This window comes from Miscanthus floridulus, chromosome 19 (assembly GCF_019320115.1).
Source record: "Miscanthus floridulus cultivar M001 chromosome 19, ASM1932011v1, whole genome shotgun sequence".
Lineage (NCBI taxonomy): Eukaryota > Viridiplantae > Streptophyta > Magnoliopsida > Poales > Poaceae > Miscanthus > Miscanthus floridulus.
In genome coordinates this window covers 20,862,040-20,927,482 of record NC_089598.1, presented here as the reverse complement: position 1 = coordinate 20,927,482, position 65,443 = coordinate 20,862,040, and the positions used below count along the sequence as shown (strand labels likewise).

The window sequence follows — 65,443 nt, the reverse complement described above, 5'->3', positions numbered from 1 at the left end:
GAAAATCTGGTTGATAGAGAAAGTCCTCTCTAGCTGCTGGCTCAACTTGGCTCAACTGCTGGCTGCTACACTGCTGGCTGCTACTTCTATACTACTATCCTACTACTACTACTGTTCTACTACTACTCTATACTACTCTAGTGTTAGCTGCTGCCCTGCCCTCTTCCCTATACTACTAAGTGGCTCCTGCTATACTACTATCCTACTACTCCTCTACTACTCTCATCTGCACTATTAAGTGGCTCTGCTCGTGTACTACTCCTGCTATACTACTATTCTACTACTACTCAACTGCTCTCTACTCTACTACTACTCTACTGCTATGCTATTGTCCTACTACTGTCCTAGACTACTCTACTGAACTACTACTACTCTACTTGCTACTGCTAGCTACTCCTACTAGCTGGCTGCTACTCTACTCTCTTCCCTAGCTGCTGGCTGCTACTCTACTCACTTCCTATACTACTAAGTGGCTCACTTCTACTACTCTATCTACGACTACTACTGTATCTAAGTGGCTGCTGCTCTTAACTTCAGTTCAGTTATCGATTGAGTTCTCCGTATTTTGACTGAAATGTGGCAATCCAGCTTTTGATCTTTAGATCAAAATCTGGTAACTGAAATGTGAAAATCTGGTTGATAGACAAAGTCCTCTCTAGCTGCTAGCTCAACTTGGTCAACTGCTGGCTGCTACTTCTATACTACTGTCCTACTACTGCTGCTACTGTTCTACTACTACTCTATACTACTCTAGTGTTGGCTGCTGCTCTGCTCTCTTCCCTATGCTACTAAGTGGCTCACTTATACTACTATATCTACGACTACTACTATATCTAAGTGGCTGCTGCTCTTAACTACTGGCTGCTACACTTCTCTACTCCTCCTCTACTGTACTCCTCTACTATTACTCTATCTACTATTACTCCTCCTCTACTCTAATCCATTATTTACCACATCTAAGTTACCAGATTTTGATCTACAGGGGTCTTCCAACCATGTGGCAGCAGTCAACTCCCATCCTCTATGTTTGGGAAGCAGCAACTGCTTTTTACACCTTTTTCTCTCCATGTTTGTTAAGCAACTGTTGCTTTTTTTTGCCAAATCTCCCCTCTCCCCTCCTCTCTTTTGTTTTGCGGATGATGAAATTATTAAGTCCATACATTATATGGAATATGAGCTGATGATCAAGAACTTGTGAGAAACTTGACATTATTAGTAGCCGCCACTACATTACCTTCTTATCTCTTCTCGTTATGATGCCTTGATGCTCTAAGTTCAAAATCAGATGATGATTGACATGTTTCTGAGGCCTCTACTACTGCTACTACTCGTTTTTATATATATATTGTTGTTTTATAGGACTACTTTGGTTTATAGACCTTTTTGATTTCTTATACCTTCTCGCGTACCTAAAGCACACTTTCTTGCATCTATTAGAACAAAGCGCGAAATAATGTCGTGGACACCAGACAGTGCAGCCCGATGCCCCGAGCGCGAAATAAAAGCGCATACCATGACCGAGAGTCTGACTTAGGTAGAAATCCTCAGTACCAAAATCTTCGTGAGACTGAAAGGCTATCTCTAGGACGTTGATAACAATGTGTATGGAATTTGACATTGATTTTGCCTTGTGAATTATGTCTATTTAATGATGGATTGTATATATTATTGTGAATTGGACTTATAATTATAGTTTATATAATACTCTTGTGCTTGTAGTCTAAGGGGTTCGGAACGCTGATCACGGGACGTTCGGCAACGCGAACGCGGTTCGAAACGTTGGTCGCGTGGCGTTCGGCAACGCGAACGCGGTTCGGAACGTTGATCGCGGGACGTTCGGCAACGCGAACGCTGGATGGAATACGCGGAAACAAACAGTGTTCTGGTCGAATTTGAATTGTAAATTTGATTTTTTTGGCGAGAAAACGTACTGTAGGGGCAGTTCTAGATTAAACCGCTCCTACAAACAGGTGTTATAGGAGCGGCTGGTACTATAGCCGCTCCTACAAATCGATTTGTAGAAGCGGCCTGAGAACCGCCCCTACAGATACATGATTTGTAGAGACGGTTTGGTAGAGGCAGCTCCTACAGAGGATTAGGAGCCGTTTCTTAAAAAAAACCGTTTCTGATCATCCATTGAAGATCCGGAGCTGGAAGAAAGGGAGGACGGCGATCAGAGTCGGGCAGGGTATCTGGATCTTCAGCGATGATTGGTCAGCAGATGCAGATCAGTCGGATGCAAATCAGCAAGTACGAGACCTCGATCGGGTGGGGATCGATTCCAGGGAGAGCCGGGATCGGTCGGCCTATCCAGTGGCTGGCCACGGGGACTGCTCCAGGTCTTCCAGACGCTACAGCGTGTTCAAGATGGTGGACCTCGCTGCTTCGTCTGCGTCGGAGGCGAGCCGGAAGCGCCTGAAACGTCTCGGCAGCCTCAAGGCCGACGCCCGTGGCAAGGTCTTCACCTCCGTGAGCTCTAGGAAACGCGCGTGGATCGTCGGCGTAGGGGGTGATCACCGCGATACCGAAGAAGAAGAAGAAGAAGAAGGAGGAGGTAATCCAAGGACCGAATCTCAATTCCGCAAGATTGAGCCCTGTCCTGACGACCGTGGGGGATAAGGTATACGCCATGTCCAAGTTTCCCTCTTGGGTTTCAGACCGCGATTTCCCACCCTGGTTCGAGGTACTCGATCTTTCCAAAGCAAAAATCGTCAACGTTGCTGGCAAGCTTCACCTGGAGGACTGCTCCTGGACTCCCCTGTCGCATCCACCTTGCATGCCTTGGGAGCTCAGCCCGACGGAATACACCATTCTGACAATTGTAATTCTCATGTCCTGTGTGGTGGTTGGCCCCTACATACTGGTATCTTTCAACGTACCATGGGGCACATATGCATTTGACACCAACGCACAAGAACCATACCAGTGGCACAAGGTCGACAAGGATAATTTGCCTTTCAATGGCTGTGCCACCCCACTCGGCTCTATCCTCCTTGCTTCATCTCGCAAGGGGCCCGCCCATCAATGCTTACCGCATCCTTGTTGCAACATCTGATGACGAGGATAATGCTCTCAAGTTGTCCATCACTTTACTCCCAGTAAAATACATGGAACGTGAAGTTGATGTAGAGCCCTGCTTCTCTTCCTTGGACAATGAAAGCTTCTGCTCATTGAGTCTTTCAATTGACAGCGACAGCTTGACTTATAAACACGAGACTGGTAAACACTTTCCACGGAAGGTGCATGTAAACTTGACGACATATCAAATAGAGAACCCTTTAGTCCTGGAAAATCGGGATGAAACCATGCTAGCTGTGAATCCAGAGGTTGCAGTCTCCAGTCAGCAGGAATGTACCTTAAATATTGCCAGTTCAACTCATGGTTTCTCTCCCTTTGGCTTCAGTCTTGTATCGATGTAAGTACCATTGACACCTTTTAACCTTTATATTTCATAGTAATTTTCATCGATCATGACCCTTCTATATGCAAACACGAATATTCCACAGAACTGATGCATGCCTTTTCATTTGTCTGTCTTTTAAATCTCATAGGTTGTTTTCCCTGTACTGTGAGCCCTGCTACATTTCTTGCATTGTCATAAGTCCTTTCCTTTTAACTCGGGCATGGTTAGATTACATGTATTAGGATTTTTAACTACTAAAACTTGGTGGCCAACTCTGTTCTGTCCTCCCACATCCACACCGATTTTTAGTGTTTTTCTAAGAAAAAGATGTAGAAGCATTTCATTTTATCCTTTTCATTGGAATTGGGGCATATTCTTTATCGTGGGTGCTGTAGAATTTGACATATAGGCGCCTCTCAGGCGGCATAAGATTGTTGTAATGTGTATTGCTTTAAAACGCTAGGTATGCTGATAAGTGATAATCAGTGGCTGTTTTGCTACCTTAAACAAGTTTTAGGAGTAAGCATGTTGAGATGATACAAAGCAATATGCCCGATTGACCAAATGATAAAATATTATAGATGAATGTTCTCTTCGCTATTTCTTAAAGGTGCTGATGGCTGCTTGGCAGGGCTGAAGCTTTAGGGTAGCATATGCATTAAGGCTTACTCCCTCTGTTCCCAATTATAAGTTGTTTCACACTTGTGAACAAAAAAATATGAAAGTAGGCTATACCTTGTTGCCATTCATGTGGGTTTCACATTTGAAAAGATGAATTATTTTTTATTGTGGCCTATATATTTGGAGAAGAATTGGAATAAGCACCGGCCAGTTGATACTATCCAGTTTCTGAAACTACACAAAAACTATAATCAGCTCAGAGAAGTTTTCATCTTAGGGATAATTACTATATTGCATTTAGTTGCTTAAAAGTTTGCAAATCCCTTCTCTTATCTTCTTGAACGCTGACTCACTGAGTGTGTGTAGGCTTTATAGATATATGCCATAAACATACTATGTGCAATATACTTTGCACTCTTAGCATGGAAAAGAATATCGATTTCTTCATTGATAATAAAACTGAACTTCTAAGGGACAAGATTCTGCAATGGAGAATATGATAAAGTGGAGCAGATGATAAACAACCTGTTCGTTTGGCTGTGGCTTGTCGTAAACGATCGTAAATTTCCAGCCGGAACATTATTTTTCTCTCACACAAACCAGTCAGCAGTACCTCTTCACGAACCAACAACGATATGAACCAGCCAACCGAACAGGCTAAACTTATGCCTTAGCACTTGAGTCAGCTATATTTGACAAAATTCAAGTAATAAGGTCACACTATAGTATCTGATTCTTCATGTCTACCCTGCTAGAAACTATCAGACTTTGCTTAAGGTGTTTGTGAGTAAACTCCCACGCTCCCAGCATTGGTTGTATTATATTACTTGTTCCTAGCATTTAGTGGACAAATGATTCAAATGTTTACTTGATATATATTTCCTCATTGCCTTTGCTATGTCATATTTAGTTGTATTAATTATTTCTCTTTTTACTCAGGGACGCGTCCAATTAAGCAGTGATTATGTGTTGGAGATCTGTAGACTGTGTATTTTGTTCCCTTTTTTTGGTTGGGAGGGTAGCAGCAAGCATTTCTATGTTCCTGTGGTAAAACGTGGTTGGGGTGGTGGCAGCAAGCATTTTATATTCCTGTGGTAAAGCAGGCTTGTCCAGGCTTTCTTTGCTTTATATTCGTATGGTAAAACAACTCCTCCATAACTATGCTTTATATTCGCTGATGCTGAAATTTGGCTTATGCTGATGCTTATGCTGAAATATTGTGAGAGGAAAATAACGTTCCATGACTGAAAAGTAGTTCTGAATAAGCTCAAGCGAACAGGGCGATTGTATCTGATGAAGTCAGAAGTTTAAAGGTCAATTTTTGCTTGTTTGTTTTATTATTGTATCGATCACTGTTTTATTAGTCTGGGTACGGTGGGAGGCTCACAACGGTTTGTTTTGCAAGTAAAAGATGGTGAATGCATGCATTGGACAAGGCCTTGTTGTGTCCAAAAGTTTTGTATGGGCATCTCTACCAATAGCTTTGGTGCCCGCTGGCTATATATTCTTCCAACGGAAACCAAATAATTCGTAGTCCGCTGTTGTATCTGTCCCTGAGTAAAGAAAACTGGAGAATCCTCTGGCCTTGCTTTTGTCCGATACATCGAGTAAGAACACCAAGCTGTCCATATCCCCACCACATTAATATTGTTGTATCTCCCACTATTCTTAAATATGTGACATTTAGGGCCACGTATCTAGTACAGCTTGAACCACATTATCTGTTGTAAATGTCATATGTAACTTCGGAAGTAGCATAACTGTTACCGGCAAAACAGATCCAAAGAGTAACACTGTTGCACGAAGCAATGCTACCCAAGTGGAACCTGCGAGGCATTAAATTTGTGTGACTTCCTAATCTAAAAATCCTCATCTGATTCTGACATCTGTGCTCATGGTCTTGCCTATTCTTTCATTCCTCTATTTTGTTTTGGTCTAACAAATGACAAGAGTTTATATATATATATATATATATATATATATATATATATATATATATATATATATATATATATATATTTCGAATTACCAAACATGTTTCTTTGGGGTCTTTCATATAAGTAGCAAGTCCGGCCCCAACCACTTTCTAGTCTGATGTGAAGCGAAACTTGTGGATACTGCTTTTAATTAAATTTCTATTTTTCCAAAACGAGTTTAGTGAATATTTAAGTTGAGGGTCGAACCACTTCATCTTTTCTTTGGTTTTCTCTTTGTACTCGAGGAACAACATAGCAATAGCGGTAAGCGTCTTAAGCGTAGTGGTATTGCCATGTCCAGTTCTTCGCGGTCCTGCAACAGCTGGCGGTGCTGTCGGAGTCCTGATTGTGGTGCTCGTCTGCATTGTTTCTGTCAACGCTTCGGCAGTCCTGATGTCGAAGCTTCCACAGTTGCCACATCAGCTTTGTGGGGAGCATCTGAATGTCAAAATTCAGAAGCGGTTTAAGACATGAATTCAGAAAATTGCAACTGCAACGCTTGTCTTTGTCATCTTAAATGAGCGTTGGTTGGTGGTGTTGATACTTTTCGAATAGCATCTTCTGCAGCAGATAACCGAGTTCCAAGTGAAAAAAAGGGTGGTATGTACCTGTAACAGGTACATAAAATCTGTTAAACTTGCTTAGTGTTGATTATCACACGACATGAAACGCATCATATACGTCCGAACAGTCACTGTATTTCAGTATTCTATAGGGAGATGTTGGCGCAAAAACGTGTGTCAATGCGAACAACACACGGTGGCCTAGGAGATATGCTCAGCTCCAGTGCAGGTCCAGCCGATTTTAGGATCCATACGTGCCAGTCAATTTGACATGCAATTGATAAGGAAGAGAGGTTGATCAGTAGCTTAGGAGCGGAACATGTTGGCTATTATCCAGACAGTTCCATAAAAGCAATTGACTAAAGAGCCGATACAACGAGGCGGGCCATCGGGCTACAGAGCCGATCTCCAGCAAGCTGATCAAATAAGACGTTAGAATATAAACTCATCGGCTCATCATCGAAGACAAAATAAAGAATTTAAAGCAAGTACCGATGATCGAGAGCAGATTTAAAGTATAGCAAGTCAACAAATCACTGGATTATTATAAATAAACCTAAAGACTAACCTGATCTAATCTACTGTCACCACCAATCTGATCAAACTGAGACAGTGTTGGCAACAGGGCAATAAACTAAAACCAGAGAGCCAATAGATCTATCTATAAGTCTATAACAAAACAGATCATTGAAGACATGCTATAAGAGTGAAAGTTTACATCATCGGAGCCGATGGAGACATAGCACACTAACAAAGCCCTGTTTTCATGTAAACAGACCCATAGACCATCAACTTCTAGCCTACCATCACCACTAATCGGTCCGAAGATACAGCGCTAGTAGCGGGGCGATGGATTAAAGACTGGTAATCTACGGATATGCTTACACTAACGCAGAACCTTGAAACCACGCTATGTGCACCAGATTTAAGACACGGCCTGCTCACTTGGTCGTAAACGATCGTAAATTTTCTGCCAGAACAATATTTTTCTCTCACACCAAACTAGCCAGCAGTAATAATCCACGATCGTATACGATCGTATCAGCACCAGCCGAACAGGCTGACAAACGGCAGATACGAACAGATCCGATCATCAAAACAGGGATGAACGTGACAGAGCAGCAAGACGGTAGATTCAAAAGGATATAAACCGATCGTATCTTAAAACCGGTGGGTAAGGTTGATTTTTACTAAAAATAGAAAAAAATCAATAATTGTGACTAATACCTAATCTAACAAGTGGTCTAAAGATGCAACCTTGTTAAACGAGATTTCAATCGATAACCAGCTAACACCAACCAAGTAAGAGATCGAACGATGCAACCTTACAAGATCAATGCTAACTGTGACGGTACTTACTAGCAAACCGGAGATCGAACCCAATGCAACTATGCTCACCGAATAACTCACCAAGATCTACTCTACTCCTACTCCTAATGCAATGGCACAGATGCCAGAAAAGATAATTGTTATATTGATGTGTGTTTTTTCTTTACAATACCCTGGGCCTAAACATGAGTCTGGGCTGAATAAAACTATTACAATACTTGAAAAATAATAATAAAAATATCCATATTGGGATAGCTTGGACTTCACGCTTTGCTTTCTGAACCGTCGAAACCAGCCTCCTTACGCATGAGCCGATGGTGACGTCAAGGATCATAGAGCCGATTTGGACCTTATCCATACATGGGCCGATGCAGGCGATCCACAAGCTCCTCCGAATCTTGGGCCTTCGCGTGCTATTCCAAAATCTGGTGTTAACAGGAGAAGCATTAAACATTGTCAAGATCACAAACTCGTTACTTGGTAACACTAATGGAAAAATCAAAAGACTTTTTTTTTGCTAGAGAGCAAAATATATTACTGGCAGAATATATTACTGGCAGCTCAAATGTATTATCAATGGCTTTCTGCTGACAAGCATAGACCGTATCCTTGTCATACAACCGTATGATCAGCGATGCCAGTACAAGCATCACGAGCGTTGCAAGCTGCTACTCAGAGGCGGAGCTTCCATACGGCAGGGAGCCTCTAGTATCCCTATGTTCTTTGTCGCCTCCTGCAATGGTGCGGCCAAACCTGCAAGCCAGGAACGTGTTCTTTGGGATCACTACCGGATTCAGCTTCTTTGTCGAGTGCCTCAGACACTCGGCAAAGGCCGATATACATTCGGCAAAGCCTTTGCTGAGTGTTACACTCGGTAAACAGTTTATCGGTAAAGATCTCTTTGTCGAGTGCACTTTATTGGACACTCGGTAAAACCTTTGCCGAGTGCTAATCTGACACTCGACAAAGAAAAGTCGCCGTGACGGCGAGCGCCACCGTAATGGCGGCTTTACCGAGTGTCAAGGTCAAGCACTCGACAAAGGTCGCCGCTTTGCCGAGCGCCGTTGACTCAGACACTCGGCAAAGGTGGCCACTATGCCGAGTGCCACCGGCAAGACACTCGGCAAAGGTAGCCTATTTACCGAGTGTCCTATCAAGACACTTGGCAAACAAGCGACCTTTGCCGAGTGCCTGGCCCGTGGCACTCGACAAATCTGTGATGTTTACCGAGTGCAATAGCCTTTGCACTCGGCAAAGCATGTTTCCAGGTAGTCACTTTGCCCAGTGTCATGGCCATTGCACTCGGCAAAGTGACTGAAAACAGTCTTTTTATTTATTTTTTTACATCTCATCCAAACAAACAGAAGATATATATAACAAACATCACCAACATCATATATATATCATCAACAACACATATATATCACCAACACCACATATATATCACAAACGTCATATATATATATATATATCACAAACGTCACATGTCTCACAATATATCACAAATAAGTTCACAAGTAATCCAAGTGCTCCATCATCTACAACCACAATCGCAAATAGAAGTACCATTAACAACCACAAGTATCATCACCAAGATGGCCAATGAGACTGATTTGGTGAAGGATTCGCTGAAGCATGAGGATCGTTCGATGCTGCCGATTGATTCTGCACAAAGGAGAAGAGATTGCATGTGTGAGACAAGATAAATATATACCATACATGAATAAAACTTCCATACTCCACTAGGTTTGACTGTAAGCATGAACATACAAACTAAAATATTTATACTCACATGAGTAGAATAGTGAGGAGGTGGAGGTGGAGCGAATAGCGAAGGTGGCGGAACTACACCCGTAGCGGCGTCAAGACTTTGCATGTACTGAAGAATCTCCGCCATCCTCCGCTACTCGGCCTCTCGCTTGGCCTCCATCCTCTCCATCTTCGCCTACATCTGCTCCTGTATCCTCCTCTCTTGTTCCAGCTGGGCCTACAATATATTCATCCGAATGTTACAATAATACAAAGGAAAGGTATGAAAAAACCAATGATACGGAAAGAGGGGTTATACCTAGGGTGGCCGTGGAGTTAGGTTAGCGGGGCCATGGCGGGTCGGTGCAGTGGCGAGGTGACGCGGTGCAGGCAGACCCGCAGCGGCGAGGAAGGCGATCGGGGTCGCCGAGGTACTCCGGCTCCGCTCTGACGGGTTCTTCTCTGCAAAAAAAGAAATATAAAACTATCAATACAAAATTTCGGCAGCACCTCCCCTGCACGGTGAGGTTTCTAAAACCTGTAAGAAAACCAACGGCACGATGGCCGACATGTACAAGATTATATCCACTTTGTAGCTGGCTAGAAAATAACTACTATCCTGTAGCTGGCTAGAAAATAACTTATTCTGTAGCCACTTTGAGTTACGATAATTACTATGTTAATTTATGAGATTATAGTAACTCCTTATTAAGTGGTTTACTATAACATTATGGTAAATATCCATATATGTTATGGTAACCCAACTATCGTACATATGTATTGACATTATCGTAAATTAGTATATAAAATTATCGTAAATGAAGGTGGCTACAGAATAACTTATTTTGTAGCTGGCTACTGAATAATATATATATATATATATATATATATATATATATATATATATATATATATATATATATATATATATATATAAGTTACGTAAAGCAAAGTGCCAGAAACGAGTTGTTGATGATTGAACGTGCTTGTCACTGTTCATGGCCAGAGATGGATGAGCCGTGTAAATGTCATCGTCTTGCTTTTTCTCCATCTCACTCTCTCTCTCTGTGTCTGCCCTGTGTTGTCTCTGTTGCCGTGGACTGCCTACGACAGATGCCTGCCTCCGCCTTGGCCTCACTTGGTGTGTTAGGCCACCCTGTTCCTTACCGTGTACTACTTTTCCTTGCTTCCGTCCGCTCTCCATCTCTCTGCCAAGCATCAGCCACGCTACGCGTACCGTCCTGTCTCCCCTCGTCGCGTTGTGTTAATGGAGGCCAGCGTACCTTTATAGCACCATCACGTCATGTCTGCACGGTCGTCATTCGACCGTGTGCGTTCCTGTGCCGGCCACTGTGACGAGGACGCCCAGTAGGCCATGCCGTGCCGGTGCCGCCTCCTTGCAGTCGCGGCGCATCACGTTAAGACCAAGCCGAGCCAGGCAGGTTTCTCACTCTCTCCCCTGGCTTGCCTCCCTCTGCTTGCCTTGCGCCGGCGTCGTCGTGACTGATTCCATGGAGGAGTGCTGCTGCCACTCGCTCTCGCACGCACCTCTGCTCTCTCTGCTTGTTTCTGCCGCTGTTGGTCGCAGTCGCCGTGCGCAGCTTCGTCCTCGCGCGAGCACTTGCCCGACTGCGCCATTGTCGATGCCGTGGCTCCTCCCATGCCTGCTAGTACCCTCCTGCTCTGCCTTGCCTCCTCTTCACCGCGTGCAGACGCACCATGAGCGGTGAGACGCCATGCTCTGCGTACAGCAAGCAGAGTAAGCTAGCGGCGGCTATTGCGTGCTAGCTTGTTGACGCACCCCCTGCGTCACACCTAATTTGTGGTCCGTTTTCGTGTAGGAAAATAAACCCAGAAATACATTAGGAATACATGCACGTCCTGTTGGGCTGCGGCCTTGCGCCGCTGGGCCGCTCGCGCCCCTGCCGTGGACCGGCCTGGGTCCGCTGCCGCCTGGGCCGCCGCGTCTTACCGCGCTGTTGGGCCGGCAGGTGTCCACCGTCTGCTCGTGGGCTGATCGCCACGCCTGGGCCACCGCGCGCCAGTCCGCCGAGCTATCCGTGCTGCCTGGCCGCGCGCTGGGCTGGCCTGAGGCCACCTTTGCTGGGCTGCGACCTTGCGCCGCTGGGCTGCCTGCGCCAGTGGGCCATCCGCGCCCGCGCGCCTAGGCCGTTAGCCCCACGTTGGGCCGCCGCCTGCACCCGCTGGGCTGGCCAGTTGCCACCCCAGCTGACAACGCACCCGCCTGCGCCGACTGGTCCCGCATCCGCTGGGCCGGCCTTGTGCCATCCGCTGCCTGGCTATCACCTTGGGCTGGTCTGCCTTGGTCGGCTGGGCCACGTGCGGCCATGGGTTGGTTTCTTCTTCTGCTGAGTTTACTATTTTGTTTAAAATGGCTAAAGTTGTAAATCCGTAATAAATCATAGAAAAATCGTAAAAATGCCAAACCAGTTTTGTTGAGTTCTTAAAATCATGAGCTACCTGTTAGTATATTTTGTTCATAAAGTTTGATAATATTTTTGGGAGCTATATAATTAATTTAAGATACTTAATATTGTAAAGTATAAACTTGTAGGAATTTCCATGATAAATTGGTAATATTGTTGAATCTGAAATTTATACAGTAGGCTCCTAGCAATATTATGTACTCACTATAATTTTTGTAGCTCCAGAATAATTAGTTTGCTAAATAGATAATGATGTCTTATTTCGAATAAAGATTAAATCGATAGAATGAAATAAAGAAACAACTTGGGTTTATATAACTAAAATTATTGTTGGGAAATAACGCCTTATCCGACAACGTGTATATATAGCCTAAGTACGGTCATAGTTAGAACTAGCCTGTTAACTTGAGAGGCGTAGATCGTATTTTACGAATCCCGATTTCAGTCGATTAATTACGTCTTTGCATTGCACCACATTGCATATCATATAGGTACGATGATGGAGCAACGGATCAATTGAAGGATGATTGAGAATCTGAAAATGGTGTAATGGTATTCTCTCCAGGCGATAATGCAATGGGCTTCTATCTAGTTGATGGTGGATGATCTGAAGATGCAAATACTAACTTTTGGTTATATTTTACCCAGGCAAGCCCCTGTGCATAACCCCTACTTTTCTACAGTTTAAATTATATTTATGCATTAAGTTTTAAGGGGTTGATTGAAACCCACTTGCATATATATATCTTTATCCTATGAGTCTTACTAGTATGATAGGATCGTGTAGAATGTTATGCTACAGGACTCCGATAGAAGTCGAGTGATTGCCTGTCACTCGCGAGAGATACGAAATATATTACTGGATTATTATCACTTGAAATATATAAATGGTGAAAAGGAAAAATAGTGACTGGGCAGGGATATGGTTTGGGTATTGGTGGGTGTAAGAGGTTGTGTCGCCGTGGACGCGGGGCATGGCTTGGTTACACTGCTTTCCCTGTCTGTGTCGGTTAAAGACCAATCGTTGCATAAGCCATCGAGGCAAGTCACAGACTTATTATCCTGAGCACATACTTGGGTATGGGCGCTTGAAAGACTTGTTGCTCTCTTGTCGCAGATCCGGCTCTTTCCGGACCGACTGTCAGGGTTTTATTTTGGTGGAGGTACTTGCACCGTACTGAGTCCGGGGCACAGGGGCGGGGGCTTGGAGTCCCAGTTTGGATGGGGACCTAGACACCCGGGATAGAAGTGATGGGTTGGTCCTGCTTGTGCCTTGGGTATAAGCGGGGCGCGTGTTTTCGAGGTACCCAGCTGGGGGCATTGATTCGCGAATCACCGGGCAATCCGGTACGGCTTGTTTCGTGTCTAGCACCGTAGTAAAAACTGAAAGATGAAAAGTGGAAGATGAAAAATGAAACCTGATTGCTTACCACCTGCTTGAAAGTGACACATGTGCTTACATAGAATGGTTAGTTAATGAACCAATGCGGCTATAAATAAAAATCAAATATAAGGACGCACACCTAGTAATACTTCCTACAAATGTAATAACCCACAAGCCAGATAGCCTTGCATATCCTTGGCGTCTTTTCTTTCCTCCTATCGGGTAAGTCTTGCTGAGTACAATTGAGTACTCAGGGTTTTATTTCCCTTGTTGCAGGTGACAGGTGGATGCTAAAGCTGACACTTGTGTGTGCATACCTCCTAGTGGGCTCAGCGAGGATTCCTTTACGCTGCGATCGTAGTTGTTATTTATAACTCTCACCAAATGCTTTTATAAATGAAAGTTTCATAATCTATTGTCGTAGTTATGTATCAATACTTCATCATGTCTTGATTAGTTATTCATTTCCGCTATAATTCCGATCACATGTTTATATTTCGCTGTAAAATTAAATTATTCATAACTCTGATAATATGATTACATTCCGCTGTTATACTAATAAATATTATACTCTGATGTTGTATTAAAAGTGATGTAAGAAATGGGTAAGAATGATGTAAGCTTTATTCTCTCATTTGTGATCCTAATGGCAAAAATGTGGATTTCTGGGTTCTCTCCTAGGGTGTGCCTGTCGGAATCGAGTAATTTAGTGTTCTCCTTTGGGTGCTTAGTGTCTAATGAAAGACAAGCACTCCTGGAAGGCATTAGATTAGACGGTTCTACCACACGCGAGCATGGGCGGCGCTGGCGCGGTCAGCTGCCTGCATGCGTGTGTGCTGTGTGTGTGGGCCGACGGGGTTAAATCCCGCTTTGCCGAGTGTCCTCGATCTGGCACTCGGCAAAGTATTTTTTTTTTATTTTTTTTAATTCTCTGCCGAGTGCACCTGGCCTAGCACTCGGCAAAGAGTTTTTTTTAAAAAAAATTTCTTTGCCGAGTGCCCCCGATCTGGCACTCAGCAAAGTATTTTTTAATTTTTTTAAATTCTTTGCCGAGTGCCACCCGGCTTGGCACTCAGCAAAGAGGGGTTTTTTTAATTTTTTTTAAAATTCTTTGCTAAGTGCCAGCCGTCTTGGCACTTGGCAAAGATGCTCCTTTGCCGAGCGCCAAACGCAGACACTCGACAAACCGTTTTTATTTTTTTTTCTTCCTGCCCCCAAATTTTTTCTGTAGTCCTCATACAATATCTGGTACTCCATGTTTCAATATGGCACATTTCTCAAACTTTATCTATATTTCTTTAATTTATTTCATTTAATTGAATTTTCTTGGATAATTCAAATTATAACAGCTAGTCATTCGAATAATGAAAAAAATTAAATGGGAAAATGATATTCATGTTATTTAGCATAATATGAGGCCGTATCCAGGAACAGACCACCAATTTCGAACATCTTGTTCACGAAACATGACCATAAACTTGCGGTCGAGTTATTTTTAAATTCTATAAAAAGCAAACGAAGACCGAAAATCTTGAAACTTGTCGAGATGTCATGATATCATATGTGGAGGCTGTGATAAAAAATTAAGGAGGTTTCGCGCAAGTTGTCACGTACGATGCTTACCACCTCATCGGCTTCTTCATGAAATCATGAAACTTCTTCGGAGATTCTTCGGTTTGCAAGAATCGTACGTGACAACTTGCGCGAAACCTTCTCCAATTTTTATCACAGCCTCCACATATGATATCATGACATCTTGACAAGTTTCATGATTTTCGGACTTCGTTTGCTTTTTATAGAATTTAAAAATAACTCGATCGCAAGTTCGTGGTCATGTTTCGTGAACAAGATGTTCGAAATTGGTGGTCTGTTCATGGATACGGCCTCACATTATATTAAATAACATGAATATTATTTTTCCATTCATTTTTTTCATTATTCGAATGACTAGTTATAATTCGAATTATCCAAGAAAATTCAATTAAATGAAATAGATTAAAGAAATATAGAAAAATTCTGAGAAATGTGCCACATTGAAACATGGAGTACCAGGTATTGTATGAGGACTGTAGAAAAAGTTTGGAGGTCAAAAGTAAAAAAAATATGGTTTGCCGAGTGTCAAAAAATGACACTCGGCAAATCACCATTTTGCCGAGTGTCAGGAGAAGACACTCGGCAAAGGGTTAACGGCTTGTCGAGTGTTCTGGTTTGCCAAGTGCCCGACACTCGGTAAACCTGGTCTTTGCTGAGTGTTATTGTTTGCCGAGTGCTCGGCACTCGGCAAACCACCTCTTTGTCGAGTGCCAGTTGTTTGCCGAGTGCTTTCTCTCTGGCACTCGGCAAATAGCCTCTTTGCCGAGCGCCCGATAAAAAGCACTCGGCAAAGTATGGGACACTCGACAAAGAAGCCATCTCCGGTAGTGGATAGAAAATAAAACTATGGCCTGAGCAATGGCTAAGGCCCAATAGCCCATCAATGGAGCATCCCAAGTGGCAAGCGCCCTAAGCCACCGAGCCCCTAGCCCAAGTACTCAACAGCTAGTTTCAGCAGTCGCTCCCAAATCCACGATTCCGCATCGCCACCGCCGCACTCCAACCACCGCCGTTCGCCATGTTGTGCTGATGTCGGCCATAGCACGCTGTCGGCGGCGGCGGCCCTAGCTGCAGCCCGAAGGGTGCCCGTGCCCCTAGCTCTAGTTGCTGCTCTTGCTTGCCACTGCCAGCCCGCTGCGGCGGCGCTGCCGCACCAGCCTGCAGGTTGCAGGTGAGCGCATGGAGGAGGATCGTTTCTAGGGTTGGGGGCGGCGGCAGCGGCGAGCAGGTGAGCAATGCTGGTGTTGCCCGTGGGCATGGCCTTGGGCGACCTATATTCTGATTTGTTCATGCTATTATTATCACATGTAATCATCTGATTAGTGCAAATGTTCATATCATTATCACACATATAGTAGATATTCATATATGCGCCGTGCAATTATTATTAAAATATATTGTCCATAGTCCGCCCCACCTAAATTTCCCAGCGAGCTCCGCCACTGCTGCTACTACCAAGTGTAGCATGTTAGCATACGCTTTCCAGTTACAGGCAACGTACAGCTCATGGCCCAATATAATTCTATTTTTGGATATTAATAATTAGGCGAAATGAAAGGCCAACAAATGGAAGAGGTAAGATGTAAAACTTTCTGTGCTCATGCTACCATACAAAAAAGCCACCCGTATCATCAACTGATTGGCTCTCAATGTAGACTCTTAAGGGGCCGTTCGGATGAAGGGGGTTCCCTAGAAATATTCCAGGCTGAATTTGTATTTTAATTTGAATAGACATCGAAATTATTCCTGGCTAGGTTTCAGCTTAACCGAACATGCCCTAGCTCTTCTCCAAATCGATCCAACCTTGACACCTCTGCATCGTAATCACGGATCAGAGTATGGTTGACGGAACCATCATCTTCGCTTGCATGGATTTGCCACCCAGCAAACCTGCAGGGTAAAAATGATTTTCTTTTATTGTTAGTACATCAATCCAGGGAAAAAAATAGAGGTAATAGCTCAACATTATTTTTTTCTATATTTAATCTCCTATGGGTAGATGAACAGGCATGCACAGTTTACGCTCAACTGATAATTTTTTTGTCAACTTTCCAGATTAATAAGCGAGGCATTCACTGAACAAGGTGGCGTCACCAGATCAACGGAACATCTCCGATGCGGTTCTACCCTGGGGTGCTCTGCCGACCGCGGCCGTTGAAGACACCCATTGTCCCATGCTCGATCAGAGACGACGAGGGTGACAACCGACTAGCAGGACCAAGCGATTTCGATCTGGTTGCGATCCTCAAATGATCATTGTCACTCACAGAGTCACACGCAGGTCACTGCTTAGGTTTAAAACCGGCACAACATCAACTTAAATCATGGAAAGGATGCGGTCCTTCCCCCATATTTCATGGAAGATGACATATACGGTGAAAGAACACATGTACAGGTACCGCGGGCGCCCCCAACAGCAGTATCATTACATGAATTACTAAATATATATTTTTATAATAAATTTATTTAGTATTTTCTATAAAACTAATCAAATTTAATAAAGTTCCTGACGACATGATATGCCTCGTCAACCGCGACGGCGACGGCATGGTCAGCTTCGAGGAGTTCAAGCGCATGATGACCGTCATCTAACGCCTAGGCTCCTCTTCTTCCTGCTCGCGGATCAAATCAAATACGAAACTTGGAGCGGATTTGTAAAGTTCTTGGATCGGAAAAGACGCGTCGGGGATTGGTTGGTAGCAGAAGCACGATCGATTAACACACCAGGAACTCGTTTTTTTTTTGTGTGTGTGTGTGTGGGTGGGGGGGGGGGGGAGTTGGCGGTGGGGGGGTTGAAGGCTGAAGTAGCTTCCTGCTCTTTGTTTCTCCCCTATTCTTCAATCCTGATGACTTCCTCTCTTTCTCACTCTTGCACTCTGATTTTTCTCATACTTCTTTTTAGTCTTTGTTACTGTTTTCACTGACAGGTGTTGATCAGACATGTATGTAAGTATTAGTTCTTGCTCGCTGTCAGGTTAATCTATGGAAAAATGAACAACTAAGGCCTTGTTTGGATGCGCATATATTCATCTCAATCCACATGTATTGAAGTGGAATGGAATGTAATTGAACTAAATTACATTCTATTCCACTTCACACGTGGATTGAGGTGAATATACGTGCATCAAACAAGGCCTAAACGAATCAACGAGTATGACTTGTTCATTCGGTGTTTGTGTTTGGGACCCTCCCCTGTTCAAACAATTGTGTTTAAGAATTGTCGATGATGTGTAACTGTACAAATCTGGGTGCCATGCTTTCCGCGACCAAACTTTGACAGTTGAAATCTGCTCTTGGCTGTAAGGTTGCCTGTTCTCTGTGGACAATGTATGCCTTTTTTACACTGTTTCTGACGACCCAGAGACTGAAGTGATCGAGTGGATTTTCGTGGCATGTGTTCATACGTGTTCCAGACCTCCAGTTGTTGCTTGGCTGTTAGTATTCCCTTGACAAATTCAGCGGACAAAGATTTGAGAGAGAATTCCCTCGTTGCCATCAAAACTTATAATAATTTTTTGGTTCCCATTAAAAATTATAGCATTCCTTGATTGCCATCAATCTGTTATTGTTTATCCCTTTCTTGCCATCACCGTTATATACGTGGGTTTTTGTTTCCTTAACTGCCATTGAGCGGATGGAATGGCCGACGGCACGCGTTCGCTGGCTTCTCGTGCGTCACGTCGTGACCTACTACACCTCCACGCTGCTCGCCAACGTCTACGCGCGCCACACCCCGTCACCTGCGATAGGAACCGCACCTGCATGGACGCCGTCATCAGATCGTACCTCAGTACGCGCCGGCGCCACGCACCCCCACCTCTCGTTATTGTTAGATTGATCTCCCAACCAATAAGCCCAATGGTCTATTGGGCCTTGGTCACGCGCCCTGATCGGGGGCGCCCAACCCTACATGGTTGGTGGGCCCCCGTCGCACTGCGCTATATAAAGAGGTGGGGGCCGGCGGCTCAAAGCACGAGGTTGGCCGTGAGCCGCAAACCCCACCGACAAACCCTAGACCGATCTAAGAGGGCGCGCAGCCAGCGACGGGAAGCTCTGCTGACTCTCGCCATCGTCACTGCTACGCCATCCGTCTGCACTGCATCGACGTCCGTGCAACCTCTACCCCACCCGTCGCTGCCCGTGTGCTGCCTCCATCAACGAACCAGCGATGGCCAGCTCAACCGCGACTTCATCCGAAGGCTCAGGTTCAACACCAGCACCTCTACCCTATCTCCCACTCTCTGCTTGTTCTAGTTCATCATGTTCAACAGCAAACCACCTAGATCTACCCTAGTCGATCCACAGAAACAAACAATGGTACCAGAGCCTTTTTCTAGCGGTAGATCTGGATCGGAGAAAGAAAGAAATCGAACCCTAATCCTCAATCGGGTACGGGAAAAGTGCGAACAAATTGAGACATGGTCTCGACATCCAAACCCTAACCCTAACCCAGGAAGGGGACTGACTGAGAAAGAAAAAGAACCGCGCCGGGATCCGGCGACCGCTCGGTGACTGACTGAGAAAAAGAAAGAACCGATTTCAAATCGGGGGAAAAAGTAAACAGTGGCCATCCCAACCCTAACCCTAACCCTAATCGGCAAATCGGGCCAAAATCCGAACAAATGAATCAAAGAAAGGGGAAGAAAGAGAACGGGGTGGCCTACCTCGCCGTCGCGCGGCACCGCAGTCACGCCGGCGCGCGGGGAAAAGAAAGGCCGGCCGGGCCTCCGCTAGCCGGGATCCGGCCATAGGGGCGCCGCGGCCAGGCCGCTCGACGGCGGCGCGCTCACCCGCTGGGGAGCGCGCACGCCGGCAAGGGGGCCAGCGACGGCGCCGGGACCTCGCTGCTTCGCCGTTGTCGCTCGCTCGGTGTTTGACTGAGGAGAGAAGGGGAGAGCAGTGAGGCGAAGAGAGAGAGTGTGCGAATGAAAAATGGAGCTAGGGTTGAGGGAGGCGTGGCCGGCCGGGGTTTTTGATGCCCCGAGCTGTGCGCTCCACCGTTCGATCTGGATGGACTGACGGAGATGATCGGGCCAGCGCCGCAGCCCAGGCGGGAAATGTCGCGAGGCCGAATTCCCGGCCCAGGCCCAGGTTGCGGCCTCGGCGCGGGGGAGCGCTGGCGCGCGCGGCTAGGCCGCGGGCAGCTAGGCCGGGAGCGCTAGCGCGCGCGTTAACATGGCCATGGGCCGCATTTCGCTGGGCCGCGCACACTGATTGCTGGATCGGGCCGAAATGGCCAAATAAATAGTAAAGTCACAGTTTTTTATTTTCTTATTTTCCAGAAAACAATTTGATCAATTTGAATTGAATTTTTGTGATAATTTTCTGTACAAAATTTATCCAACGATAATTTTGTTCAGTAAATAGTAAAGTTGCTTCTGGAAAATAGGAAAATGATTATTGAATGTTAATGTTTCCGCTGCGTATTTAAAGTAATTATGGACTTTTAATTAAATTCGAACCAACGGGAGAATTTGATTTTAAGAGCCAAGAGATAAATATGAGTTGATTATGATATTATTATTTTCTGACCAACGTTGTTAATAGCAATATTATAATTTTAATGATTATGCATTATTTCTATTTCTGCCCAACGGTGATGTAGATTTAATGTATAAAATAATTGTATGTTTTAATTTTGACCAACGTTAAACTAAGGCATGCAATTATTGTTGTTTTTTTTCTGTTCTCACACTATTTGAATTGTGTTTTCAGGAGGATACAACTTGATGAGTTGTATCAAAGAGATCCCCACTCTAAAAGGTGATAACTATATTGAGTGGAAGAAAAAGATAGACGTGGCTTTTATCCTCGCTGAGGTGGACTGGGTTGTCACCACACCGTGTCCCAGAGAACCTGTGGCACCGGTGAGGGAGACAGATGAGACTGATGCTGCATGGCAGAACAGAGAGCGGGATTTTGCTCCCGTAAAGATGTCCTATGACCTTGAGCATAGGAAATGAGTCACTGCCAACAAGAAGTGTTTGGCAGTGATAAAGAACACGATTGAGCCTGCTATTGTGGGCTTAATTCTAGACTGTGACACAGTCACAGAGTACCTAGATAGAATAAAGAGTCAGTTCACTGGCTCTTCAAAGACATATGCAACCCAGCTGATCAAGCAGCTGGTTACAGAAAGGTACTCTGGTGACGGTAGTGGCATTAGAGAGCACATACTAAGAATGAGCAATCTGGCATCTAAGCTCAAACCAATGGATTTGGCACTCAAGGATGAGTTTCTTATTCATTTGATTTTTGCTTCTTTGCCCAAAGAATTTGACACCTTTGTTGTTAATTACAACATATAGCCTGAAAAATAGGATTTAGAAAAGCTCATAGCCATGTGTGTGCAGGAGGAGGAAAGAATAAAAGTTTCACAAGGTGGTTCTGTCAACTACCTAAAAGATAAGAAAAAGAACTATAATAACAGTTCTTCCTCCAAGTCATCTGGAAAGGGTCCCATGCAACAGTCTCAGAACAAGCAATTCCCAGTGGATAAAGACCAGTGTCTCTACTGCAAGAAGATGGGATATTATAAAAAGAATTGTCCCGATTTCTTAAAGATGATTATGAAAAATAAAGGTGAGAACATTATTACATTTGTAAATGAATCCTTGTATGTAAAGTTTTCAAAATCTACTTGGTGGATTGATTCAGGTGCAACTATTCATGTTGCTAATTCATTACAGGGATTCCGTTCGATGAGAACTTTGCAAAGAAGCGAAAGTTTCATTAAAGTTGCAAATAGAGTACAAGCAGATGTTGAGGCCGTTGGTGATCTTCCGCTAGAGCTTGCTGATGGCTTCATACTTATTCTTAGAGATGTTCTTTATGTACCTTCTTTGCAAAGAAACTTGATTAGTGTATCAAAGTTGGACCATGATGGTTATGATTGTCATTTTGGTAAATGGCAAATAGTCAGATATTGTTTAATAATAGATGTATTGGTCTTGCCTTCCGACAAGACGAGCTTTATTTGTTATCACTTCGTGAAAATGTGAATTCCGTATGTGATGTGAATGAGAATGTATCCTCATCGAACAATGGAAACAGAAAACGAAAGAGAGCTCACGATGCGTTGTCGAAATTATGGCACTGTCGTTTAGGCCATATTTCGAGGGGGAGAATAGAAAGACTAGTAAGAATAATATTCTTCCTCCATTAGAGCTCTCAGATTTAGAACAATGTAGAGATTGCATAAAAGGAAAGTATGTAAAGAAAATTAAGAAAGATGCCAAATAAAGCGTAAGGAATTCTACAGATTATTCACACAGACATATGTGGTCCTTTTCCTGTGAAAAGTGTGGATGGTTATGATTCATTCATAACATTCACAGACGATTACTCTCGGTTTGGCTATATTTATCCAATTAAAGAAAGAACAGAAGCGTTGGATAAATTCAAAATATTTAAAGCAGAAGTTGAAAATCAGCATGATTTAAAGATTAAGATAGTCAGGTCTGACCGTGGGGGAGAGTACTACGGTCGACATACCCCATATGGACAAGTTCCTGGACCTTTTGCAAGGTTCTTATAGAAGAATGGTATAGTCGCCCAGTATTCAACACCGGGCGAACCTCAGCAGAATGGAGTAGCTGAAAGGCGTAACCGTACCCTGATGGATATGGTGCGTAGTATGATAAGTTACTCCACTTTACCCATGAGTCTGTGGATAGAGGCGTTAAAAACCGCCATTCATATTCTCAATAGAGTACCAAGTAAGTCGGTGCCCAAAACACCGTATGAGTTGTGGACAGGAAGAGTACCCTCACTTAACACTTGCGTGTGTGGGGGAGCCCTGCTGAGGCTAAAGTTTTTAACCCAAACATTGGGAAGCTAGATCCCAAAACAGTGAGTTGCCATTTCATTGGCTACCCAGAAAAGTCAAAAGGTTTTTGTTTCTACTGTCCTAACAGACATACAAAGTTTGTGGAAATGAGACACGCTTGTCTTCCTAGAGGATGAAATGATTAGGGGGAGCATGGTAGCTCGAGAAATTGACCTTGAAGAGAAGCGGGTGTATGCACCCACTCCGATTATTCATGAGCCATTTTTCTCACTACCTGCTGTTGCTGCACCAACAGTACAAGACACTGTGGTGCCTAGCACCTATTGTTATCCCGCATGTGGCAACAATGAATGATGATGAGGAACCTGTGCCTCAGGATCCTATAGAACCTATTGCCACACATGAGGGGGAGCAACAACAGCCTCAAACAGAAAATGTGCCAATTGAAGGAGGCCCCTAGAAGGTCTCAAAGAGTTAGAAAATCAGCTATTCCTACTGATTATGAAGTGTACAACACTGAAGAATTTCAAATAGAGGATGATCCCACCTCATTTGAAGAAGCCATGAAAAGTGATCATTCATCAAAGTGGCTTGAGGCCATGGAAGATGAGATGAGATCAATGAATGCAAATAAAGTTTGGGATTTGGAGATAATTCCTAAAGGAGCCAAAACAGTAGGCTGTAAATGGGTCTACAAAATAAAACTTGACTCTCAAGGGAATATAGAGAGATATAAAGCCCGACTTGTGGCAAAAGGCTTTACACAAAGAGAAGGGATTGATTACAATGAGACATTTTCTCCAGTCTCATGTAAGGATTCCTTCAGAATCATAATGGCATTAGTGGCACATTACGATTTGGAATTACATCAGATGGATGTAAAGACGACATTTCTCAACGGAGACTTAGAAGAAAATGTTTACATGGCACAACCGAAAGGTTTTGTCATAGGAAGGAAAAGAACGTTTGGGATAGCCGCCTAAAGAAATCCATTTATGGATTAAAACAAGCTTCAAGACAGTGGTACTTGAAGTTTGATCAGACAATAAAGAATTTTGGGTTTAAAGATAATGTTGAGGACAATTGTGTCTACGCAAAGTTTAAGAATGGGAAGTTTATCTTCCTTGTCCTGTATGTGGATGATATCTTACTTGCTAGTAGCTGATGTCAGTCTACTACTGGAAACAAAGAAGTTTTTGTCCTCAAAGTTTGATATGAAAGATCTTGGTGAAGCTTCGTTCGTTCTAGGGATCGAGATTCACCGAGATAGAAGTAAAGGGGTATTAGGACTGTCACAAAAGGCATACATAGAAAAAGTCTTAAAGAAATTCAGTATGCACAAATGTAGTCCCTCACCTGCTCCTATAGTCAAGGGCGACAGATATGGGGATTTTCAATGCCCCAGGAACTAATATAGAGATCGATCAAATGAAAGTGGTTCCATATGCTTCAGCTGTCAGAAGCTTGCAATATGCTTAAGTGTGTACGCGCCCTGACTTGGCATTTGTTACCGGGTTACTTGGTAGATTCCAGAGCAATCCTGGAATAGAACACTAGAAATTGGTAAAGAAAGTCTTGCGTTATTTGCAAGGAACGAAATGCCTCATGATGACGTATAGAAGATCTGATTCACTCCATATAGTGGGATATTCAGATTCTGATTATGCGGAAGATAATAGAAAATCCACGTCTGGATATGTGTTCACTCTCGCAGGGGAAGCTATTTCATGGAAAAGCTCAAAGCAAACCGTCACTACATCGTCCATAATGTATGTCGAGTTTGTAGCGTGTTATGAGGCAACGGGGCAGGTGAACTGGCTAAAGAAGTTCATACCCGGTTTGAAGGTGGTTGACGACATCAATAGACCACTGAAGTTATACTGCGATAATAATCCAGCAGTACAGTATGCTCACAACAATAGGTCAAGTGGTGCTGCCAAACACATTGACATAAAGTATTATGTTGTGAAGGATAAAGTCCGGGATCAAATGATAAGTCTTGAGCATATAAGTACCGAAAAGATGCTCGCGGATCCGTTTACAAAAGGCTTACCACCCAACGTGTTCAGAGAACATGTAGCCGGCATGGGTTTAAGGGAAAGCCTATGATTCCTGGACTATAAAGGGCCCAAAAGTTAAAGTAACTATTTCAGATCAGAGACGTGCATTGTAGCTGTTAAATCTATCGGTGATTGACCGTGACGATGAGACATGCTCTATGCATCATCTGTGAAGAAATGAGTAAGGATAAAAGGATTGAAGTTTAAAGTTTAAAGATAAAAGTAATAGTGAGATCAAGGGGGGAATGTTAGATTGATCTCCCAATCAATAAGCCCAACGGCCTATTGGGCCTTGGTCACGCGCCCTGATCGGGGACGTCCAACCCTACATGGTTGGTGGGCCCCCGTCGCACTGCGCTATATAAAGAGGTGGGGGCCGGCGGCTCAAAGCACGAGGTTGGCCGTGAGCCGCAAACCCCACCGACAAACCCTAGACCGATCTAAGAGGGCGCGCAGCCAGCGACGGGAAGCTCCGCTGACTCTCGCCGTCGTCACTGCTACGCCATCCGTCTGCACTGCATCGACGTCCGTGCAACCTCTACTCCACCCGTCACTGCCCGTGTGCTGCCTCCATCAACGAACCAGCGATGGCCAGCTCAACCGCGACTTCATCCGAAGGCTCAGGTTCAACACCAGCACCTCTACCCTATCTCCCACTCTCTGCTTGTTCTAGTTCATCATGTTCAACAGCAAACCGCCTAGATCTACCCTAGTCGATCCACAGAAACAAACAATTATCTCTATACGCGAACGGACACAGCTCCACGTCTCGTTTAACTGAACGCAGCGCCTGAACATCGCAAGTCCCAGAGAGGTGTTCATGTGCGAGATCAAGCAGCACGTGAACCTGGGCTGCCAATCTGTTCGCTTCCTTATCAGCTCGGCTTATGAGCCATGATATAATGTTTTTCTCTTACAATAAAATAGCATCAGCCGATTTATTAGCCGTATAAACCATCAGCCGACCAGGTCCGCTAGTGCCCAGGATGGATGTCCTAATTTTGTTTTCTTTTTTCCTGGCGACCTGTGTTTATGCGTGCACAACGTGATCAGGTCCGCCAGAACGGCGCTGCCACGAACGGTGCCGGCGCGCACTGCGACACGTTAGAGACCGTGCTCATGCTGGCGTTCAGCGTAGTCCAGGTGGTGCTGTCCGAGTTCCCTGGCCTGGAGCTCTCTTTCATCGGCCTCTGGCTCTCTGTAGGGCAGTGGGTGTCTCACGGCGGCGGTCGTCTCGGGGGTAAACCCCGTCCCTATCTTGCTTCGTCCCGTGGGCCCTTGGCCGGATCCTTCTCTTTCTCCGGCACTTGTCGCGGGACACCTGGGCGCGAATCCGGGAGACGGGACGGTAGGGAGGATGGACAAGAGCGCGGCGGCAGAAAACGACGTCGTCGAGCGGGGAACACGGATGACGCCGTTCCGTCCACTCAATGGCAATTAAGGAAACAAATTATCTAAATAGATGACAGTTAAGGAAACAAAATCGACCTATGTAACGGTGATGGCAAAGAAGGGATCAAAATTTACAAATTGATGGCAGTCAAGGAATACTATAATTTTTAATGGCAACCAAGGAATCATTATAGATTTTGATGGCAAGGAGGGAATTCTTTTACCTCGCGGCCAGAGCGCTCACGAAACGCATCGGCGTCAGTGGCACCGATACAGTTCGCGGCGGCGCCGCCCGCTGGCGTCCCCGATTGACAGTTCAGAGCCCCGCTCCATGGCTATCGATGACTTTTGTGGAATCTGATCATGTGCTCCATGCCTGCCCTGACACAGAGGCCACTACATACAGTTATATGTAACCAGAAAGAAAACAATTTTGTGAAGTACTGAAAGAGCCTCTTGGATCTTTGTTGTAGATGTATTATATTAGCATCCAATCATGAACCGTTGTTGCAAAATTTTGGACAGAGACAGGTGCAGTTGTACAAATTGCACATGTACATACAAGATTTCTATATATCTGGATTCTCAGATCATGTGGTGGCTGCTGCATGCCTGTATGTCCATGCATTGAGCATTGTTCTGTGCTGTTATGATCTCTGCGCATGCGTGTGTCCCAACACCAAAAGCAAAGCCAGTTCCGTTGAGCAACCTAGCTAGCTCACCGCCAATTCACTGTGGCTCCTGTTTCTGCTACTCTTTCCCAGTAGTTGTTATCTGAGGACATGTCTAAAATTTTTTTAGTAGGCTCATCTGGGTTCTAGTTTCTGCAAATCTTACTGGTACATCTCATCAACACATGACATGTTTATCTGTACAAAAAATAGTACTGACTGCATCAATATACTCTGTACATACAACAAGAAAAGTTATGAAAGCAGAACCGTTCTGCTCTCTGCTTTTTTTTCCTAATAAAACGAACCCTGCACCTTTGCCATTATCAGGGTTTCGCTCGCTTTGTTCCAAAAGCAGCAATCAGATGTTGGCAGCAGGGATGGAAACAGTACGGATATTTTCTGACCGTATTCGAGACCGAATCCGTTTAGAGGGATTGAGATCTGTCCGTATCCGAGTCCGGATATTCAACATCCGATACCGTATTCGTATCCGAATACTCAAATCACATATTTATTATGTCAATATCCAATCGTATCCTATCCGGCATAGTTGACACTATCCATATTCGAATCCGAATCCGAACATAAATATAAAAACAAATATAATATCAGTGATATCCGTCCGTATCCTACTCGTTTTCATTCCTAGTTGGCAGTTCCGCACTCAACTGAAGTAGGAGAGCAGCTCGTTTCGAACGTCAGCCAGTCGTTGTCCCTTCTGGTTCGGGAGATCTAACTATTTGTCACTCTTACGGTGGCTGCCTCTTCGTTTGGTAACTTTATCGTGCCAATTATAAAATTGCCCGAGAAAACGGTAACCTTGCTAATATTTTGCCATTTTCGCTGGAACTTGACGTCCCCGTCTGCCCAGCTAAACGGCGCTAGCAGCTCCCGTCAGTCCCCATCTCTCTGCTAGTGGAACCCAGTTATCAGTACCTTCTTCTTGCGCGTGAGGAAGCAGTCGAAGGTGCCGGCCCAGACATCGCGCTTGGTGAGGAAGCTCCTGAGGTTGAAGAGCTTCTTGACGGTGGCCGGGATGGAGGAGTGCTCGAACTCCGACGTCGGGTATGGCCCCGACGGCCTATGCAGCACGGTCCCGGGCTCGATCCACGGCGACACGAGCAGCGCTGGGACACGGACGCCGAGGCGGTCGAAGCCGAAGAAGAAAGGCGCGGCGCTGACGATGCCGTCGGGGCTGGGCACGACGCCGGCGCCGGCGGGCGTGGGCATGTGGTCGTAGAACCCGCCGTGCTCGTCGTAGGTGACGACGAGGAGCGTCTCCTCACACTGTGGCTCCGACCGCAGCGCCTCGTACACCTCCTTGACGAACCGCTGGCCTTCGGCCACGTCATGGGACGGGTGGTCGTCGTTCCCCGGGAGGATCTCCAGGTCGAAGTAGCGCTGCTCCACGACGACGTAGCTGGGCAGCTTTCCCTCCCGGCAGTGACGCCGGAAATCGAGGTCGAAGGCGTGGAAGCTGCCCGCGTACTTGAGCTGCCGGAGGTTCCGGTAGAAGAGCGTCGACGGCGGGTACTGGTAGTAGATGCCAAAGGAGAAGCCCTCGTCGTGGAGCGCGTCGAAGATGGTCCGCTGCGGGAGCCCCGCCACCCGCGCCTTGGTGTCGTTGCTGACGAAGCCGTGGGAGGTGGCGGAGTGCACGAATAGCCAGTTGGGCTGCGTCGACGCCGGGTTCGACGCGAACCACCGGTCGCACATGGCGAACTCCTTCACCAGCTCGCGGTACACGGGCACGGCGTCGGGGCGGAACCCGCTCATGACGGTGCCGGACATGCCGGCTTTCTCCTTCTCCGCCTGCTACGCGAAGCCGATCATGGGCGGCGCTGGCACGCCCGGCGGGGTGATGGGCGTTGTGGCGGCGTCGATGAAGGGTGTCTCGTACACTTGCGCGAAGCTGGTCATGGGCGGCGCTAGCAGTGAGTAGCAGAGAGGGGAGCTAACGGGCAAGCTGTGTGGAGGAGGCGAACGAGCTGATCGAAGCGTACAACGGCAGGCTCGCGGCGAGGGTGGACGGCAGCGTGGAGGAGGGGGAGCTGACGAACAGTTGCGGGCGCCGTTGGTCAGCGGAGACGGAAGCGTTAACTTCCACGCTGGCACGCTGATATGGCATGACACGTCAACGAAAATAGCAAAATATTAGTCTGGTTACTGTTTTCTCGGGTAATTTTGTAATTGGCACGATAAAGTTAGCAAACGGAGAGGCAGCCACCATAAGAGTGGCAAATAGTTAGATATCCCTTCTGGTTCTGGCTGGCTCTGCGGTTGTATGAACGAGCCCAAAATATTCCTACTTTCACCGGGAATCAGAGGTTATATACATACACCTTGCATTTCCCATACCATTCCAGGCAGGCTCTGGATCGGCGGTGGTGGTGGTGCTGAACAAGTGGTACAGACAGAGCAGCTGCAACTGCGATATCTGCAACCGTGCCAGGCCAAACACAGCTAAACCACAAACAGAACCTTAATGCCAGTCATATATAGTGCGTGTTTAGCCCTTGTTTAGTTCGCGAAATTTAGATTTTGGGGCTACTGTAGCACCTTCGTTTTTATTTGGCAAATAGTGTTCAAACATTGACTAATTAGGCTTAAAACGTTCGTCTCGCAATTTCCCACCAAACTGTGCAATTAGTTTTTCTTTTCGTCTACATTTAATGCTCCATGCATGGGCCGCAAACATTCGATGTGACAGGTACTGTAGCAACTTTTTGGATTTTGGGGTCCAACTAAACAAGGGCTTAGTTGCCACCCTAAATTCCCAAAAAGTGCTACAGTAGCCATCCCATCGAATCTTGCGATACATGCATAGAGCATTAAATGTAGACGAAAAAAAAACTAATTGCACAGTTTGATTGAAAATTACGAGACGAACGTTTTGAGCCTAATTAGTCTATGACTGAACACTATTTGCCAAATAAAAACGAAAGTGCTACAGTAACAAATTTCTAACTTCCACCCAACTAAACACGCGCATACTGGGGGAGAACGGAGGAGATTCCTTCTAATGCTAGTGTGCCATGCACAGATGACAGATTGTATGCGCAAGATCTGCCGTTGAGGATAATTCAACTGCCCGGGAAGGACTCTCTGAAACAGCTCTTCCGACTTGCAAGATTCCTGGCAGACTGGGGCCCAGCCCGTAGAGTATGCAATCATCCACGGTAAAAACAAGAGAGAGAGATCATCCACATTAAAAGCAAAAAAATGAGGTTTCTACTTTTGGTTCAATCATCACAAGACCAAAAAACATGTGGATTGGATGTTGCAACCCTCCTTTTTTTTCCCCGTTATCTACTGGATTGGTTTCTCGCAATTCGCTTTCACAATACACAGCATTCTAATCCTTATTAACAACACGGAATAAAAAGGCTGCCGCGGAGATCGATCTATCCCCCTGGAGAGTAGAGGCCATGTCAATGTCCAAATTGGCATCCCATCTGGAATCGTATGTGGAGTACCCGCTTTAAGCTTTAGAGCAAAGTTTTCAAAGGAACTACTGAGACGGCCCAATAATTCGTTGGTGAGGAATCCCGTCTGGACGCGGCAGGCGAATGCATACCAGCTCCCTTCCCCAGCTTCTCAGTTGATCAAAAAGCTTGAGCTATGTATTGTTTCGTGATCCCTTTTTTTTCCCCTGCTGCTTTTGTTCAATATGAGTTGTTCTTACGATCCTCTGAATTGCAGGTCCAGCTTGGACACGTAGTGAAATGGATATCGGGTTGTTTAAGGCTTTGAGGTAGAACGAAGCATCTAGAACCTGGACGTCCGACGCGAGCACGTGTCTGGACGCCTCTTGATATAATAGGAGTCGTCCAAATCTCATCGAATAAAGCAACGACGGAAATAAAGTGGACCTGTCTTATGCAATAGAACGAGCGCGCCCCCGCGTCTCAAAACGAGCGCCCCCCCGCATGTGGCCCGTCCCCCGTTGCGCCACCGTGTCTCGTTGCGTCGCCATCCCCGCCGTGCCGCCATCCCCTGTGCGCCCGTTGCCCTCCACGCCCCATCCCCACCATGCTCCATCACCCGAATGTCCAATGAGAAATTTTTCATCGAACGATCTGTTGCAACATGGAGCAATACGACTTGCTGCAACATCAGAAGTATTACTTGTTTGTAATATAAAAAAAAGTCTACTGCAACATCAGAACAAGGATACTGCAACAATAGAACAAAGTTACTGCAATGCGAGATGCAAGATCAGAAAAAGAGGCTAATGCAACAAAAGAAATAGTACTTGTTGTAACATCAGAACAAGACTACTGCAACAACAGAACAAAGCGCAATGCGAGAAGCAACATCAGAAAAAATGGATGCAACAAAGAAATATTACTTGTTGCAACATCAGAACAAGGCCATTGCAACAACAGAACAGAGCGCAATGTGAGAAGCAACATCAGAAAAAAAGACTAATGCAACAAAGAAAAAAAATACTTATTGCAACATTAGAACAAGGCTACTGTAAAGCGAGGTGCAAGATCAGAAACAAAAAAAAGAGACTAATGCAACAAATAAATATTACTTGTTGCAATAGCAAAAACAAGGCTAGTGCAACAAAGCTCGCCGGAACCCTAGCCACCGCCGCGTACCTCAGATCTAGAGGAGGAGGAGTGCTCAGATCCAGAGCAGGAGGAGGGGCTCAAATCCAGAGAAGGACAGACCTACCTCGTCGGAGCCGCCGCAGTCATCCTCATCTCTGGTGGGGGAGGAAGGGAGGGAGGGAGGGAGCGCGGGCGGCTGGACGACAGCAAGATGTGGGCGCGGCGTCAGTCCCGAGGGCGCAAGCAGGCCCGGAGAGTAGCGTGGCAGAGCCGCAGCGAGTGGCGCACGGGGGGAGTGGAGTGGGTCACGGAATGGCAGAGAAGCAACGAGTGGGCGCAGGGGGAGCAGGGTGGGTCACGGGATGGGATAACGATGCCGATAGGATAAGGAGTGGGGACAAGGGGCAGCGTCCGGACACAAGTTGGGGGCGGACACCCGGTGTAAGGAAAATGGACCCTAGGCCCATTTAATTTAGATTTTGGTGTTTGATAATCAACATGACCAAATTGGACTAATGTCTTTGCTAGGATTTATTTTATAGTTCAATAGGATGCAACGTGGACTTGGACCAAGTTTGGAACGTGAAGAAAATGATCAACACTCAAAAGAAGACATTGGAGGAGGTGGTGATAGCCTAGAAGTGAAGCAAGGAGTTCAAGACGCGAAGATGTCGAAGCCCGAACAAAGCCATGCGAAGAAACAGAAGCGGACGGTGGCTGAGTGGGCACCGCCCTAGGGGTGACGATGCCACCAGAGATGGGCTGCTACAGCTGGAGAAGAGGAGGCACCGGACAGCGCCGTGTGCATCGCCCAAGTCACCGCCATGGGGTGGCGGTGCACCGGACAGGGGGTGGCGGTGTCATCGCCCTAAAATTCCAGAGAGCAGCGAAGGGAGACTCGGGCATAGCCCTGGTCACCACCCTAAGGTGGCGGTGCACCGCCCTATGAACAATACCCCCAACGATCGGTTTGTCAGTGACAACGGCTAGTCCATGTGGCGGTCCACGCCCTATCCGGTGCCTGGCACCGCCCTATCCGGTGACCACGCAGAGAAGAGGATCTCGGCCATAACAGCTAGTTTCGACTTGGGGCTATAAATACTTGCCCCAACCAGCCATTTGGGGATAGTGGGAGCTGAGGGAAGATAGGAGGGTTGCTACACCTCATTTGTGCTCTCCACATGCATAGAGCTTAAAGATCACTTGGTGATTAGCTTAGGTGCTTTGCGAAGTGCTTAGGTTAGTTAGACCACGCTCATATGCGCTTGATCTAGGCTTAGGTCTAGTTGCTAGTGAGGTTTGCATACCTCTAAAACAAAGGTGCTTGAGCGCACCGTGTCTGTACCCAGCAGGGCTTGTAGTCTTACAAGATCACACCAACCGCATTTGTGGTGTGGCCGCCACCGTGTACCGAAGGGAACAAGGCCCGTAACGTTTCTGCCGGAAGCTTGATAGTGAAGACAGCGGGGAGCAGTCCAGGACAGGCACACCGGAGACCCACTTGCACGTGGGGAAGGCCCGGGGCTATCCATGGAGTTATCCGATCGGGAGCTTGGCCCTTGCGAGGGATTCCTTGCGAGGGGCTCGGTGGTAGAACCACCTGAAATAACACGCTTTCGGAGGCGCTCGTATTCCACTAGATACTATGCACCCCAAAAGTTAGCTACCTCGGACAGTTCCATCGAGCACACCCCACGGGAGAACTCGAATCAATCCATGTTTTACCTCTAGAATCCAATGATAAGTATGAGCTTACAATACTTAGTCTATTTCATACAACAAGTGTTCTTGGAAATTATTTATTACAATACCAGGATTCAGAGTGCGATAATTAAACAGTGGAATAAAAATAAATATTTAGCGGAAATGATACAAGGATCCGTCTGTGCCCACCAGAAGAATCCTCCACACAAGAGTTACTCCTCAAGCTGCACCTACAACAGGGTAAAATAAACCCTGAGTACACAATGTACTCGCAAGACTTACCCGACTAGTGGGAATAGTTTTGTGACTCCAAGGGGTATGATAGGCAATATGAGTTTGTTGTTTTCTTTTTATTTGCAAAAAGCATTACTAGAAGTACGTCCTTAAGATCAAGTTTAATTAGCAGTCATGATTACTTCATTAACTAACCATTCTAGGTAAGCACCTATTCTACTTTCGAGCAAGGGTTGAGCAATCAGAACCATTTCACCACCTTTCATCTTCCAGTTCTTACTATGGTGCTAGACCATAGCCAAGTCGTACCATCTCATGGAAATGACGATTCATGAACTAATGTATTCCAGTTGGGTATCCTAAAACACATGTCCCGCTTGTAGCCCAGGCACAAACGAGGCCAACCCACTCCACTCCCGCTTGCAGGTCCCCATCCAAACTTGGACTCCAAGCCCCCATACTTAAGACACGATCTCAAAATGGTGCTTAGACCTCCACCTTTCTCCGCCTCCAATCAGTCGGTCCGAAAAGAGCCGGAACCCACGACAAGAGTGCAACAAGCCTTCCCGCTCCCATAAGCAAGTATGTGCTCAGGATAATAAGTCTGTGACCTGTCTACCATCCATAGCAACGGACGGTCCTCAATCGATATAGACAGAGAAAATAGTGTAACCAAGCTAAGCCCCATGGCCGCAGGACACAACTCGTTACACCCACCATTACCCATACCATATCCTTGCCCGGTCTTCATTTTTCTTTCATCATTTTTATCATGAGAGTAATTATAATAATCACCTATTGTGAGTAACGGTAGGTTACTCACGCTATCAAAAACTTAAGTATAGCAGCTACTCGAACATGCACTAGTAAGACTCATAGGACAGATATATCTATGCATGTGGTTTCCATAAAATTTTTGTAACATAAATGCATATCACACACACACACACACACACACACATATATATATATATATATATATATTCAGTGATTATCAAAAATAAAGGTTATACACCATGGCTTGCCTTAGGCAGGCGTGGTGTCAGCTGAGTCAGTCGTCGGTGGCTCCGGGACCTCCTCCTGCACGAGAATCTTCTTCTTGTACTCCTCGACGATCTCCTCGAACTCACGATCATCTGTGGTCACTATCTCCACCAACATGTTCTCTATATGCATGCGATGATGATGCAACACTTAACATTTAGTCAACAACAACTCTTAAAATTACAAACCCTTAGCTTGGCAATTTAAGGATATATCTTTATTTCTACTAGTGATTTAATCTATATTGAAACAAAGAGTATTTAACTACCTTAATGCTTAGTCTATTCTAAAGCTACAAAAATTACAGTGACACATAATAATACAATGAAACTACTCTAAAAATTTTAGGATCAAAACTATCACCAATTCAGCACAAAAATTCCTACAATAATCAACTTAATAATATTAAGCATTCTCATACTATTTAATAACTCCTAGTGTCAACACATATAAACATAAACTAAATATAACAACAGATAGATCACAATTTTAGAAACCTAACAAAATTTATTTCACAATTTTTAGACACCTACATGATTTTATATTAATTACTAAAGATTAGCACAAAAATTAAATTAGAAAACCATTACTAATTTCCAAGGAAAAAAATGAATCTTCAGCGCGGCCCACACGCGCGGCCAGCGCGACGCAGCGTGCGTGCGCCCAGCGGCCCACGCGACGCTAGCCCGTGCGCGAGACGGCCCACGACGGGGGATTCCCGCGCGCGCTGGCGCTTTTGCAAAATAGACCTCGCACTTCTCCCGAATTACAACTAAGTCATAATGCTATTTCCCCCTCTCTCAAACCTTCTCACTTAACCCCCAGGCTTTTCTGGAATTCCACCACGTGCACCATTGGTGACTCAGCGCACGGCGACACGGCGACGGTGACACAGCGCGGCCACACCAACCACCTAGGACCTGCGCCGACCCTCCTAATGGGTCGGTCACCATCTCCGACCTGAGCGACTACGCTAAGCGGTGGTGCAGGGTGACATGACTTGCTGGGGAAGGCTACAGCGGCGCGCGACCATCCGCGATGGTAGTGCCACTGTTCCAACGAGCTAGGGCAGCTACCGACCTAATTGGTTAGCATGTGAGCATCAGGAGGCTACCGTGGACTAGGCCGAGGTGATGGTTGGAGTGGAGGATGATGGAGAAGGGCTGGCCACATGCGGCTGAGCCGTGTGACGACGCACCACGGTGGCACTATCGCATCAGCAACGACAGGGAGGTGGTAGAGGTTCGGCTATGGCGCGCAGGGCGAAGAGGGCATGAAAGCGAATCTAGTGGTGCACAGGAATTGGCTCGGGGTGAAGTGATGGAGGGCTGCCCTCGGCCATGGCCGAGCGTAGCCTTATCGGCACGGCAGCGTGGAAAGTTCCAAATAAGAGCTTGGCCATGCATGGTTCAAGGCTAGGTGGGTTCGAGCAGCGAGAGAACTTGATGGTGAAGCCACAGACGTGCTGAATTAATGGAAGTGATCACTCGGTGGCCAATTTGATGGTGTCGCTCGATGGCGACAGCAGTGAGAGAGAGAGACGAGGTAGCAAGTGGGCTCGTCTCGGTCCCGCCATGGTGGGACATGGCTGGCGTGATCTAGGTGTTACGTGCGCGGACGCAATTGGACAGGCGCGTGCGTCCATCGACCGGCATGGCCCGCATGGGCACAGTGCCATTAATGGCAAGGAGACGACGAGCTCGACCATGTGCGCATGGCAGTGACAGCCTCGAACCAGGCCAGCAGCGGTGTAGAGGTGTAGAGAGAAGCACGGATGTGACGGTGAGGCGACGACACCGGCAGCGGCTACGTCGCGGCGTGGGTCTGTAGTGCGGCAGCGCGGCGGGGCCGACGGTAGTACCGCTTAGCTGAGTAAGCAGCGGCGGCGGCTCCGCGTGCCAGAGACCAGTGGTAGCCAGGCCACAGCCAGGCTAGAGCAGCCGTGGCCAGGCACGCGTAGCAGCGTGCGCGCGTGACCAGTGCGTGACGCCGTGCAGCCGGGCATGGTGATCGCGCTCACTCGGCAAACCAGCCCGAGAACGTGTCGTGCATAAATTTTAAAGCGTCTATAAAAATGAAACGATTGTTCTAGGAATCAAACCACCTTCACCATGCTCAAGAGGGCTTATCAGGCTACCAACTTGAGCTAAAACACGACACCACTTCTTAACTCGGTTTCACAAAATAAAATCCTAAACATGGCATTGTCTTGTTGTCTTGAATTTTGATTCCAAGTTGCATTTCTAGGCTATTAGAAATATTGGCTAGCAATGTTATTTTTGCACGGCAAGTATTTCATTGTCATCTACAAAGTTCATATTCCAAACTTTATTTAAGTGCTACATATATGTTCTATAGTATTTTTTGTTCAATAAAAATTAGTTTTAAACCCTACTTGATACATATGAGTTATGGAATAGCTTCTCATTTAACATTTTTATTGATCATCTTAAGTTACAAAAATGTTATCTACACATTCCATCACATGCATTATCACATAAACATGATGCTCATGACATGATTTGGTAATTTGTTTAGGGCATAACACTGAGGGTGTTACAGGCTCCAACGAGGAATAGGGGGAAGCATGAGCGCTTCTCGATACCTCGGTATAAATACCGGAGTCATCGATGGAAGTTTGAATCTCTACCTCATCTTTACCTTCCACATTTACATTGCTACCTTGGTTGTGTGCTTTACTTCCCTAGCTTAGTTGATAGGCTAGTTGATAGGATTGGAACCTAGGTTGCATAACTCTTTTGCAGTAGAGATAGCAACACACCTAGTAAAACCATAGTTGCACATTTAGATAGATTACTTTCATGCATAGGTTTGGACTAGGTAAAATTAGAGGCCTTAGTTAGAAGTAGAATTTTAAGTTGCCTAATTCACCCCCCTCTTAGGCGTCGTGGTCCCTTACAAGTGGTATCAAAGCTGGTTGGCTCAATTGGGAACTTTGGCTTCATCACCGTTCAGCCGACACTATTTAGAGTGGTTGGGATGGATACCTCTAGGCCTCCTGTCGGGTTCATAAACCCGGGGTCCCTCGGGGACCGGCTTTTATGCCAAGGCTCGACCCGAGAGTCTAAAAACAATAGGGCAAAGGGATGGTCCAGCAACCGACTGGAAGGCCTGGCCCAAGAAGAGCAACGCTCGCTCGTCGGCTACTTCGGCCCACCTATCCGACCGGAGCGCTTGATTCGGGCTCTAGCCACCTCCGGACGGCCTATCCGATCGGAAGGCCTGCCCCGAGCCCTACTTTCGACTCTGACCCCGCGTCTCTCCGATCGGGGTACGTAAGAACCCTGCTCACCGATCTTCTCCGACCAGCGCAACCTAAGCCAACTGGGGCCATCCGACCAGAGACGCCCGCTCGGAAGGGACTAGGGACGAACGGAGAAAGCAGCACGCGAGTCAAACCATGGTACAGGGACCATACCCTGTACAGCTGTACACCTACGGGAACAATGTTCCACAACCACCCTAACACAAATAGTATTGTAGGCACCAACATTTATCCCTACAGTATTGTAGGCGCCGCTGCACTCCCGTATGGCAAAAAGCCCCTCGCATGCCTCTGGGCATCAATAGTGTTGTAGGCACCGGGATTCACCATACCCGGTAAACATGGTGAGACTCCTCAACGGTATTTTGCAGGTACCGACGTCAACCCTTCCTGAAGAAGACAACGCAACCTCCCACGTGTACCTGACATTCTACAGTGACATCAACAGTGTTGTGGGCGCCTACCATTATCCAATCCTCATCGGCGTGGGCAACAAGGCTTAAAAAACATTCGTACCCTCTCACTCTCACATGTAAAGCCATCCCCTTCATCTATAAAAGGGGATGCACTCCCTCCAACAGGAGGACCGATCGAATCATCGAAGCTCAGTTCCTTTAGATTCATTAGTCCAATAGCTCACAACCACAGAACTGCCAGGTTTGGACCTCAAGCACCCGCTTGAACACTTAGCTCATAGCGAAGCTCCTATCACTCTCGACCCTTTCGACCAGAGCCGACCGGGCCTCTTTTATACCCCATCCTTCTCCTTCTCGTTTGTAACCCCACTGCAAACTTCGAGCACCTGGGCTCAGGAATAAAGTCACTGACCGACCCTAACTGGACATAGGGCATGTTGCCTGAACTAGTATAAATCCTGTGTCATTGAGTGCTAGGCCACCTCCAATCACAACATACAGCAAAACTACAAATATTCACTAGTTGGTCACTTTATGTACCGACACCTCCATACTTTGATGGCACTAACTTCCCCTACTATAAAGCTAGAATGGCTTGTCACCTTGAGGCGGTAGATTTGGGTGTTTAGAGAGTCACTCATGATGGGATGAAACCCATTATGAATCCCAATAAACCCACAAAGAGTAAAGAAAAAATTCATTTCAATGCTAGAGCTAAAAATTGCTTGTTTGAATCTTTTAGCATGGATGTGTTTAACCAAGTGTTCACTTTAAATATGGCACATGAAAATTGGTTAAAATTAGAAGAGCTCCATAATGGCACAAGTAATGTCAGTGAACAAAAACATTGCCTAGCTCAACAAAGTTATGATTCTTTTGAAATGAATGATGATGTGCTTGTTCGTGATATATATTATCGTTTGAATCTAATTATCAATGAGCTCAATTCCATAGGATTAACAAAGCTAGGTGATGCATACATCGTGAGTAAGATCATCTCCTTGCTACCACGAAACAAATATGAAAGCATCATCACCATCCTTCAAAATATGAAGGACTTGAGCACCATGACCCCAGCCATGCATAGTCATTGGCAAGATAGTGCCATTTGAAATGTCATGCAAGATAGGTCAAGAAGAAGCCTCTTCATCAAGCAAAGGTAAAGATCTTGCATGTAGTGAGAAAAAGAATATGAAGGGCAAACAAGTTGAGACAAGCTCAAGCTCAAGCTCCTCAAGTGAAGATGAAGAAGAAAATGAGGATGATAAAAAATCAAGTGATGATGATTAATCTTCCTCCTCTGACCTTGCTAAAGAATCAATCAAACTTATCAACAAGGTGGAGAAGATGATCCAAAGGCTCAATGTCAAGGGTGTGCCCATCCAAATTCAAGATTTTATCTTCACCAATCAAAGAAATGAGCAAAGGAAGAAAGAATGCTATGGAAGCGGCAAGTTGAGGCACTTTGTGGAAGTTTATCCAAATATGTCCACACCCAAGACAAAGAAGAAGGCAAGAAAGGTGAAACACCGAGCCCTCACCACAATCAAAATGTGGGATGATTCATCAAGTGAAGATGAAGCGCAACACAAGAGGCTAGGCCACAAGCACTCATCATCAAGCTCTTCTCGTGTGTGCCTTATGGCACGAGGTAATGAAAGCTCATCCTCTAGTGAGAGTGAGAGTGATGATGAAATGCCTTCTCTTAATGAACTTGTACAAGAAAATCTTAAATATGCTAAGGCTTGCACTAGCCAACAAAAGAAGCTAAAAATGTTGCAAGAAAAGCTAGATAGTCCACAAGAAGCATATAAAACCTTGCTTGAACAATATGAGACATTTGCTAATTTCAATATTGAACTAACTACTAAAATTGAGAAACTTGAGTCTAGTGCAATAACAAATGCATGTACAATCAATGATGAGCAACTTGTAAAGAAAAATGAAAAATTAAAAGAAAAGTTAACTAGCTCACAAGATGCTTATAAAAGTTTGCTTGCTAAAATGAAAACTATGTGCAAACATTGTGATGAGCTAACTAATAAAGTTGCTAATCTTGAAGCCGTCGGTACAACCCTCACCAGGGCACCTAAAAAGAAAAGTTCAATCTTTGACATGTCTAAAAAGGATGCCTCTACTTCTTGCAATGATTTATGCAATTTGAGCTCACCCATTTGTGATCAAGTTTGTTTTGAGAAAGTTATTGTAGAAACATGCACACAAGAGGTCGCAATGGAGAATAAGAAGCTCAAGCAAGAAGTGGCTTGCCTCACCAAGGACTTGACTCAAGTGCAAGGCAAGACAGAGCAAACCCAACTTTATCAAGATAACACCGTCAAGGGAGTGAAGAAGCTTGATGAAGGATAAACCGTGGTTTGCTACATATGCCACAAGGAAGGCCACAAGTCCTATGAGTGCAAGGTGAAGAATGGGGGAGGAGCAAAGAAGAAAGAGAAAAACAAAAAGCAAACAAGCAAGCTCTCCAACACCTACACCAACAAGGTGGACAAAAAAACCTCCACACCTTACCTCTTGAAGAAGAAAAAGAATGACAAGGTGGTGGCCATCAAGGTGAACAAACAAGCCAACAATGGGACCAAACATATTTGGGTGCCAAAAGAGATCATTTCTAACATGAAGAGCACCAAGAAGATTTGGGTCCCAAAAGGGAGGTGAGAAGTCCGATGGACTTTAGGGAATTTAGAGACTTGGCATAGTTTGGGTGCATTTCATGGGGTGCATCATGATGGACAAGGTAATTTCCAAGTGGGTTAGTGTAAATTATGGATCCAAATTCTCTTCCCATGTTAGGTAACTAGATTTAATTTCTTACAATCTCAATTAGCATCTAGTTCTTTTTCATGCCGAGGTTTACATTTGCATGTTTATTCTTTTGCCATGCATACACTAGGTAAATCATATGGTAGGCTTGCTCGGTTCACTCTTAACCCTTGGAGCAAACCTACATGGTTTAAATCGTTTAGGAGCACCGCACATAGCTTGTTTTACAATTGTTTATCTAATATGTGCCAAAGTCCAGTCCAAATAGTAGATAATTTCCCCCTAATATCATTTTTGAAAATGATTCTCATATTCATGAGAGATGTCATCTTTCAAGTGGTATTTTTTATTCTAAAAATCAATGTGCATGTTTCCTACAAGTATTCCATGCTTGTATGCACAAAATTAGGGGGATGTTACTCTACAAGTTGGATGCTTTGAGACTAACATTTTTTAAGATTATTATGTGTGTAGTAGTCTCATTGCAAGGAAAATAGAGTCCCCAGAGATAAGCATCATGCTTCAAAAATCCACCACCCATTGCAAGTGGTGTCAACCAAATTGGTTTCTACATGTGGTACTCCTAAACCGATATCATCATGTTGATTTCAATTTGATTTTTATATGCTTTCTCCATGCATTATATAGATTAAACTCCCTTGTGCATTAATTTGCCAATTATGCATATACTTCACCCTCCACCATATGCATGCATATATTTAGGAGGAGCTTAGTCTATGTAATGTGAGAGTCAAGTTTTGTGATCAATTCCACTCCACATCCAAAGGATCATAAATTTTGACCCTCCCTTGTGCAACTAATGTCTTCCTTTTCGGTGTTTGATTCCAAAGGGGGAGAAATTGTAGGACCAAAAGCAAGTCCAATCATAATAAATTATAAGTGGTAATGGTCCAAGAAAGGGAGGATAGTGGATTATGAAGTTAGGGGGAGGCTTAGGTCCATAATGCTAGTTGGGGACATTTGCAAGGGTAAGATAAGTTTTCAAAGATTTTCACAAGTGGTATCCTTTTCCAACATATAATCTTGCCTTTGCATTGCATCCTAGCAAGTAGATAGTTTTTAAATTTTTGCATCTATATTTATTTGCTTGCTTTGGTCATGTTGTCATCAATCACCAAAAAGGGGGAGATTGTAAGGAAAAATGGACCCTAGGCCCATTTAGTTTGGATTTTGGTGTTTGATGATAAACATGACCAAATTGGACTAATGTGTTTGCTAGGGTTTATTATATAGTTTAATAGGATGCAACAAGGACTTGAACCAAGTTAGGAATGTGAAGAAAATAATCAACACTCAAAAGAAGACATTGAAGGAGGTGTGGACAGCCTAGAAGTGAAGCAAGGAGTTCAAGACGCAAAGATGTCGAAGCCCGAACAAAGCCATGCTAAAGAAACGAAAGCGGATGGTGGCTGAGTGGGCATCGCCCTAGGGGTGGCGGTGCCACCATAGATGGGCTGCTGCAGCTGGAGAAGAGGAAGGCATCGGATAGCACCGTGTGCACTGCCCTGGTCACCGCTATGGGGTGGCCGTGCACCGGACAGGGGGTGGCGGTGCCACTGCCCTAAAATTCTAGAGAGCAGCGAAGGGGACTTGGGCACTGCCCTGGTCACTGCCCTAATGGTGGTGGTGCATTGCCTAGTGAACAGTACCCCTAACGATTGGTTTGTTAGTGACAACGGCTAGTCCATGTGGCCGTCACCACCCTGTCCGATGCCTAGCACCGCCCTGTCCGATGACCACACAGAGAAGAGGATCTCGGCCACAATGGCTAGTTTTGACTTGGGGCTATAAATACTTGCCCCAACCGGCCATTTGGGGATAGTGCTGAGGGAAGATAGGAGGGTGTTGCTACACCTCATTTGTGCTCTCCACATGCATAGAGCTTAAAGATCACTTGGTGATTAGCATTGGTGCTTTGCGAAGTGCTTAGGTTAGTTAGACCATGCTCATATGCACTTGCTCTAGGCTTAGGTCTAGTTTCTAGTGAGATTTGCATACCTCTAAAACCAAGGTGCTTGTGCGCTCCGTGTTTGTACCTGGCGGGGCTTGTAGTCTTGCGAGATGACACCAACCGCGTTTGTGGTGTGGCCGCCACCGTGTACCAAAGGGAACAAGGCCAGCGGCATTTTGGCCGGAAGCTTGATAGCGAAGACGGTGGGGAGCGGTCCGGGAGAGGCACACCGGAGACCCACTTGCGTGGGGAAGACCCGGGGCTATCCATGGAGTGACCTTATCGGGAGCTTGGCCCTTATGAGGGATTCCTTATGAGAGGCTCCAACGAGGACTAGGGGGAAGCTTGAGCGCTTCTCGATACCTCGATAAAAATCCTAGAGTTGTCGATGAGAGTTTGCATCTCTACCTCATCTTTACCTTCAGCATTTATATTGCACCTTGGTTGCGTGCTTTACTTCCCTAGCTTAGTTGATAGGATTGGAACCTAGGTTGCATAACTCTTTTGTGGTAGAGATAGCGACACACCTAGTAAATCCATAGTTGCACATTTAGACAGATTACTTTCTTGCATAGGTTTTGACTAGGTGAAATTAGAGGTCTTAGTTAGAAGTAGAATTTTAAGTTGCCTAATTCACCCCCACCTCTTAGGCGTCACGGTCCCTTACACTCGGTTCGTGTCAATTTTGTAGAAAGAATCAACACAAGGGATGTGGGAGAAGCTTCTTCAAGGAGTGACCTATGATGGGGATGGACTACTCCACATGCAGTCAGGTTTGGCGAAACATCTGCTAGTTTCCATCTTTGGCAAACTAGCTATAGAACTACCCCCTTCAGGCCCAGAAAATGATGCATCAGTAGGAGAGGGCGACGAGAGCTACGACGTTCGTATCAAAATAGATGGTGAAGTGGTAATAGAAAGGTAGCTCCTTGCTGAGTTTCTGAGGGTAAGAAACCACAAGGGAGAGACCTGCCTAGATGAGGAGGTTAGTGAGGCAATGCACATTTTCTGAAATCACAGATCTTGGTGGATAAAAGTCAGGACGTCAAGATCAACTCCCCACCTATGGTGTAGAAACTAGATTATGAAGGTGTATCCGCCCTATACTTGTGTTGGTGTTTTGTAAACTAGACTAGTAAATTTATATGATTATCATGCTGCTCTAGGAAGACGATGGTAGCATCCAAAAGATACAAGGATTTGTACTAGTTCAGGCTAGAGCCCTACGTCCAGTCTCAGAGATGATCGAGTGCGTGTTCCTCGCTTGAATGCTCTAAATTTCTTACAATGGGGGTGCAAGAATGGTGAAAGAGGTAGAAGAACCTAAGCTAGGTGGTGGGCTGCCCAAAGAGAAGCTTCAGGAGCCCTACTACTATGGAGAATGGATGAAAATGGTAGAGGATTCAGAATCATCTTGAGATGGGTGCCCTGGCTACCCTTATATAGAGTTTGGGGCTAGGGTGCATACAAAGCAATAGGTTCTCCCAACCAAAGGGTTGTGAGCCTAAGGGAGGGCCTAGTTAACTTGGCTTGCAAGCTATGTCGTCTTGTGGAGCACGTCTGGGCATGGCTGTCGTCATGGTCTTGTGGCCACATCATGGAATGTCATGGCGTGGTGCTACTGTGCCGGTCGTGGCGGCACTATAGGAACGATGATAGTTCGCCAGCCGTCCTATGCATCGTGGTCTCCACCGTGGCCTTCGTCATCGTCTCCTAGTTTCCTAGGGCGTCGTATAGGAGTTAGTGGCCATCCCTAGGTCATTGATTGCCTTGTTGTCCTAAGGAGCGGGGGGCACGATCCCTATCATTGGGGTCATGGTTCCCGCTAGCTTGGATGGCCTCTAAGTCAAGGCTCTCATCGTGGATCCCATCCCGTAGTGGGCAGGATCATACTTTTGTCTCGTCAGGTCGTATCTAGCCAATGGTCATCGTACCTGTCATCACCACTTTGGGTGGCATTGTCGTGTCTGTGCAGCGTGGCACAGGGATGGCATTTGACCAGACTGAGGTGACTGCTATCCCCTCGGTCCTTGCAGGGTCAGTGCGGCGTGCTTCTTCTTGTTAGAGGAGGCATGCTTGCCGGCGCTCAACCTCTCCCTGTTCCTTCCAGGGGTCGTGACGGAGGAGAGGTTGTGCACCTTTCTAGCGCCGTGTGGCTAAGGCAGGGGGAGGGGTCACGGCTGACCCTGGCCTTATCGTTTGGCCTGGCTTGCTTGGCTTAGCTAGGCCTCGGTCGTTTGGGCTTTCGCTAGCTAGTGTATTATGGGCTATGTGGCCTGCTAACTAATCGATGCGTTGAGACACCCCGGGGTTATAACCCCAACAACTTGGCTATCAGTTTGCATCGTGATGACATGGTTAAGATTCTAATACGAAGGATCATCCTACGCTGGGCCTGGAGGAAAGACTAACATGCATGCTGCGGTTGTCTTGAACAATGGTAAGTACATCAAAGTGCCTACTAGTACATAGGCACAAGAGAAATCAATAGTTTGTGTAGGCAATCCATCGATGTAACCTTGTAATTAGCCTTGAATTCCTTGGGTATATATTTGCATGCAGAGCTCACTGTGCAGCTTCATGAGTGGAAGCCAGAACTTAGAGCATCTCCAACCAGTCTCTCTTCCAACCTTGTGAACACAAGGTTGATATGTGCCCTTGTGGTTCGAGTTTGTGATGAGTGATTGTCAATGTGACAGGCACTTTGGGTTGAGTTTGTGGACTAACTGTGACGTCAGTTGTGTTGTGCAACATGTCTCTTAGCTTGTGATACGTAGGTGTGGAGCTCGGAGACGGTGGTCGACGGCAAAGGTGAAGGCCAAGTGGGTCTGTGCTGATGGACCGAGAGCAGTGAAGGATGCATGCTGGGCTTGGACTGAGAGACCAAGAGGCCAAATGACTAGCTGAGGTGGCTAACACCTAGGGGCATTGACAAGCACAAGTGTACATGGCGTACCATGTTGACCAAGTCAAGACGATAATCGAGTGGATTGAGTGGAGGCTCTGGGGACTTGGTGACCGGGCGTTCGAGGATGGCGGTGACATGTGTCGAGGTGCGGGGGACGCGTATGAAGTACATTACCCATGAACGGTTTGGTGGTTTGGGCCTCAAAACCACCGACGGAGGGTTTCGCGGGTTTGTCCTCAAAACCTAGCTGCGGTTCTAGCGGGAATCTAGAGTGGCACATGGTGAAATCACAGAGGTTGCATCAAGGCAAAGCAAATCTATGAAGGAAGCGTGGCCGTCTGTTCAAAAGAAGACTAGGTTGGACCATAATACTCATGAGGGTTAGGTGGTTCGCCTAAAATATCTAAGGGCACAAGTGAGATTGTGTAATGGGCCTATAAATAAAAGAGTGTTGCACCCATTCAACCTCATCTCTCTAGTTAGTCTTCTTTAGTCTTCCTTGTTAGGGTTCTTTCTCTAGACTGTTGTAGGGATCCACAGATGTTTTAGCCGAATCAAAATTCATCTGTGTAAGTTTGATTTCGGGAATGAAGGCCCTAACCTCCTCTAATCCTTGCGACTTCCAGACTTGAGTGATTTTCGTGCACTTGTTCTTGTGTTTTTCGTTCTTGCTCCCAGTGTTCTTCCCCCTCTCTTCCCGGTGTTCGATCTCTTCGGTTCGAACACCTCAAAATGGCCAAGGTCCGCCTCAGGACAAGGCTTCTATTAGGAAGCATGGTTGGCATACCACCTCTAATATTTTCCAATTTTTCTTAACACGATCCAAAAATACTGAGAGAACTATAAGATATTGTTATGTTAGATGACATAGTACAGAAGGCATAAATATCATGACACAAAGGGCATACTAGGAACTAGAATATTGCTACATTAGATGACATAGCATAGAAGGCACAACGCAAAACATTTTCATCTAGGATTTTCATAACTGATGGCAGTATTCATGTCATCTCTAAGTTTTTTACTCATAACAGGGGTTCGTCAACATATTTTAGCCTTCAAATCTTCACAGTTCCCTCCAAGCTTGCTGATGGTAGTAGTTCATGATCCTAGAAAATTTCATTTAAAAACTGTTGTTTTTATGTAAATAGAGGAACAAAAATTTAGGAGAATAAACAAAACTTACCATTGGCTTCTACTTTACACAAGTAACACTCTTCGTTTGGGCTATAGTTTCCCCACGTGGTGTTATTGATGAACCTGTGTTATCGATGATTGATGAACCTACGAACACTAGTGTTAGATTAAAGAAGGCTCTTTTACCACCTTAATGCTTTACCACCTTAATGTAGAAGCTGGAACTTTATTGATCGTCGAAGAAATCAATGTAAACAATGGTAGCATAAATATAAGTGAATAAAGAAACCTACATGGGCATAACCGGACACAAGTTTCTTTGGACTGACGGAGTAACATGCAGCGGAAGTTATAGCTGAGTATTAATAATAACTAAAACAGAGTCAAGACAATATGTTTTATCTCTACTATAATGGACGGGTCGAAATTATACTAGCCCCCCCCCCCCCCCGAAAACATCCCCCGCTGGGAGCCTCCAACCATTGCACACCTAGAAAAATACACACATGAATTCAGCACCATTAAAATCAAGGGTTAATCAAACACCTTAACCAAATCCGATGGCCACAATTCGATGTGGGATGCCAGGCTTCTCACCCCACATTCTCACCCCCGCACCCTGCTCGCACTTCAACGCGGTGTCCGCCGTTCAACGCTCCATCCAAACCAATCATCATCACGCGGTGTCATGCGGGCGCGGGGGATTCGTCGCGCGCGAGCACCAGGAGATAGGGAGAGAGGAGGGAGCCTTGGCCCGGCCCACAAGCCCCTAGGCCGGCCATGCCCACGGCCATCACTCAGACCGCCGCCGCGGCCACCCAGGCCGGACGACGAGGCGAATAGCCGGCTGCCCGTGCCATCCAAAAGGTACGGCGTGCACTTCTCGGCGTCCAGATTCATCAGGCGGCACTCACCGCGCTGCTCGAGTACTCCGGCATGCTCCGTCTAGATCCCGGCGATGGAACCCAATAGGTCGGTGCCGAGGATGGGCCGGGCGAGGCATCGATTTGTCTCACCGACGGCGGCGCGGGGCAGACACGGCAGCGCAACAACGCTGCAGCAGGGAAGCGGCGGCGCGGTGCGGACACGGCGCATCGTCGCTGCCGCCGTCTCGGGGGCAGTCAACGAGGCCAAGAGGCGTGGGGCGCCGCAAGAGGCCGGGGAGGAAGAGAGGAACAACGCGGACATCGGCACACTCGGGAACCTCTGCGTCGATGTCGTGCTCAGCGTGCCCCAGCTCCCGCCCGAGCCGCGGGAGTAGCGGAAGGCCTACATGGAGCGCCTCACCACCTCACCGCCCGATCAGGTACGGTCACCCTTCCCTAATCGTGTTGGCAAAACAGTGCTCCGGAGCTATTTGTTGTTTGGACATAGTGTGATGAACCAGAAATGTATGATCGTTGGCTGTGGGATTTTTTATTTGGTTATTACAAATTCCGCTGTTGACCGGAAGGCTTGCATTGTTTCCACTTTATGTCATTTTTTAGCTGGGTGGAGGATAGGTCGAGCCTTAACAACAGATGTTGATGGTTCAATATGGATAAGCTTGTAATCCGTAGCTGTTTTTGTGAGGCTGATCATGATTTCAGAAATGAAACGGCAAAAATATAGTTGGTAGCTATATTTTTGGTTGCTACTTTCTGGAGAAATGTCGAGAACCGGATTGTATATCAGTATGTTTACTATTCTGTCATCTAAGAACTCCACGAATGACTTATGTCTAACGCTTCATGAGCCCCACGTAATGCAATATCTGGTTTTTGTATGTTCTGAACATTTTGTATTCTATTACTTTAACAGAAATTTTGGGAGGCCGGTGGATACTGCATTTTAGCCTTTGCTGCAGCTAGGCTTGGGCTTGGTTGTTCCACTCTGGGGCATGTAGGAGAGGAAATATATGGAAAATTTCTTCTTGATGTGCTTCAAGCAAAGGGCATTAGTGTTGTTGGGATGCTCGAAAATACCAATGTTACTGCATGTCGCCAGGTCTATGAAACATTTCTATGCTGGGTTCTTGTAGACCCATTTCAGAAACATGGTTTTTGCAGGTTAGAACATGCTTTCTCGGAACAAAATTCTTATTAGTGTTGCTTTCTTTCTGGTTTAATGTGCTTGGTCATTTATCAGTGTTGCTTTCTTTGCAATAACAGCTGTGCAGACTTCAGTGAGGAGCCAGCTTTTCATCACTCCAAAATATTGTTTTGTAATGGCTACGCTTTTGATGAGTTCTTCCCTGATGTGATCGCATCCTCTATCGACTGTGCAATTGATTCGGGAACAGCAGTGTTTTTTTATCCTGGTCCCCGCGGGAAATTTCTCTTACATGGGACCTTGGATGAGCAGAGAGCACTTGAGCATGCGCTGAGGCTCAGTGATGTCCTCTTGACATCAGACGAGATTTGTTGGCATACATGCTGTATTTTTATTTTACTACTCTACAGTGATTTACGCAGGTGCTCTTTATAGAGGAATAATCAATTGGTCATGAGCCTATGGAAATTGATGAACCTAACTGCCGTGAAATTGTGAGCACTTTTGAAGTGAATCTACCAAGTTTATTAATGGCATGCTGAATCCCCTTTTATCATTTTTTCAGTATAATAATCGAGGGAGGATTACTGTGGGAGGAGCCCTGCAAGGGCCGGAACCATGATAGAAAACATGGACCGGGACAGAAAACATGAAAGACATCAGACGTATGCTCCTCATGAACTGCACTATTTTCATTTACCAAGTTTATTGTTGAATTATTAAGAGTGTCTCTTCAACTGCATGTCTAGCATCTATATTGCTTGTGTGAAAATAAGAATTGTATCATCAAGGTGAAAAGAATAGAGTTCATTCAGCCCAATCTATCAGTACACTTTTGATTTGTTGGTATCAAAAATTTCAAGCCAACAATGGCATTTTGCAGTATTGTCAAGATTTTTTCGATAATGATATTTCAGTTCTAATTTGCATATACCCGAATGTTGTCGTAGCGTTAGCACGGGCAGTATACTAGTTTTTCAGTAATAGACAAGTGAAACAAAAGTAGCCACAAAACATCTGCCCTAATAAGTAACCACCGGGAGAGAAGTCGAAGTCGTGTAGAGGAATGTTTGAATGACCATCATACACCTGTCCATCTGCCCATCATGGCGCCGTTCGCTGGTCTGGTTTTTCTAGACCAGCCGGCTGCTCCTCCTCACAGGAGCACTGTTCATCAACTAGCCGCTACAGTATTTCTCTCTCACACCAACCAGCTGCTACAGTATTTTGGCTTCTTTTTCCAGACAAGCGAACGGGGCTCATATATGATGAATCTTAGTACTGTTTTTTTTACTATTCAGGCCGAAGGCACGAACAGGTTAGGAAAATAAATTGAGGCCGCGAACTGAGCGTTAGGTAATTTGAGGCGGAACCTGTCCATCCATGTCTTAAGTTCTTGATTTAATACGGATGTTCATATTTCTTTAGATTTATTTTAGGATTGAACGGTGTTATTCTTTTAGTGGTGGTGATGTGCCCGTCGACGACGAGGCGTCTGTGATGACTTCGTCAATCTCAAGATTTATCGGTCCAACTCAATTCTTCGAAGGTGTTCATAAGAGTAGAGTGTGCATGCGTGCGTTTGAGAGTGAGTTTGCGCTCGTGTATGTGAGCGTTTGCATCTGTAAATGGATCGGAAAAAAATAAAAAATAATTTAACGGTGCTATTCTTTCAGTGGTGGTCGGCGCTATTCTTTCAGTGGTGGTGACGTGCCCATCGACAATGAGACGTCTATGATGACTTCACCGATCTCGAGATTTGCTGGTCCAACTTAATTCTCCAGGGGTGCTCATAGGAGTAGAGTGTGCGTGTGTGTTTATGAGAGTGAGTGTGCGCTCGGGTATATGAGCGTCTGCGTCTATAACTGGGTTGCGAAAAAAATAAAAAATAAATTGAGGCCACTGAGTGTTGCTACTCTCAGCACGTACCGTACGACTCGTTCTTTCTCAGTGCACCACATGTCCATTCATACAATATACATTCATACATTTAGCCTGTTCGCTGGTTAGTTTCAGGACTGATAAGTCGCATGGTGCTGATTTGTTATGAGAGAAAAATATTATATCATCGCTGATAAAGCCTAACCGAAACCAACTAACGAACAAACTGATTGTCAATCCCCCGTGTCGTTCACCAGACCCAGGTCTACTCCCAGAAGTTTGGACGCTGTATTTCATAACGTTTCTAGTCCGAGAAACGGTCGGAGTACCGTGGTTGCTTTCAAGCGTTTATTTCAGTCTCGAACCGGCCGGACCTCTCTTGTTTGGGCGTTCAGACGAGACGCCAGCACTTGTTTTTGAGAAAGACACCCGTATTTTGCGTCGGTTGTGCCACGACTACGAGGCTGTAGTAGTTGTGTGCATGAATATATTCTGTACAAAAAGAAAAGTTATGAAAGCAGAACCGTTTCTGCTTTCTGACTTTTTTTTAATAACGAACCCTGCACCTTTGCCATTTTCAGAGGTTCGCTTTGTTCCAAAAGCAGGGATCAGATGTTGGCAGTTTCGCACTCAACTGAAGTAAGCGAGCAGCTCGTTTCCAGCGTCAGTCAGTCACTGGAATCACCCAAAATCTTCCTACTTTAACCTGGAATCAGAAGTGTCTACATCCTGCATTACAGTTCTCATCCCATTCAGGCTCCGGATTGTCGGTGGCGGTGCTGGAAATACACTGGTGCAGACAGAGCAGCTGCCGCCTGCAACCGTGCCGGGCCAAACACAGCTAAGGTGGTGTTTAAATCCAAAGGGTAAAGTTTAGGTACGTTACATCGAGATGTCACATGAGAGTGTTCAGTAATAATAAAACAAATTATAGAAGTTATCAGTAATCCGCGAGATGAATTTATTAAACCTAATTAATCCATCATTAGCACATGTTTACTGTAGCACCACATTATAAAATCATGGACTAATTAGGCTTAAAAATTCGTCTAACAAATTAGTCGCAATCTGTACAATTAGTTATTTTTTAGTCTATATTTAATATTCCATGTAGTGTCCAAATATCCGATGTGATAGGGAGTAAACTTTAGGAGAGAAACTAAACAAAGCTTAAGTACCTAGAACGCACGCGAACTGACATGTATAACCACAAACAGAACCTTAATGCCTGGCATATACAGTGGGGAAGAGAATGGAGATTCCTAATGCTAGTGTGCCATGACACCATGCGTGCAAAGATCCCATATCCGTCCTGTTCGCTTGGCTTATAAGCCGTACTTTTTTCAGTCAATGAACAATATTTTTCTCTCACAATAAATCAGTACTTTCAGCCATGGCTTATCAGCCAAGCAAACAGGGCAATCGTGTAAGATCTGCCGTTGAGGATACTTCAACTGCCCCTCCCGGAACTCTCTGAAACAGCTTTTCCTATCCTACTTGCAATATTCCTGGCAGTCGGTCGGACCGAATTTGCTTAAATAATTAAATTTGGTTAAAATAAACTTTGTTGTTCAAAGTGAGCTTTATAATGTGGGATCAAAGGTTAGTGATGTTTCTAAATCAAAAATGTTAAAATTGAGCTCCAAAATTTGAATTAATGCTGACTACACACTTCATTTTTATGGCTGTCCCTGAAAATCATTTAATAAGTTCAATCTTTGGAGATTTATTAGATGAAATTTCATAAGTAAAAATTGTCCAACTTTTGTTGCATTAGTTGGTAGGACGCTGGAGCTTTGGTACTGTGTATTTGGTTGTAATGTCTGATTCATGCTTAATCACTAATTAATTGCTCAAAGTAGCTTACTCAAAATTGTTTCAAAACCTGAAACTGAATCCAGTCATTCAGTTTCACTGTACCCTTATTCGAAATTCAAAGGCCCTGATCGCGGAGGAATCTGGATGAAGCTGGAGGAATTTATGAGAGAGTGAACAGTATTTTTCATCCATAAACAGTGTTTTCCGGCTGAATTTCAGGGTAGCCGAACGGCCCCAAAATCTCAAAATCTATAGATTTTCTGATGTGGGTTCCTTAAGTAAAGTTGGAGAGCTTGCATAGTTGAACAAATTTCACTAATGGAGTTGATCACGTTTCTGCACGGAATCAAGAGAAAGAAGGAGAAGAAGATGAGGGTTTCAGTCGTGCCCAGTAGGGCGGTAGCTATGCCACGCAACTGCTTGCCGTCGGTGATCGCCACCGCCTTAGCGCTGCTCCTCATCACGTGGACACGCACCTGCTTCACCTAGGCAACGCAAGCAGCTGCTGTCGCTCGCCCACGCGCTGCCCTTGCCGTTAAATCCCAAGCCACCTGTAGTTTCTCCTTTCCTTCCCTTCCCGCTCCGCCGCTAGACTGCTCGTTCCGACCAGTGAAATTTGTCGAGGCTGCTCCGCCTCCGCCTAATTCCTTTTGCCCAAAGCCTCGCCGCGTTTTTGTGCACCCGCAAAGCCCGTCTGCGCCATCCTTATCTGTCGGAGCTAGCCTGAAGTCACCATCTTCCTCTTGGTCGTCCGCAGCGTCGTCGCATGTGCCCTCACCGTGGCCAGACCTCACCATGACATCGCATGCCTCTAAGTTGACTGTTTTGGCTTCCTTATCGTGTCATGGTGCTTATCGACTCGGCCGTTTCTTGTTTGGCTCACAGGGCACACCGGAACGTGAGCTTGTCGTCCAGTTGACGCCGCCGTCGTCGTCCTCACCATCGACAGCCGCATCCGCGCCATCCTTGCTTCAACCGATCACGTAGGCGTGATCATGGTGAGCTCCTTGTTATGCCCGTGCTCTCTCCGTTTTATCGCTACCTTGTCGTAGCGGTTGGAACATCGCCGCGCCGGCAAGCTCTACTCCACCGTCTGCCATGGCCGCGAGCGAGCTCGCTGCTAACCCTCGATCGTTGAACCGGTAGTGTATGCTTGTTCGCGTGAATGAGGCGAGTGCGCTGGTGGTCTTGCCGTCGCCGGAGGTCCTACCGTCGGTCATTTCCGCCGCGCTGGAGTACCCCCGGGCCACCATGGTCACCGGCGAGGTTGCTGCCGTACCCTAATCACGCAACCAGTACCACCAGCATGTGCGTAAGGAAGTGGGGAGTCCACCGGAGATGATCTCGTCACCGGCGAGGTCACTGCTGACAAGAACCCCACCGGTCATACGTGGCGCCGCTGCGGTCAACACGGGCACGATGTGCTATCGACCGAGTCCCGCCTGTAGTTACACGGGCCGATTTTTTTACAATTTGGCCCTTTTTTAAAAGTTTCTCACAAATAGACCCCTGGCGGAAAGAATTCAGGAAATGGACCCTTAGCTCGGCGCCATTGATGCTGGCACCGAGCTAGGCGCCAGTGTCTCTGGCATCGAGCTCCTGGGCACGGTCGATGACCTGCCAGGGGGCTCGGCGCCAGAGTGACTGGCGTCGAGCTCCCTGCATTTAACCCTGGCCCAACCTTCTTGCCCGAGCATTCTTCCTCTTCTTTCTCCTCCCTCTCGGGTTTTTCTCTCCCCACTTCACCCTACCTCACGAATCGTCATATTGGACCTTGAAAACCTTAATTTGATCCATAAATCTTCGAGAGCAAGGTATCCTCGCTCCCCTCCTTGTTTTTTCGCATCGATTGGGTATATATTAGTTGGATTTTTTAACCTAAGAATCGTCATCACATAGGGTTTCATTGTATCCCTCAATATATGTATTATACAACCGTAGGTTGATTCCAAGGCGTGGAAAAGCTAGCAAACCTAGGCGCATGTAGTTATGTTATGGGTTCATTGTTGTGGATCAAATGAGAAACCCTAGGTTTAGGGTTTAATGTTAACTGCTTTCGGTTCTTAGAACAAAATTGGTTGTATTGTAGTTATGGTTCTCATTGATATTTATTTGTGATGTTTTGATTTATGTTTGTTAAATTACATCTATTTTGTTAGATGCAAGAAATGTTTCGGGAGGAGTTTTGGTGAAAACGGGGTCGTCCTCGAGAATTATACCCCCGACGCCTCTAGCAAAGATGCCCCCGTCCCTCCTGATCTCCATATCCCTAACTGTGACTGTGGTTTCTCGGCCCATGTTTTTCAATTGAAACATCCGGACACAGCGACACGTTGCTTCTACACATGTAGTCGTTTAATGTAAGAAATTGTTTGCACTATCCTTTTTCTTTATTTGTGTAAGTATGCTACTAATATTTTGTTGGAATCTCGTTGTGTAGGACCATGATAGGTGCTTTTTCTTTCAATGGATCGATGGTGCAGACAAGTTTGATCCTAGGTACCACTTTTTCGACGATTGGTTTAGAGGGAGACATCCACGTGAGCACTTCAAGCGGTGGGTTCCACCCCCCCTAGCCCTCCGCCAATGACGGCTAAGGAGAAGCACCTAGCCATAGTTAGACAACTCGAGGAACCTCCTCTGTGCGATTGCGGAGATCGAGCTGTGATAAACCCTGAGAATACATTAGAGTTTGTGTGTCCAAACAAGCATGAAGTAAGTGCAAAGTGTATGTGTTGAAATCTTGAGCTATATGTGTTCATGTACTAATGTCTCATTATTTAGGTGTTTTCAATGGTGAAGTGTCGTTTCAAGGAGTGGTTGTATGGTCCTAAGAACCAATGGCCGGAAGAACTGCGGAGGGTTAAGGAAAAGAAGAAAGAAAGGGTAATCTACAAAGCACCTCCTGTCATGTGCGAATGTGCTGTAAAATCCAACTATGGCCTAGTCCCTTCGGAGCTTGGAATAGGCCATTATTGCGGTCATATGATTGAGTATGATGAGGTTCGTTATTTTTCTGGTAAACATGAAATCGTATTTTGTTTGTTTCGCTAAGACATATATGATATAATATTTCTTTTGAACAGAGCACTAGGAAATGCAGTTGGGAATGTTATGATGGTCAAGCTAAGTTCTTGGATGAACTGAAGAAGAGGCAACTAATTGCACGGAAGAGGGGATGTGGACCTGACTACGTAAACCTATTCGTTAAACATCACAAAGAAAAGATGCGTGAGTTTGCTAGATAGCACGGTGTTTGTAACCCGATCGATGTTGGGCTTAACAAATGGGGATTGGAGAGTCGGATGACGTTAGAGGAGGAGAGGGCAAGGAATGAGGCAAGGGAGGAGACAAGAGTACAGATGCAGGTCTTGAACGAGCATGTTGCTATATTATGTGCTAGTGAGTGCTTGAAAACCTTTTTTTTCATTGCCTGGTTTTAAATGTAATATAATCGCGTTGCTAACTGATTGCATTTTATACATGAAGGGATTGGTTGCAGTGGAGAACATGCCGTAGAGGTGGCTCGTGCAAGGTATGAGGAGAAGAAATTAGATGACCATAGATCGTGAGCTGGTCGCACCGTTCAATCACCGATTGTGTTGTCTGATGAGGGAGACGAGGATGAGGACGACACTGCCAGAGTGAGTGAGCTCATTGCTCTAGCAGAGGTGGGCATGCAGGCGCAGGAGGCTGAGGACGACACTGGCAGACTTAGCGAGCTCATCGCTCTAGCAGAGGCGGGCATGCAGGCGCAGGAGGCCGATGACGACACTGGCAGACTGAGCGAGCTCATCGCTCTAGCAGAGGCAGGCTTACAGGCGGAGGAGGATGACGACACGTTCTTCACTCAGGCCACAACGGCCGCAGATGAAGCGGAGGCTGCGTACTACAAACGATAGGTAGGTCAGAGCAACGCAGTTGAGCCTAGCCACAGCAACAGGGTTGTAGTAGAGGACTGATACTCGAATGATGAGTTGCTTACTCAGTATGTTTCAGACTGAGGATTTGGAAGTGCATTTGCCCCTATGCCTACTGTCGACACGTAGTTGTAGTATTAATATGTTGTGTAATGTGGCATAGTATTGAACTTTTTCATTATGTGGTTGTTTTCATTATCTATGGTCTTAATATTCTGCTTAATGATATGGACGTATTGAAATGTGAACATGTGCTGCAAAAAAAACCTAACGATGTACGACATTATATAAATCAACACACAAAACACATCAAATGGCATATGACTACATGTACTAAACCTGGGTACAGAGTTTCCTTCGACTAAACCAAACATGCCTTAGGTAATTAAACCATGCCTTAGGTAATTAAACCTAACATGCCTTAGGTAATTAAACCTGGGTACATGTGAAAAAGATAAAGTCAGCCTAATAGTGTGGCCACATAGCAAATTGTGTTGCACCTTCTCCATTGTAGCCTCCCGTTGTTGTTGTTGGTGGTGGCGGGGGTGATGGGGGAGGCCCCTTGTTCTTGTGGTTAGGGCAGGTGCAATATGGATCATTGTAGAGTGCCTCCTGTTAATCGGCGCCATTGTTGTTGTCGTCCTATCCGTCGTCCTTGTAACCGCTGCTAACTTCCCTTTCTAGATCAAAGATACGGTCCTGTAGGTAGTAGATGTACTCCGCATGCGGATAAATAGGTCGAGGATCGACCCACCTACTGAACCCATAGTTTTCTTTGGCCAAGGAAGACTACAATAAGTATGTCGTGTAAGTTATATATAAGACAAATATATTGAAGAAACAAATAGTAATAGCAATTACCCATGCTCGCGGGCATTTGAAGAAACAACGACCTCCATCTATTCCCTCGGTGAACATCTGCACTAGGCAGTCCTCACCATGCATGCATTTTGGCCACTCTTCTTTCCTTTCATTGTATCCTCTCAGTGGTGCCTCTTTGGTGAAATCACATTTGCTCTCAACTGGGAACCTCTCAATGTGCCATGTCAGCGATCCGTGTGCCTCTTCACCTCAGCCCTTGGATCAAATAGTCATAAGATGGATGGTGGAGATAGAGTAGAGTTGTGCTTCCTTGCATGCCAGTACTATATCAGTGATGTGATAATTCGATGCTGTCCTTGTATTTGAAAAGTCTATGTTTATTGTCTGAAAAACATAGATTCGTTCACTATTGCTTGGTAACCCTAGATTCATCTACAAAGTGTATGTATGATACGTTTGGATTATACACGTTCTAATAAATTTATAGTTAATCTGTGTACTACATTTGTGCCTTTGTAGAAGTGTAGTATGATTAATGTTTCATGGGAAAAATTCGCAAGAGTTTGCCTTGTTTTTGGAGCATCCACAGTTACAAACAGAGACATCAATATATATTCCAAACATTTAATCATCCAAGGAGCATAATGCAACCACAACAAACATCACAACCAACATAATATGTCATGCAAAGTCCAAATAGTCCACAATGTCCATACAGTCCCAAATAGTTATAGAAAAGTAAATACAAAATCCATAATAGTTCATACTAACAGCTACCACATCCCTCACTGCCTCCTACTCTTACCCTTACCCTTGTGACCTAGAGCGCTGGTACCTGGAGTGTAAGGGTCACGCGGACGGCGTCGCCTAGTGCCTAGAGGCGGTGTAGGATGAGTCGAGGGAGCGTCATGGAGCTGAGAGGGGCCAAGCTCATCGTGCCTCTTGTCCATGTCATCGTCGTCGTCATCCTCGTCCCCGTCCCCTGTAGCTGCTTGGCTAGAGGAACCCAAGCCTCCTCTGCCTGCGGAAGGAACGTGCACGTCTTGCGTCGTGTCTGTCCTGCAACCACAACGCCCAGCCGCACGGCGTAGACGACGTGACAGCCTCTGTTGTACAAAACTATGTTAACTGAAAGAATCTACCGTATTAATGATATGTTTGAAAGAATATTTTAAATCTTACGTCTAGGAAGCCAAGTATGTAGTCGTCACTGACTCTCGGCCGAACGCGCTCGATCTCTTCAACTGAGCATTTGAGTGTATTGCCCTGCAACAAAGTTCTCAGTAATAATACTTCTAAATAGATAGCAATATGTTTGGTTTTCTTTTGTACAACAATCTAACGTATTATAAGGGTGATACGGCTCAAATGTGGCACTAACAAATATAGATAACTCCTAATGTTGGTCCAAGAACGCCTAATGTATTGTTATGCAACTTAACGTACAAAAATAAGGCAATTGGCTTACCACTCTGTCCAAGATTGGTCCTACCTCCACCTGCCTTCCTACACGAGTCGACTGGTCGTATGCCGTGTCTTCATCGTCGGAGGACTCGATGTCGGCGTAGTCAGCTTTGGTCCACTGTAGCCTCAGCCTGCAACGTGTCACACGCTGGTACCAAGCTTGGTACCGCCTGAACTCACGGTTTGTGTGCGGCTCATTGTTGTCGTCCACGTTGTCGTGCATCTCCTCCCATTCCTCAATGAAGGACTGGTGGTGCCTCTCCTAGTCAAAAATCTTGTTCCTCTGACGATCCAACCTGCACGTATGTCATCATTACTTGAATCCATGTACGTGTCACCATATTAATAGAAATGGACCATCATCATGAGACATTTGAAATATCAAAACACTTACTTGTGTAAGTCAACGCCAGTTGAGAACAGAGCCATAGGCCAAAGCTGTCTCACTCCAAATTGGCGTGCAACCCTATCTGGTAGGTGAAACTCGACAGCATAGAAGCAGATTAGAGGGCACCTCATCCCTATAGAAGTCATCGTCGGCCCCACAAACGTTGCTCAGCTAAAAAGGAAGTGCGTCCTCTCCACCATACGGCTCCAACTCCACCTGCAACATGTCCAAATAAGATGTTAGATGGTATACTAATCCTTTTCAAAGCAGCATGGAAAATAAAATTTACTTACACTAGACGCCGTCAACGTGTCTAGCTCATTCGTGTACTCAATGTACGCCTAGTCTATCCTCATGTGTGGAACCCTGACCTGGTCCCAAAGGTACGCCCACATCGGCTGGTGACTTGGAGGCTAACCTTGGCACCACTCACGATGATCCATAACCTCTAGACGGCCAACTGGAAGACGAGCCCACATCCACAGCAGTAACAGGTACATGCATCCACCAAGTGATGGGTTGGACGAAGACCGACGACACCACTCGCACAGCTACCAGTATAGAAAACACAAGACTACAGAGACCCAGCTGTACTGACCCGCCTGGTCCCAGTCATTGAGGCAGTGGATCCACATCTAGGACGCACTGTCACCCATGGCATCGGGAAAGAGAACGCAGGCAAAAAGGTGTAGGATCCACGCCTGGCAGTAGTACCCAACCGTCTCCTCATCTGCCTCCTCAGGGCACTGTGCGAACTCTTCATGTAGCCAGGAGATGGGAACTCCAGAAGTGTGAGCCCTTGCTCGCCAAGCTCACGCCCAAGGAAGGCCTCCACTCGTGCTCTCCAGCCCTCTAACTTGCACTGCCCAGTGACTAGGTTGCCATGAATCCTTAGGCCTAGCATCTTCTGACAGTCCTGGAGTGAGACTGTCATCTCCCCGAAAGGTAGGTGGAAGCTGTGAGTCTCCGGCCACCACCTATATTTAAGACAAAGCAAGATTACTTGTCAAAAAGTCAATCACATGAACAACTGGCCATGAATGGAGACAATGATTCACTTTAATACCTATCTACCAATGCAGTTATGGCCGCTGAGTTGAACTTAGGCAGCCCATGATGAACCTGAAAAGAGATGACATCCAGGCCAGCTCCTTGCGGGAAAGGAGTGTACCTGCCCGAATCACCCGGGGGCTCGGGGGCTACACCCGATGGGTGCGCTCACGCGCACCCTCTGGCAAATCAAAATACCCCCCAAGCGATTCTGCTCGAATCACCCAGGGGCTCAGGGGATACTATCGGGGACCTAATACCGGGGTACCCAATAAGGTGAAACTAATAACCATCGAACATTGACGCTTCTGGTCAGACAAGAATGCTACTATGCTTCTTGCCCGAACGAAGGAAGATTGGCTCCGCTCGCACGACCCCCGAGGGCTGGCTCCACCTCACCTGACCCCCAAGGGCTGGCTCCACCTCGCTCGGCATCCGGGGGTGGGCTCTACCTCGCACGACGTCTGAGGACAGGTTCTGTCCCGCCCGATGGCTGAGGGCTGGCTCTGCCTCGCTCGATGACTGCACCCAGCACCTTCATGCTGACAAGCACAGGGTACGACAGGACACTCGAGTCAACGGCCATACCAAGGACCATGCCCTGCATGCCTATAGGAAGGTACCATCAGGATACGATGGGACGGGCGCTTTAAGCCCTTTCTGACCTAACAGTGCTCGAATTGTGTTGTAGGCGCCGACTTTTGTCCCACAGTGTTGTAGGCGCCGCCATCAGCCCTTGGGCGTGGATACTAACACAGGCATATGACAACTACTATGGTCCAGAAAGAGACTTGAGCCATCAATAGTGACGAACATACTATCACCGCGTCGTCCGCTCCCCATAGGGCCACAGGTCAACACCCTTGTCCGACACGCCGCCCGGAGGGGCAGGACGGGACATGGCCACTTGCTGATCCAATAAGGGCATTGCGTCGCCAGGACACGGGCACCCAGCAAACGTGCCAATCCCTGACACCGTCTAGCCATGTCAGCAAGGCTGGCTCAGCGGAAAAGGAGGGCTCAACACCTTCGGAGGGACTTCTTGGCCCCTGGTTTTTCTCCTTTCTCCCATCTGTAACCCCTGCTCCCCCCTTGGTCTATAAAAGGGAGGGTAGGGCCCCCCACTAAGGGGATCGACTCTTGACACACGACACTTCACACACAGCTGAGCAGCGACCTAAGCTCTCGGCAACCCTTTCGACCATTCCATCAGAGACTTGGGACCTGTCCCTCTCTTAATCGTTTGTACCCCCTACTATGAACCTTTTTTTGGTGCTAATAACACAAGCAGCAATAGACTGGACATTGGGACATTCAGCCTGAACCAGTATAAACCTTGTGTCCTTTAGCGCACCATCCGGGCCTAACGTGCATCAATTATAAATTTACTAGCCGGTGTTTGTTTGAAACCCCGACAGTTGGCGCACTAGGTAGGGGTCTTTACGCGTTCCAAATCAGGCCTCGGATGGCTAACCACGCAATCAGCTAGGTCCCGGGTGCACACATGCGTTTCGATGACCTGGACTTCATTGTCGCACTAGGAGGAGAGTTGGCGCTGGCCCATGCGGCCGTCGAGTCTCTCCCCTCCGTCAACTTCAGCTACCGGAGGCATGAGGGCCAGCCTGGTGTCTCCCTTGGACCCCAACCATCCGGGGAGGCCCCACGCCGCATCACCCTCTCTCCGAAATGTCCACATGGCGCGCCTCGACGGCGTTTATGTTCGGTCTCCGCAACACCGCGGCGACCGTAAGCCACCTTGTGGCCCACCGCGCGATCCCATTTCCCACGAACAACGAATTCGTAGGCATGATCGAAAGCATCATAGAATCCCTCCATGGCCTCCTCACAGAGGGCCTGGGGTCGGACTCTGGTTCTGACTCTAGTAGGGGGAGCCATCATCCCTCCCGGGAATGCTTCATGGCGAAAACCTCCGAGGGACATGTCGAAAGCGCCTCCATGGAGGAGGTCACCCCGGCAGGCAACCTCGGCGACAGAGCCGAAGGGGGAGCAGCGGCCCCACCTCACGTAGGGGTGGAGCAGCGGAAAGCCCAAAAGTGGGAAATAGACGAAGCCGGACAGCAGCTTGTTCGGGAGTATGAAAAGATCGACGAGGAGATCAGGCACCGCGGAGATGGAGGGCACGCACGCGCCGTGGCCCGCGACGTGAACCGAAGGATCATCGCCGACGATGAAACCCTTCCCCGCTTTGCTCGTGCAAGCCAGAACATCACCGCCGTGACGGCCCTACTTCATGGCCTTCTAGAGGCCGCGACGCCCGAGGATTGCCGGGTCCACCGCGAGATTCGCACGCTACTTGAGCGTATGGTAGCACAACAGGCAGAGAGCTCGATGTCTCGGCTACATGAGCCCGACGCCAGCCAGCGTACCCCCTCTTTGCGTCCCACCAGGGATGCATCGGTCCACCAAGCGCCGCAAGGCGGCGGGCAGCGCACTAAAATCCTAGTACATCAACGTCTCGGCCACTACTGTGATGCGCGTAGCACCATCGACACCCGTAGGTGCACCTACGGTGACCCGAGGGAAGGAGCCCACCGTGGCTACCATCCTCGACGCGGCGAACATTACGACAACGGCGAGGACCGAAGCCCGAGCCCCGGCCTACTAGGCCCTCAGGCCTTCGGCCGGCACATCCTCAACGCTACGTTCCCACCAAGGTACCGACCACTTGCCAACATCCCTAAGTACTCCGGGGAGACAAACCCCGGACTTTGGCTTGAAGATATCGGCTTGCCTGTCAAGTCGGTGGTGCGGATAATGACAGCTTCATTATCCGCAACCTTCCACTGTTCCTCGCCGATTCGGCACGAGCGTGGTTGGAGCACCTTCCATCCAACACCATCCAGGGTTGGGCGGACCTAAGGGAGATCTTTATGGGGAACTTCCAGGGCACGTACAAATGTCCTGGGAACCCCTAGGACCTCAAGAACTATCGCCAGAAGGCTGGCGAAACCCTCCGTGGGTACATTCGGTGCTTCTCCCAACACTGCAATGAGCTCCCTAACGTTGCCGATGACGATGTGATAGGAGCCTTCCTGTCCTGGACAACCTACGAGTCTTTGGTTCACAAGCTAGGACGCAAGGGCCCACGGACCACCAAGGAGCTCCTAGACATCGCCACCAGCCATGCCTCAGGAGAAGAGGTGGTCGGAGCAATCTTCAACTGTTCTGATGGCAAGGCTAGGCGGGACGAGGGCACCGGCGAAGGCGCCTCCAACCGTTCCGCCAAAAGAAAGAATAAGAAGCAATGGCACAACAACTCGCTCGTGGCCGCTGCTGACCGCAAGGGTGGCCGAAAGCCCATGGAGGGCACTCCGAACCACTTCGAAAAAATGCTCGAGGGGCCATGCCCAAACCATGCTTTCCCGGCCAAGCATCTGTACAAGGATTGTGGCCTCATGCGCAAATTCTTGTTCGGAAGCTCCAACAAAGGGGAGCAGGGGAAGGATCCGCCCCCCCCCCCCCGCTACAGACGACACCAAGGAGAAAGACGACGCCTTTCCGACGTTGAACGGTGCCCTTATGATCTTTGGAGGATCAATGGCCTATGACTCTAAACGCCACCAGAAGGTTGCGCGCCGTGAGTTCTATATGACTGGACCGGCCACGCCTACCTTCCTCAGGTGGTCAGAATCCGCCATAACCTTCGACCAGGCTGACCATCCGAATATCGTCCCACACCTAGGGAGGTATCTGCTTGTAGTCAACCTGATCATTGGCCCAAAGTGACTCATGAAAGTACTGATGGACGGAGGCAGCGGCCTCAACATCATGTACGCCAAGATGCTCGACGAGATGGGCGTCGACCGGACGAACCTCCGCCTGATCTGAGCGCCTTTCCATGTCGTCGTGCCTGGTAAGTAGGCCATGCCACTGGGGCAGATCGATCTACCCGTCACCTTCAGGATCAGTTCAATTATTGGACTGAGACCCTCACCTTCAACGTAGTGGGGTTCCTCGGAACCTTCCACGCCATCCTAGGACGTACATGTTACACGAAGTTCATGGCCATCCTCAACTACACATACCTCAAGCTGAAGATGCTGGGCCCACATGGGGTCATCACCGTCGGCACCTCCTTCCAACAGGCCTATGAGTGCGAGGTCGAGTGCTGCGGCCACGCCACCACAATCGTCGCCTCCGGGGAGCTCACCACCCTTAAGGAGGATGTCGCCGAAGAAGCGTCCGACACGAAGAAATCAACCGGGTCGTTCGAATTGGTAGAGGGCTCCAAGGAGGTCCTCGTAGACCCCAGCAGCTCCGAGGGTAAAAAGGTACGCATTGGTACCGCGCTCTCCACCGAATAGGAAAGCGCGCTCATCGACTTCCTCCGCGACAACAAAGACATCTTTGCGTGGAAACCCTGGGATATGCCAGGCATCCCGAGGGAGGTCACCGAGCATACCTTGAAAATCCACCTAGGCTCCAAGCTAGTGAAGCAACGCCTATGCCGCTTTCAACGAGGAAAAGCACAGGGCCATCGGTGAAGAGATAGCAAAACTATTGGCCACCGGATTCATCAGGGAAGTACACCACCCAGAGTGGTTAGCAAATCCTGTTCTTATACGAAAGAAGAGCGGGAAATGGAGGATGTGTGTCGACTACACGGCTCTCAACAAGGCATGCCCAAAGGACCTGTTTCCTTGGTCATGCATAAACCAAATAGTCGATTCTACCTCAGGGTACGAAAACCCTCTGCTTCCTTGACGCGTACTCCGGCTACCACTAAATCACGATGAGAGAGTCCGACCAGCTCACGTCGTCTTTTATCACCCCCTTTGGATCGTTCTGCTACATTTCAATGTCGTTCGGTCTAAAGAACATTGGGGCAACTTACCAGCGCTGTATGCTCAACTGCTTTGGGGGCCTCATTGGGTGGACCGTTGAGGCCTACGTCGATGACATTGTAGTTAAGTCCAAACGGGCTGACCACCTTGTCACTGATCTTAAACAAACCTTTGTGAAACTCTAGGCAAATGGCATCAAACTCAATCCCAAGAAGTGTGTTTTCGGGGTCCCAAGGGGCATGC

The 65,443-nt window shown here is 46.6% G+C and overlaps 3 pseudogenes; 2 read left to right on the top strand and 1 right to left on the bottom strand.

The window, feature by feature from the left end:
* Positions 1-2,367: 2,367 nt before the first annotated feature.
* Positions 2,368-3,419, top strand: LOC136525695 (uncharacterized; annotated as a pseudogene).
* A 24,473-nt stretch (positions 3,420-27,892) lies between these two features.
* LOC136528580 (non-specific phospholipase C4-like) lies at positions 27,893-29,230 on the bottom strand (annotated as a pseudogene).
* Positions 29,231-47,979: 18,749 nt separating this feature from the next.
* Positions 47,980-51,810, top strand: LOC136528578 (uncharacterized; annotated as a pseudogene).
* The last annotated feature ends 13,633 nt before the right edge of the window (positions 51,811-65,443 follow it).